Source organism: Cornus florida, unplaced genomic scaffold (assembly GCF_030987335.1).
Source record: "Cornus florida cultivar Cherokee Brave unplaced genomic scaffold, ASM3098733v1 CherokeeBrave_3.0.0_Hap2_Chr08, whole genome shotgun sequence".
NCBI lineage: Eukaryota > Viridiplantae > Streptophyta > Magnoliopsida > Cornales > Cornaceae > Cornus > Cornus florida.
In genome coordinates this window covers 15,964,892-16,036,980 of record NW_026775578.1, presented here as the reverse complement: position 1 = coordinate 16,036,980, position 72,089 = coordinate 15,964,892, and the positions used below count along the sequence as shown (strand labels likewise).

At 38.0% G+C, this 72,089-nt stretch overlaps 2 protein-coding genes and 1 pseudogene across 2 annotated transcripts; 2 read left to right on the top strand and 1 right to left on the bottom strand.

The window, feature by feature from the left end:
• Nucleotides 1-22,634: 22,634 nt before the first annotated feature.
• Nucleotides 22,635-23,515, top strand: LOC132269579 (B2 protein-like; annotated as a pseudogene).
• A 57-nt stretch (nucleotides 23,516-23,572) lies between these two features.
• LOC132269578 (uncharacterized) lies at nucleotides 23,573-24,411 on the top strand. Its single transcript, XM_059770816.1, has 2 exons — nucleotides 23,573-24,220; nucleotides 24,328-24,411. The coding sequence occupies exons 1-2, from the start codon at nucleotides 23,573-23,575 to the stop codon at nucleotides 24,409-24,411; spliced, it is 732 nt and encodes a 243-aa protein (XP_059626799.1).
• Nucleotides 24,412-33,103: 8,692 nt separating this feature from the next.
• On the bottom strand, nucleotides 33,104-59,259 carry LOC132269577 (uncharacterized). The gene is made up of 6 exons (XM_059770815.1): nucleotides 58,092-59,259; nucleotides 41,550-41,587; nucleotides 41,248-41,318; nucleotides 40,904-40,975; nucleotides 40,727-40,789; nucleotides 33,104-33,500 (listed from the first exon to the last, which is right to left on the bottom strand). Exons 1-6 carry the CDS (start codon nucleotides 59,138-59,140, stop codon nucleotides 33,441-33,443), a joined length of 1,353 nt encoding a protein of 450 aa, XP_059626798.1. The 5' UTR covers nucleotides 59,141-59,259; the 3' UTR covers nucleotides 33,104-33,440.
• Between the last annotated feature and the right edge of the window lie 12,830 nt (nucleotides 59,260-72,089).

Genomic DNA, 72,089 nt, shown 5'->3' with positions numbered 1-72,089 from the left:
TTTCAAGATGTTTTCTATGTTCTTCCTTAGCTTGATTGAAAACTAGAATATTTATCTATGTAAACACAACAGAATTTTGAATGTTAATTGAATATAGTGTCAATTTTTCGTTGAAACTCTTGAGGTGCATTTTTTTAATCCAAAGGGCATAACAAACCATTCATAATGTCCTTCAGGACATGTGAACGCTCTCCATTCAATGGATTCGTCAGCCATACGGATTTGCCAAAATCCTGATTTGCAGTCAAATTTAGAAAACCATTTTCGGTCTTGTATTCTATTCAATAAAACATCTTTATTAGGAATTTTATAACTATCATCGTACGTGTTATCATTTAATCTTTTATAATTTATAACCATACAAGCTTTTCCTCTTTTTATTTCTGCATGATTTCTAACTATAAAAGCCGGACTCCTATGTCTACTATTGCTTTTTCGTATTACTTTTAATGATAAAAGTTCTTTTATTTGTTTTTGAAATTCTTCTTGATCATCTAAGGTATGCGGATTATCTTGTGTTTTTATAGTTATGAACGGATTTATTATATTTAATTTGGCTTCGATTTTAATTTTATACCAATGTTTCTGAGGATCTTCTCCTAAAATCTCAGTGGTTTCAACTAGTCTGATAAGATTATCTATATTTAATTTGGGGTTTTTTAATATAGTTTTATTATCAAGGAAAATCTTAGGTTCATCTAAATGACTAAGGAACATCAGTGCTTCAGAAACATCTTCTATAAATTCAGTTACATTAAACAATTATTCTGTAGTTTCTTCTGTCATGGGTAAAGTATTGACATAAGTGACAGATCCTTTTTCTTTTTGAGGAATGCAAGGAGGGTTAGATGGAATAAACGTTCCTTTTTTAAAGAATTGTAAACCTGTAGGGGTATACATGAATCCTGCGGTGAGTGAATTTATAAAATTTAGTCTTAAAATAAAATCATAAGTACTAGGGGTGTTATTAACTACGTAGGTCTGTGATAAAACAAACTTTTTATTATTAATTAATATAGGAACATTTTGAACACAATGAGTTATTGGTAGTTTTTATTTTTATATTGACTCATATTAACATTATAATTTAATTTTATTAATGCTTCCTTTGGTACTAAATGTTTTTGAATTATACTTTTGGATGCTCCAGTGTCTAACATGGCTGAAGTTTGAACTAATTTTTCTTTAAATTCTAAAGTAACAGAGAATTGGATTAAACTAGAGGGTTTATATATTGAATTTATGGATTCTACTAAAGTATCTTCTAGTTTACATTCATATTTGGAATAACAGTTATTACGTAATAGGATTTTACAATGGTCTTTACAATAATAGCCTTCTTTGATCGACAAATTACATTGTTTACAGTCGTAGTTTATAAAATGGAAATTAACAAACTCATATTGACATGAGGGATTACTTATAGTATAAATGAAATCTTCCATAGAATGAAGTCTTTATTCAAGATCTTCACCAAGATCATTATTAATGCTTTCTATACTATATATACTTTCATTATCAACTTCAGAATCATAAATGCTTTCTAATTCATATAATTCTTCTATTTGTTCCTCGATATCCTCAAGCATGTTGATTTTTTCTTGTATTTGCTTAATAGGGTTTTGCTTATATCTATAAGGGCAATTTGGTCTTATATGACCTGGGTCTCCACAGATGAAGGATTTACAATTTCTTTCCTTTGTGGGTAGTGTATTGACTTTACTATCTTTATTGTCTTTACTATCCTTTTTATCTGTATTGATTTTTCGTTTTTTATACCAATGAAGCTTCCTAAATGGTTTAGGGTTACTTTTAAAATTTTTAATATATGATTTTTTTATATTTTTTATATGTTTTACTTTTTCGTAGTTTATATTTTCTTGGTTTATTTAGCTTATGAGTTTTCTGAGGCATACAACCATATTGGTGGAAAGTCGAACTGTTTACACGCAAAATAAAATTGTTTCTTAATCTATTTTGACTCTTTGCGTAATTTGCATTCGGCTTTTAACATGATATAAACATGATTTATTCAATTTGCATTCGGCTTTTAACATGCTATAAACATGATTTATTCTATCTCCTATAGTTAACCTATCTCGTTTAGGGTTTTCTAACCACTTTTCCTATATTTTATTCCCTATACTTCCTGGTAATTTCTGAAGGTATCTATCGAGTAAAGTGATGTCTCCAGTCTTTCCTATGGCAGCAAAATATTCAAAAAACTTATTGTATAATCTTTAATATATCTAAAGTCACAAATTTGTAATAACTCTAGATTTCATAGTGCCTCATTTTGTTTTATTCGAGTTTCTTCTAATAATCTATCTTCGCCTAATAGTACCATTTTGATTAAACTGGTAAACGTTTGGATTGTAAAAGTATCCTTTAAGATGGCATAATTGCATAAGTAATTTTGTATGATTGCTACCATTCATAGATGGTTCCTCTAAGTAGTGTTTCACAATAAGTTAGAGCTTGGGTTCTGCTATCAAATTTTATTAGAATACATGTCATAATACAATCTTGTTCCTAATTTTCTATTACTCTTGCCCAAACTTGTGGATCATGCCTAGATATATCTAAGATAGTTCCTGCATCATGTGCTGGAATATTATCGTATCTTCTACGAGTTGGTATCCAGGTAGTCGTATCTTGTGTACCTTTATTTTCTACATAAGTTTCCTGTGAGGGCTGTAATCTTTGTCCAGTACTGTAGTCTTCATTTGTTCTATAAGTACTACTAGTTGCATTATGCATTTCTTGGTCTACTGATGTAGGTTGAGAAGTAGATCCTTCTGGTTCTTTTCCTTCTCTATGTTGTGCTTGTTCTTCATTAACATTTAATTTCTCTTTTAAGGTGTTTAGTTCGTGTTTTGTGTAGAATGATTCAAATCCTACTTTTAATATTTTTCTCTTAATATCATCATTATTTCCTTCTCCTAAATAAATGCTTTCTATAAGTTGGTAATTTGGTTCAGGATATTTTTCTTTTAAATCTTCAAGTTCAAGATTGTCAAAATCATTCATTATTTTATCTAGAATTTCATCTTCTAATCTATCATAAAGAACATTTATTTTTTTAGGAGATTCTATTTCTACAAGTGTAGTTAAAAAATCTTCTTTGGTATCATCTGTTATATTATCTTGTTTTTTATAATTACTAAACCTTATGCTAGATTCTCCTTTATTTGTAACATATATCATATTACTTTTGGGAATCTTTTTAGTTGTAGTAATAAGATTAGGTAATTTCCATTCTGTTCCTTTATGGGTAATACTGCTTACTTTTCTAGCTTCTATCATCTAGACATATTTGCTACTAAAAGGCTTAACTATTTCACTGAATTGAGCTTTAAATTTTAAGTTATATTGATTAACTGCTTTTCCCATAAATAATGTGTTTACTAATAGATTCTCAAATTGTCCTGTCATGTTAAATCCTTTTGTAGATATAGCTATCTTAATATGTTTACTAAATTCTCTAGTAGTCATTGTAAAATTAGGAATGCATCCAATGATGGCTGCATTGTCTGCTAAATCTACTTCAGCGCTAGCTATTTGTGCTTGTTGATGGTTATTCCATCGATCGTCATAAATGTAAGCAAGTGCTCTGGTTCCTATTTCAGATCTATTTAGTCCTACTAATCCGATCATTATGACACCTAGATGCATGAGTTCTAAATTATTATTACTTAATTCTTTATATGCTTCGGGTGTTATGAGATCTAGAATAACTTGATTGTTGATTGCACTTATTCGTCTCTGGCTAAAATGACTATATATTTTGTTCTGGAAATCTAGCAAATTATTGGAATAAAGATTAACTTTATTTTTTATCTTTTTCATTCTTTGTTCTATATATTTTTTAGCATTATATTCATTATCATACAGATCTTCTACTCTCATTATTTCTTTGGTTTTTCTAAGGATAATGGTCATTTTCTATGTGGTTGTAAAAGATTTAAACGCATGGTTAATGGGGCCGAGAAAGGATTAGTTGTTAACTTTATGTCTTTTATTTTATCTGATAATTCAGATAATTCTTTAAAGGATTCTCTGGGAATACTTTCTTGTATTACTTCTAACTTTTCTTTAAGTTTATTAACTCTTTCAGTTAACTGGAGTAATAACTAGATTAAAAAGTTATTCTGCCTAATATGTATATTAGTTGATTGTACGTCGGTCTTAAAACTTGTATATCCCATGGGTTCTTTATTAATTTTATAAAGCTCTGTTAAATCTGTTAGATAATCGGGATTACTAGTGCTTATAAAACTATTGTAATAGTTTTTGAATATCGGTTTTTAGAGATTTAAATAATTTATAATTATTTTTTGATTCTCAGAAATATTTTTAATATCACTATTTATATCTTTAATGGCGACTAATATTATTTTGTTATCTAAATTATTCGAACTAGAGTTTTTGTACAACTTGTTCTTTAATGTAATCAAGATTTCTCCTATTCTTTTTATAGAGTTGTCTAAATTATTAAAGTCTAATCTATTCATAAACTAAAATAGTTGCCTTCTAGCTTCTGAAATATTCTGCATTCGGATAATTCTAGATCTAAGTTCTTCTATTCTTCGTTGTCGGCTACGAGATGTGTTTCCTAAAGATTGGGAGACATAACAATTCCTAAGTGCGTTTTGATGAAATTCAAGGGCTCGCAAAAGTGTTCTTTTGTGCATAAGATAAACGTTTAGGGGTTAAAGTACAAAATCAGCTTATAAAAGGGGTCCAACTAGAAATTGGTTCATGTATTTGTAAATATGCAAACTACATTCACCTGTGAGTAATATACGGTCACTACTACCACTTTTATGTAAATTTCCCAAAAACAAAAGGAGAAAGAGTAGTGATAGATACTCCTCAACAAAAATGAGAGGAGTAAATTGTGTACCAATGAATTGTCTAATTTACCCTTAATGTTACCATAATTAGAAAAAGCGTGGAAAAACCAAAAGAGAAATAAATAAATGTATACAGTACTCGCTAAAAGAAGCCAATCTGAATAGAGGGCAACACGGTCATTTCACATATGTACCCATTACCTTACAACCACCACCCCATATTGCTACGTTCATGAGTTTTTTGGGGCTACTGTTTGGGCTGTCATTTCCCTCTGAACTCCTCATTCTAAGAGGATCAGAGCCCTAAAAGATATCTTGTCCCCATTCTTTCTCTCTCTTCTTTAAATTCAACTTCATACTATTGTAGATACCTGTTTCTCGTGGGTCCCGAAAGTAGCTGTAAGAGTCTAAGAATATATCACTAAGACAATATGAGGAATGCAGAGAAGTGGAAGGAGGGAGAGAAAACCATTCACGTCAGAGAATTTTGAGCAATTGTAGGGAAGAGGCTGCCGTCAGTTCTACCTGTCTCTTTTGTCATTGCCTTCCTTTTTATAACCCTAGGTCATCCAGGTGGCACCTTGTTGGGCCTCCATACTCAGAAAGGGTCAGGACCATCCCCTTTTTTGGGTCATGTTGCCCTAATCCCTACATTTTTAGATCGGCTGCCAAGTGTACCTTTCTAGCTAAATAATCCAAAAAAATGGCAGGTTGTAAAGGCAATTGTACTATTCCAGCTGTCTTTTACTCTTATCCTCAAACTAGGTCTTGCCTTAGTGGGCAAGACATTACTAATTTTCTATCCTCCATTCCAAAATCCCTTCTACATCCCAAAGTTACTCAAAGAGTCCTACCACAACTCCTCGTTGATCAAAGTTAGATCGGGAATCAAGACTCGTCGCTCGGCAAGTTTTGAAGAGGTCAGATTAAGGCTCAAGGTCCATCAATCAACAAATTCTGCGAAGGTCAGATCAAGGTTCAAGGCCCGTCAATCGATAAATTTTGCAGAGGCCGGATTGAGGTTCAAGGCCCATCGATTGTCAAGCTTCATAAGGGTCAGATCGAGGTTCAAGGTCCGTCGATTAACAAATTTTATAAAGGTCGGATTGAGGTTCAAGGCCCGTCAATCGACAAGTTTCGTAGAGGTCAGATCGAGGTTCAAGGCCTGTCAATTAACAAATTTTGTAGAGGTCAGATTGAGGTTCAAGGCCCGTCGATCGATAAGTTTTGTAGAGGTCAGATCGAGGTTCAAGGCCTGTTGATTGACAAATTTTGCAAAGGTCGGATCGAGGTTCAAGGTCCGTTGATCGACAAGTTTCGTAGAGGTCAGATCGAGGTTCAAGGCCCATCGATTGACAAATTTTGTAGAGGTCAGATCGAGGTTCAAGGCCCGTCGATCGACAAGCTTTGTAGAGGTTAGATCGAGGTGCAAGGCCTATCGATTGACAAATTACTCAAGGCCCAAGGTCCATCAACAGAATGTTGGCCCAAAGTTAGATACCCAGTGATCGATTATTGCTAAGGTGGACTTTGTCAAAGTGTTAACTGTTTGACTTGACCTTTGGTGACGTGGCTGCACCACATCCACATTTAGTCCCCCTGCACGTGGCGTTTTGAATTTTGAAATAAAAGATAAAACGGCGTGTGCATAAAGACGTGGTGATTAATGACATTAGAAACCAAGGCGTTTGCAGCTGCCAGCGGTTATGTATTTAATGGGAAAATGATGAGACACAACCGTTGAGTGTCATCGTCTTCCCCAAAACTGAACCTTGGTCTATATATATATAGAACCAGTTCGGTGATAAAGCCATTATAAAAATAAACAGTGTAAGAGAGTGAAGAAAAAAAAAAAATAGAGAAGAGTGAACGTGCTGCTGGAAACAGAAATTGGTGTGTGAGGACAACAACATTACTATTGTGTGCAAGAGCAGTTGAGATATTTGACGAAATGACGAAGAGAAAGTAGTTGAGCAAACCCGGTGAACCAGTGCCGTTAGTACCACCGGAGGAGGAGTGGAAGAGGGCTCTGTTTTTTGGACCCATGGATAGGTTCTGGACAGCGGCGGGAGACATGGCCAGGAACGAGATTGATAGTGGGGTAGCCCAATTAATGGAATGGGAGGTTGCCGTGGAAGTAGGAGCTTGGCCGTCGGCGGACTGTGTGCACTGGCTTGCTATTGAACAAAGGATGTATCCATTTTGTGCTATTGATTTTAAAACACCGGTGGGCCCATGTGCAGGGTGGGAAGAGTGATCCGAGCACATCTTTAGCCACAAAATGTATGTGCAGTGGCTGCGACAAGTACGAGTTGCTCAAGCTATACATCTGTCCCGCAAATTGAAAATGCCCCGAGACAACCCAGGATTAGAATTGCTAGTGTCAAGATGGTGTAGTGCAACCCACACGTTTGTGGCTAAGTGGGGAGAGTTTACACCCACACTAGAAGACGTAGCCCAATTACTTGGCTTAAATGTCATGGGAAGGGGGTTTACAGTGCCCCTGATGATAGATGCAGCAGAGAAGGGCATCATGGCTGCATTAGAAAAAGGGTTAGAAAAGACCAAAAATTATGGGTCTTTCTTTAATGCGAATGGGGCGAGGCGCGAGGAAAGAGTAGAAGGAGCCAGAAAAAGCACAACGGGAGCCTAGATATGATACTGGTTCAAGGATCTACAGCCCTCCTTCAAGGGGGACAAGTCAGAGCGTCCTTTTGTCGATGGAGACAAAATTGGGCACCCTACAGAACTCACAGCATATGTACTGTGCTGGTTATCCAAGTATATATTCCCGGGGACTCCAGACGATGCACCCTTGAGTCGATGGTGCCTTATAGCAGTAAAGATAGCAAGTGGAATTGCGATACCTTTGGGGCCGTTGTTCTTGGGAACATTATACCATCGATTGGACATGATCTTTGAGGATAGCACGCACTCGACTGGTCCCTACCCCATGGTATCTTATGTAGCGAATGGGTTCTTACAAATGTTCTTATATGAGAGGTTTTCCTCATATAGGTCACTACCCTTGGAATTGAGCGACCATCGAGCGCGAGGAAGGCGCTGGTCAGGTCGAATGTGTAGGTTTGCACTTGGAGAAGTGATAGCTTCCGAGCGAAAGTTTGTGTTCAGACCCTATCGAGAAGAGATACCAGGGGTGGCTGATGTGGGGATCTATTGGGAGGATGCGAGAGTGTTCACGCCAAGGCAAGAAATAGGGGATGCAGACAAACAGACATTTACCTTGGTGGCGCTGCATGGATATCTGCCCAGGCGATTTGAGCTGGGCAATTTGAGCAAAGTGTACAATCTAAGGCGTGTACCTAGTCATTTGGGTATGATCAAGGTGTCCCCAGCTATTGTGAATTGGAAGAAAGGTATGATGAATTGGAAGAAGTTTTATTCCGGTTTAGTGTACTGTATGCCTTGGCTGAGGAAGAAAGTGGCAGCATCGTGATTCCTTCGCAGCATCGCCAAGGTGATGTAACAGGAAATTACAAGCGATTTTGGGTAGATTACTTGGGGGCCTTCAGGATGTTTTGCTTGCAGAACCCTCATCCTTATGCTTCCATGCCCATATACAAGGATGATGTATCCCTTCGCATGCCTAGGCCAGTAGTGCGAGGTCATAGGTCGATAATGGCTCCGTTAGCTTCAGAGATGGGTGACGTAACATACGACGCCATGCCCGAAGCGTATGTACTCGTCGCACCGTCAAGCCAATAGTAGGCAGAAGTGCATCAAGGGAGGCTCAGGCCAAAAAAGTTAAAGTGTCAGAGGACAGTGAAGAGCCGATCGCTAACCTGAGGCGGCGAAAACGAAAGGCCTCAATAGTCCAAATATCTGAGGATGAAGAATCGACAGGGGAGACAGAAGAAATGGTGGAGCTGAGTGATGATGGTCCATTAATGGATGAGAAGGTGATGGGACCAACGGGGAAGGGGATGTCACAATCCAAAGACAAATTCAGTGGGGACATTGGTGCAGCGTTAGCTACCGGAGGCTCGAAGAGAGGTATCGTAAGACGATTGATGACAGCCGAGAGTTCTCTTCCTCCAATCCAAAAAGTCATGGGTGAGTAAAATAGCAAATATGTTTTCTTCCTTTTGTTGTGAGTGAAACTTATGTCTTGATTCTGAATCATGCAGGTCAGCAACCACAAAGGGCAAAGAAAATCCCAGTAACAATCCTGCGTATGCCGCAAGTAGAGGAAACCGCAATACCAAGAACACTAACGCCACTATTACTACTGGAATACCCGGGAGCGAGGCTCCCAAGGTTCAGGAGGGAACAATGGAAGGGGAGACCTCAGGTAACACAGTGAGATTGGAGGACATAGCAGAGATGCACGATGGGGTCCATGGAATAGAAGTGTTAAAACTACAATCATCACTAAGGATGGCAACGGGGGCGGGTTTGGGCGAGTGTACCCACCCCCGCCCCCGCCCCCGCCCCCGCAACCGTTTAAATTTTCCCAAACCGTCCCCTCCCATAACCGGCTAAACGGGGTGTGCTACCACCCCATCCCCGCACTGTTTCACCCCGCGGGTCCCCACGGGCACCCGCACCGTTTACCCCCAAAATTTTCCACTGTTTATTTTTTCTTTCCCAAATACAACTAATGATCAGTGGAAGGTGATTTAATCAAATTCAAGCACAGATAAGTGGACACATGAATATATGAATTCACCAATTAAGAGATCAAAATGAAAAGTATAAATAAATAGCAATAAAATAAGATTAAAAAATACAATAATTGAATATGAAGTCAATATAATCATCATAAAAATAATTGGGAAATCAAAATGAAAAATCGATAGTTTTTGAAATTGTGCAAATCTTAGAAAAACAAGTAGGAGAGAGATAGTCTAGTTTGTTGCAAAATTCTAGACACGGAGTCCTGTACAATGACATTCAAAACCCTTATGTTTCATTTGATAAGAGAAATTGAAGAGTAAAAAATATAGAAGTACAAAAAATTCATATGCATATGAAAAGTACAACTTTAAAATGGATGTTTCAATTTCGAAGAGAATAGTGGAGAATTATTAAATCCACTGAGGATCTTCATGATTGCTACAACAAGAGAGAGAAATCATCGATCTACGATGAGAAAGAGGTGAGATGGTGTCGCTGCGAGAAGAGAGATAGATTGTCCAGCCGCCGATCTACGATAGAAACGAAGAGTTATCACCGTTGTGAAGAGAGATAGATGGTCCATACCAACAGGCTTGTGGCCTAGCGGTACCAAGCTCCTACTTTCCAAAGGGATGTCAGGAGTTCGAACCTCAGTAGAGGTAGTGTGTGTGAGTCCCAACTATGAAAAAAAAAAATATATATATATATATGGTCCACCGTTGTGATGAGAGAGTGAGAGACCTTGAATTGGGATGACGAGAGGGGGGCGCTGGATGAGAGAGTAAAAGATTTAGGGTTCTTATTTAGGTTTTATTTGGTAATTGGTACAGAGTATATATGTAATTAATATATATAGGAATATTTTAGTAAATTTACAATATAAAACAAGGCGAGGCGGGGCGGGGTGACCCTCCTCCGCCCTCGCACCATATCTGTGCGGGTTTTTTTTCCATAAAACCCATCCCCGCCTAAATTCCTTAAATGGTTAACCAAAATCGGTAAAAACGGGGTGGGGTGGGGTGGGTACCAGCGGGTGCCGCCCCGTTGCCATCCCTAATCATCGCTGGAAGGTTCCAAACATACATTGAACAGGCGAGCCTCAGATGAAGAGGTCAAAAGTGGGAAGAACAGCGCGATAGGTGAAATTCACCCTATCGAAAAGAAGCAACAGCTGGAAGACGATGCTCAAGTGGTGGTAACCATGGAGGAAAAAATGGAGGCAGCTTGGCGAGGGATAACCATTAAAGCTCGTTACATTCCTTTGCTTAAGGCAGCGAGATTGGCATAGCCAGCGACTGTGGATGCATTTGGAAGAAGACACCTCATGTTCCATCACTTTGGGTACAAAGCCTTAGGGCGAGTGCTCGGGATATTTAGTATAGTGGCGCGAGGGGAGGGGTCAGAAGAGTTAGTACAAGAGGCCCGTGAGTTGATTGAGATACTAAAAGATCGGGTGGAGATAGAATGGCTCAATGTGAGGTTGGAGGTTTGCAAACGTGTGATAGGGAAGGCCTTCTTGGCCCAATAGATGGTAGGTTTGGACGCCAGAATTGCGAGGGACAAACGCAGGATGGAAGAGATTCAAACTCGCCTTACAATAGCAGAGCAGGAACGGGCTCTTGTAGAAGAAACCTTCAATGAGCTAGGTGGTAATAAAGGGATTCTGGTGTCGTATACATAAAGTAGTTATAACATATGTAAGACCAACGGGTCAATTATGTATTATCTTTTGCTATTGAATGAAATTATAAAGTTAAAGAGCAGTTATAACAGCAATAAGAATGATAGCAAACGTGTATATATTACTAGTGAAATAGAAGTATTGCCGAGTACAGAAAAAGAAAGGACTAACTGTGATAAAGCTTTAACCAACTAGAATTTATAGGTTCAGCCTTGCGCCCATCACCCTGCAGTCTACAATAGCCACCGGGTTGGACCTCGATGACAACATAGGGTCCTTCCTATTTGGGGGTGAATTTTGGAGAGGAGGTGCTATGCATAATATGTTTAGCAGCTTTAAGAACAAGATCGCCTACCTGAAATGTACGAGGTCGTACATGCTTGTTATAGGCTTTGACCAATGTGTGTTGATAAACTTTAAGGTGCTGTCTGGCCAACTCCCGTTGTTCATCTAAGACCTCGAGATGAGTGAAATGATCGACCTCACTTCAAGCTGCCAAGGTAGTGGTAGGAAGGGCAATTTCGACCGGGAGAATAGCTTCTGTGCCATATAGGAGGGAAAAAGGAGTTTGGGCTATGGCACGCTTCTTGGAAGTACGATGGGCCCAAAGAGCTAATGGCAACTGGTCAACCCAATTAGATTTATGCTCAGCGACCGTGCGACTGAGAATCTTGAGGAGAAATTTGTTGGTTGCCTCGGCTTGGCCATTGCCTTTGGGATAGTAAGTAGAATACTGGTGCTATGTGATGTTATAGTGTTGAAGGAGTTGAGCCACTCGAGAATTGACAAAAGGCGTGCCATTGTCGGATAGGATAATCGTCGGGATGCCAAAGCGGCAAATGATGTGCTCACGGATAAAGGCTGAGACAACTATACCTGTAGCATGTCACAAGGGGATGGCTTCAACCTATTTGGAGAAGAAATCAGTAGCAGTGAGAATCCAGTGCATTTGACGGACTGTGGGATTGATTGGGCTAATGAGATCTAAACCCCAAGTGTGGAAGGGCCAAGGGGCAGTAAGAGGGTGAAGCACAGTAGGCGGAGTATGGATCCGATGGTGATGATATTAACATGGTTTGCATTGTTAAACAAGTGTCTTGGCATCGTGCTCCATCGTTGGCCAATAGAGTCCTTTGTGGATCAAGTGTTGGCATAACTTGTAGGCACCCTGGTGCTCGAGGGAATGGGCTTGATGAAGTGCCTCGTGAATCTCAGCGCCAGCAAGGCATCGCAAGAGGTCTCCTTCGCTCAAGAGACGAAACAATTGACCATCGCAAAGTTGGAATCACGATGTCTGATGTTTAAGTTTGGCAGTCAGAGCTGGATCGTCCAGGTGATGGCCATGCTGAAGATAACGGATAAAGGGAATTCGCCAATTGGCTGGTTTGAGTTCGACAATCTCAGCTATATCCGGGCATTTTTGACAAGCGAAACATGCACGTTGCAACGTAGCCGCCTGACTTGACATTTGAGGCCAATAATAGCCTTGGCGCTGTAGTCGTCAATAAAGAGCGATATCAGTAGTAGCACAATGCTGCTGATGGATGCGGTGGAGAACTTCACTGCCCTCTGTATCCCCTAGACAGCGACTGAGGATGCCAGGGGGAGATTGGTGATATTGGACCCCTTGGATCAAATGAAAGTTTTTGAGCTGAGCAAGAGGCAAAGAACCTGTGAAAGTCTGCATTTGATCGATGATTGGACGGCGCCAATCAGCGAACTCCTCGGAAGGGAGAAGACTAACGATGGCAGGTTGTGTTTGTTTTCAAATAGTGATCTGTTGAGTATGGCCGGAGATATCGAGCTTTGAAGCGAGCGTGGCAAGGGCATCAGGGTATCGATTAACAGATCGAGGGATATAAGCTAGGCGAACAGAGGCGAACCAGGAGAGAAGCTTTTGAATAATTGTGTAATACGAAGCCAAGGAAGGCTCATGAATTATAAATTATCTGGAAGTCTGTTTGACAATCAACTTGGAATCACCATCAGTGCATAATCGGGAGATTTGTCTATCGAGTGCAGTTAAGAGCCTGAGGATGAGTGCTTCATATTCAGCTTCATTGTTGGTACATTTGAAGTCTAGCTTGACAGCAGTAGTGGAGGTGAGAGTTGGGCAAGAGAGCACAATGCCAGCGCCTCCTCCTCGCGCTGTGGAAGAACCATCGAAAGACAAATGCCATTCCTGGGGCTACTCAAGAGAGGCAACCTATAAGTCATCGAGGGGCAACTGTTCATCCACCGGCTCATGAGCTTCATTGGGAAATTGTGCAAGCAAATCAGCGAAAGCTTGACTTTTGATGGCCCGTGGCTGCTGGCAGGTGATGTCGAATTCTGCGAGATAGAAGAGCCATCGCGCAGCCTTGCCTGTAAGCATTGGCTTGGAAAGTAAATGCTTGTAAGGATCACACTTAGTGAGGAGAATGATGCGATGAGCAAGAAAATAGTGCCGGAACTTATGCGCAGTAAAGACCAAAGTGAAGAAATGTTTTTCAATAAGAGAGTACCGTTCTTCAGCATCACGGATCAGGCGACTAATGTAGTATACGGGGAATTCTTAATCATTAACCTCCTGTGCGAGCAGGGCCCCTATGGATCGAGGTGTAGAAGTAATGTACAAGAAGAGGGGTTGATCCCTCTGCAAGGCATGCATAATCTGCGGGGATAAGAGCACATGCTTTATTCTTTCAAAGGCCGCCTGATGAATATCTGACCAAGAAAACTTCATTTTCCCTTTAACAAGTGTGCTAAAAGCGCGGGTTGCCTCAGCGAGGGCTGGCAGGAAACGACGAAGATAAGAAACTTTGCCTAAGAAACTCTTCAACTGTCTTGCAGTCGTTGGAGAAGGCATGTCAATGATTGCTTTGGACTTTGCTGGATCAACTTCGATGCCTTGGCGAGTGACCATGAAGCCTAGGAATTTGCCGTGGTTAACACTGAAAGCACATTTGAGGGGATTCATCTTGAGATTATGCTGACGGCAATGTTCAAACACTTAGTGTAAATCATGGAGATGGTTGGCTGCCTGTTTGGACTTCACGACTAAATCATCCACATAGTCTTTGAGATTGTGATGAAGTAAGTCGTGGAAGATAGCAGTCATAGCTCGCTGGTAAGTGGCACCTGCATTTTTCAAACTGAAAGGTATGACAATATAGTAGAAGTTACCAGGAGGAGTTCGAAAGGCAGTCTTCTCAGCATCGCCCTTAGCCATCCGGATTTGGTTGTAACCACTAAAACCATCCATGAAGGACAACATTTCATGGCCTGCAGTGCCATCGATTAGAGTGTCAATAATGGGCAAAGGGAAATCATCTTTTGGGCAGGCCTTATTAAGATCCCAGAAATCAACACACACTCGAATTTGGCCATTCTTTTTCTGCACAGGGACAATGTTGGCTAGCCACGTGGGGTGAATGATGGGCTTGATAAAACCAACGGCTAACAACTTCTGGACCTCATCTTTAATTTACAACTCGAGTTCTAGCCAAAAAGTTCGTGACCCTTGCTTAACCGGGCGAACATTGGGCAAGACATTAAAATGGTGAGAGACTAGCGACGGGTGGAGCCCAGGCATCTCGCTGTATGTCCATAAAAAAATATATCTCAAAATTCCTGCAAAAGAGAGACAAGATAAGAATGATCTTAAGAGTTGAGTGTACCCGAGAGAAACGTAATGCGAGGCTGCTCATTGGAGTGGGCAAGATTAACTTCAACAAAATCGGGCAATGGTGTCTTTTCAAGGATCCGGGGCTGGGTCAGTAGAGTGAACCTCGGCTAACCCTTGACACCGTCATAAACGGTAGATGACACGGCCATTGGGGAAGCGAACACGCGTGCATTCACATGGAGCATCGCTGGTCTGAACTGGAGATAGTGGATAAAAAATGCCCTTCTAGGCGTCTGCCCAAGTAAGTAAAGGGGTGCAGATAATGGTCGCATCACAATCTTGCACGCAGTCATCAAGATCATTGAAGAACAAAGCGTTGGTATAATGAGCCTCAAAGGTTGCAAAGGGACGATCCGAACACGGGACAATGACAACCTTGTTGTTCCAAATGCTTTTAAAACATTGATGGTAGGTAGATGGAACAATGCCAAAGCGGTGCATCCATACGTGCCCCAGCAGGATGTGATAAGATGTATCGCCATCAATAACATGGAACTTTGTGGAGGCTTAAAATTTGTTAACGGCTAGATCGACACTAACGTAGCCCATAATGCGACGAAGATCATTGCCAAACCCAGCAACTTCGATTGGCTCTTTGATCAGGCAATCCTCGGGGATGCCTGCTTTGCGAAAAGTGGAGAGGGGCATGACATTGATGGAGGAACCGTTATCAAGGAAGGCGCGTTTGAACTCCACCCCCTTAATGGAAGCCAACACATACAGTGGTCAATTTTGAGCACCTTGACTCTGTTTGTCAGCATCAGAAAAAGATAAGGTTGTCTTTGGTGCAAAAGAGTGAGGTTTAGCAGAGGCAACCAAAGGACACACGTCCTGTTCTGAAAGTTTAACATTATAGCCTGAATACGTCTCTGTGAGCTAATCATAATAGGTGATAACAGCCACGCAATAATCAGGGTATGGGAAACGGCGAACATCCTTAGGGGGAGTGACTTTGAGATCTCCATTTGCCATTTGTCGTTGGAAGAGACGGCACAAACCCCAGCAATTAGTAATGGGGTGAGTGACACTCTGGTGATAAACGCAGAAATCAACATTAGCTTTATCTGCTGGGGTGGGCTCGCGACGTGGAGTGGGTAAAACAACAATGCCATCGACGCCATCCTTGACCCATTAAGCAAGAATATTCTTGACCTTCTCAATACGAATGGTGAAAGGTGGTGGCTCTTCACCTTGCGGTTTGAATTGGGACTTGTCGAACTGCTTTTGTGGACGCTCTTCAATGGTTACTGCAGGAACAGGCCTGCGGTTTGAAGACTTTGGAGCCTCGAACTTGGGAGCATCATATTTCATATGTTCATACTTAGCAACAAGTGGCTTGAGATCTTTAAGGTTTCGAGCTGCGATCTTGAGTTCACCAAAGCTAGTAATTCTTAGGTTGACAAGATGGAGCTTGTAAATCTGCAGTATGCCTTGGATGCATATATCAACCAAGTCCATTTCATTGCTGCTTTTGAAGCACTATCCTGCACGATCACTGAATCGGTCGATAAAGGCAGGGACATCCTCGTTGTCGTCCTGAGTCTCCTTTGTGAGAGATAAGGTGGTAACATGTTCTTTAGCCTAGAAGAATTTAGTAAGGAAATGATCTTTTAGCTGCTCCCAGGTGTTGATAAAGTTTGGCTCAATATTGAAATACCAACGATATGCTCGATCAGTCAAAGACTTGGAAAATTCACGTAGGCGAACCACATGATTGTCACCAAAATGACCCAAAGCCTCCACAAAATGCATGACATGCTCCCTGGGATCACCAGTCTTGCCGTTAAACTGTGGGAACTTGGGAACCAAATACCCTTGTGGATATGGGGTTTATGTGATAGCCAGAGGGTAAGGACGCTCACTGCCAAAATCCAAAGCGCGAGAAGTTGGTGTGCCCTTCTTGAAGAGGTTACGCACCTCAAAGTGTATGAACGCTTCTTTTAGGGCCGAGTAGGAGTAGGAGGGGAGAGGATGATGTGCCTTAGGGTTTGCCTGAGCATAAGTAGGTAGGGAGCAAAACATAGGCTATTTGCCTTGAGACAAAAAAAGCACGAGGAACCATGGGGGTTACCTGTAATGCAGGGTTGTAGGGCTTTGGAGTGGGTTATGATAAGTCTGCACTACAATCTTGACCTTTAGGTGACCTCGCAACCTGTTGCTTATACAGTGAGGGCAAGGTCACACCAGCTGGGATACTGTTAGCAAACACCAACTGGGTTGCTGATGGGATCTCCGTAGGAATCATCGTTAGCATTGCTGAAACCCTCTTATCAATAACATGGACGGCCTCTTCAAACTTTTCCATTCGGGTCATCAGCTTGTGATTCATGTTCTGCATAGCTTCCAAAACAACATCGGCACTGGATTTGTGTCTGGATTTTGAGGAATGAGATATAGTGCTATCAGCCTAGCGCTAGTGTCTCTAGCGTTATTGTCTCTGGCGCTATTGGCTTTGGCACTTGTGGCTCGGTGACTGGCGATTTTAGTACTGATGGCTTTAGCACCGATGGCTTTAATTGTAGATACTTCTACTTGCGCCAGAGGGGGAACCTCATCTGAATTCATTGTTTTGCTAGGATAATCCCCAGTAAAGTCGCCAAATGTAGATACCTATTTCTCGTTGGTCCCGAAAGTAGCTGTAAGAGCCTGGGATATCACTAAGACAATATGAGGAATGCAGAGAGGTATTACTTAAATCGGGGTTTAAGACTCGTCGCTCAGCAAGTTTTGAAGAGGTCAGATTGAGGCTCAAGGTCCGTCAATCGACAGATTCTACGAAGGTCGGATTGAGGTTCAAGGCCCGTCAATCGACAAATTTTGCAGAGGTCGGATCGAGGTTTAAGGCCCATTGATCGTCAAGCTTCGTAGGGGTCAGATCGAGGTTTAACGCCCGTCGATTGACAAATTTTGCAGAGGTCGGATCGAGGTTCAAGGCCTGTCGATCGACAAGTTTCGTAGAGGTCAGATCGAGGTTCAAGGCCCATCGATAGACAAATTTTGCAGAGGTCGAATCGAGGTTCAAAGCCCGTCGATCGACAAGTTTCGTAGAGGTCAGATCGAGGTTCAAGCGCTGTTGATTAATAAATTTTGCAAAGGTCGGATCGAGGTTCAAGGCCCGTCGATCGACAAGTTTCGTAGAGGTCAGATCGAGGTTCAAGGCCCGTCGATTGACAAATTTTGCAGAGGTCGGATCGAGGTTCAAGGCCCGTCGATCGACAAGTTTCGTAGAGGTCAGATCGAGGTTCAAGGCCCGTCGATTGACAATTTTTGCAGAGGTTGGATCGAGGTTCAAGGCCCGTCGATCGACAAGTTTCGTAGAGGTCAAATCGAGGTTCAAGGCCCTGATAAGCGCCGAATATTGCATATTCAAGCGCCCTTATTTGCATTAGTTAAGTCCATTATTTTACCATATTGCATATTCTAGCTTTATTTGCATGCTTTTGTTTATTTTCAAGTTGTTTCCCCAAAGAGAGTTAAAAGAGATGCTTTGACGAGTTCTTAAAGAATTAAAGCACGCCGTTGCCAGGGACCTTCATTTTGGCCAAGATTAATGATCCATGGGACTCATGACGCTCTATACAAAAAGTTCTAGGAAGAATTGCCGAGTCTTCGGGCCGAGCCAAATCATTTCAGGTTGCAAGTAGCAAATTGGTGCAAGGCTGTAACAGCGCGGGCGCCAGTTCATTTTCCATCAGATTTTGGCCTCCAATTCTGACCCTTTGTATATGTGAATTTGGTCTTTAGTAAAACATGAAATATGAATTTCTATGAGTCAGCTTTCCATAGACATAAAGTTTGCCTCATTTGGAGTTCGGAGCAAAGAGTTATGTCATTTTTACCAAAGGTGCGCAGAACAGCCTGGCAGCAGTGAAGTTCGACTTTGCTCTTCATTTTAGACCCACCAAACTTAAGAACTGGACTTCTATTAAAACATAGCATATTTAGAGCTTTGAATTAGCTTTCCAAATCTTCAAACGGTTCATCATTTGGAGTTCGGAGCAGAAAGTTATGGCTGTTTTACCAAAGTAGTGCAAAGCAGGTCAAGAGAAAGGAGCATTCTGCCCAAACTTCGAGCGCTCGAAGGGCTTAGTTCGAGCACTCGAACTTTGAGCAAAATGCTCTCCGGGATCCATCACTTCAGCCCCTTGCTCCTTGATTCCCTCATTTCTGATTTCCATCTTTATGGGTTGGTTGGAGATGTCTTTTGGTGGGAGTTGAGCCTTATTTGGGGGAGAGGATGTCTACAAGGTGAGGGGAACCACACAAACAATGTCATATCTCAATCTTAGCAATATTTTTGGAGAGAGAAATATGAGGAGAAGATAGAGTTCTTGAAGCTACAAGGAGGGAGCTCAAAAATGGAGGTTGCATCCAAGCTTCTTCCTTCTTCTAAGGCTCCCATGGGTAACTAAACCTCCATCTAGGGAGGTGATGAGGCCCCTTCCTTGTAAGCATGTTCTAATTTAGGCTATATTTTGGGGATTACAATGTATATTCTATGGTCTTTTCATAACCAAGAGCACTTCATTTATTGTAATGAATGTTGATATATGTATGGATGATTTCTGTAAGTTGATTGTCTTGTTTTAGATGATGTCTTATATTAATTATATTGCTTGAGTTTTCATGGTGAGAATGGAGACAAGGTTATGAAATGGTTTAATGGCATGTTGATAAGTACTTTGATAGATCATTGCTTAGGTGATGCCTTTGATGGTCTATGCTTGATTCTTAGCTTCATGTGCATTCATCATTTAATTTAGGGCTTGATAATCTTTGACTTAGTAAGCATGTTCTAGGCTACATTTTAGTTTAGGTAGTTGATCATGTGAATCTTTGATGGGTTATTCTTGCCCTTTTATTTAATGAACTTCTTGAGGATATTATAGCAACCAAGTGTTGCTATGTATCATGACCATAATATATATTGTTTTTCCCCCAATTTAGCTCTAATATAGCATGTGTATAGGGATGGAGGCGGATTCACTTCCCTAGTCCTCTTTACTTGTATTTCATCTCCTTTAAATTCTTGCAAGCTCTTATTTTATGTATCTTAATTTCATAGCTTAAATGACAACCAACAAATCCTTTATGAATACCCCGTATCATTCTAAAAAGACTCTAGACACTTAGGTTGTCATAGATTAGCGCAGTCTCAGTGGTTCGACTTACTCGACCAATAGCCCTATTTTACAATGATTCGTGCTATTGCGAAGGTTGATTTATTATAGATCGAATTCTCAACCGATCAGGCCCGTCGATTGACAAATTTTGTAGAGGTCGGATCGAGGTTCAAGGCCCGTCGATCGACAAGCTTTATAGAGGTTAAATCGAGATTCAAGGTCCGTCGATTGACAAATTACTCAAGGCCCAAGGTCCATCGACAGAATGTTGGCCCAAAGTTAGATACCCAGTGATCGATTATTGTTGAGGTGGACTTTGTCAAAGTGTTAACTGTTTGACTTGACCTTTGGTGACGTGGCTACACCACATCCACAACTATAACAGTCCTTCTCTCTCTATATATAGGTATAACATATATATATATACACACACACACACACACACTGTAGAAGTTCTTCTCTTTCCGTTTTGCAGTTGTTCTCAGTGGATTGTGCGATCACCGGTCGGAAATCGGAAAAAGTATTTTCACATCCCTCACTTTTTCCATTTCAGTCTACGAATTTCTTCAAATGCTCATATGATTTTGATTCAAATGTATCATTATTTAGTGAGAAATGGTTGATTTTTTGTGAGTGTTGATGATTGTTGATCTTTAGAGATGCTATCGGCATTTCATCCAAAGTGTGTGTAATTTTTATAGAGTAAAGTAGCTTAGAGTTCTTATGCTTTTCTTCATCACCAATATCATCTCCCTTTCTTATGTATATGTGTGTGTGTGTGTTTGTATGTCTTTCTCTCTCTCTGTATATTTTATATACGAGAATATAAAGAGTATCATTTTAATTTTTTATTCTTTTCGGTTGAGTGAGGTCCGATATGATCGGATTGTTGATTGTGGATCATTAATTAATTTCTTGAGGCCAAATTGCACCACTGTTCACACAATGAGCCTAACTTTCGTTAACAAGCTGTTAAATATAATGAGGAAAAACAGTGTTATGGAATCTTTAATACCAAAACTACCCCCATCGATTTGGGTCTACTTCTTCAAATGGTCAATTCATATAAGTACTCTGGTCATCCTCCATGTGAAACCCCTCTTCCAGCATGTTCTTCCTTGGAAACTTCTTCCTCTGCCACTTTAATTTGAATTGATCCATCTCTGATTCTCTGCTATATATTTTGAATTTTACTCTAGTTTTCTTGGTTGTGTGCCTTTGAATTTGATTGAATGGTTTTTGAATAGTCTAAAATAAATAAATAAATAAATATAAATATATATAGAGAGAGAGAGACACACACACACAGAGACTAAAGTCACACTATCTAATTAATTTTAGAGTGTCTACTACGTTGGTGTTTGTAGGGCTCTTCTAGGAAGTGTAAGTGATTACTACTCCAAGCAGGTCAAGTGTCCACTGGTGGTTGTGAAGCAGCCTGAGTATGTTTAAGTTTTAAAAATGCAATTTATGAGTTTAGTGATAGTGTGATACCATCTGCTGTATCAATGTGGTTTTATTTCTCTCGCTATCTGCCATAGATGTTTAACATGTTATAGAAGTAGTATTTTTTATTTTTTATGATGATAAACCTGTTGAATTGTGATTAGCAATCCTTTTATGGTAGCATTTTTAAAAAAAGGAAGCATTTTATAGAAAGTTATAAGGCAAAATTCCTTGTAGTAGCATTGTAATCATGTTTTTGGCATAATATCATATAATTATCTGGTTAAAACATCAAAAAATATGTATTAATGTATTCTTTTTTCTTTTCTTTTCCCCAAAAAAAGGGCTACTCCTGATCCACCTTGAAGTCCATTTTAATTGTATTTATTTTTGTTAAAATTGTTTTTTTCTTTCCTTTTTGTTGTGTGTTTCTTCTGGTTAATTTTTTATTTTTATTTTTTGGTTATGTAAATACTCTCTCTCTCACACACACACACCCCACAAGTGCCCCACTCTGTTTCTTGTTATCCTGTTGTTTATGGAAGGGTCGAATTAATTTTTTTACTGTATTTTTTATTTTTGGTGAGTTGATTTATTTTTTATTTTTTGGTGAGTTGATTTTTTTTTTTTTTTTTATATATTTATTAATGTTCACTAAAAACCCACAATGTGGGGTCAAATTGTGATATATGTTCTCATGAAGTATTATTTTTTTTTCCTTAAAAAAAGAAGATTGAGTGTATATTATTCTCTTGCTGGAGGCATAATATCACATGCTCATTTACTCCTTTTTAATGCTCTATCGGCTCGATTAAGAACTAATCAGTTCTTCTTTTTTCAAATGAGAGTTGGTATAACATTTGTTTATATTGAATGCTGAACTAAAATGAGAGTTCAGTTTCCTGTTTTTTAAAAAGTTCATTTTTTCCGTACAAAACCGAGTTGTTAGTCAATATGTTACAGTCCTCTAATGATTAAAAGGGCATATTTGATTTTAAACAAAAATAGCTTGAGTTGTTGAATTCATGCTTTCTGATTTTCTTTTTTAAATATAGAACTCTAGATGCTTATCATGCCATATTTTCTCTTTATGATGTTCTAATGTCAAACCCTCAAATATTGGCAACATTTCTAATTTTTCAGAAGATGTGATTTATTGAATATTGATGTTACTGTTTTTGGCTTTTTGCCTTATGGCGGTATTTTAAATTGGTTAGTGCCAGATTGGTGCAATTTATAACTAATTACCATTTCATGTTTGTGTCAAATATATATGTTTTGGATTCATATTTATAGTGGGGAAGAAGAACAAGGCACTTGCGATGAATGACAAGAAGAACAAGGCACTTGCGATCAAGGACAAATCTCGATCTTCTTGGTCGGCAAATTGCAGTGCACCTGCTAGGAATCTAAGTAAGAGTGATCCTGGTGTAGTTATTTTTGGATGCAAGCATCACACAATCGATGAATGTTATAACAGGCTGCTGTTTGGTTAGTTGGCTACCTTTTTCTGCATGCTTTTCTCTTTTTCTACTATATCTAGATTTTGATATATGCAGTTTAAGCTATTCAGACTTATTAAATGTTTTTCATATTTTTGAACAGGTATACCAGTTGCTCATTATTCATATGTAAAGAACGTCACTCCTGGTTTGCCATTATTCTTATTCAACTACTGTGATCGGAACCTTTATGGTATCTTTGAGGCTGTCAGCCCTGGACAAATGAATATCAATCGATATGGTTGGATGGAAGATGGTTCAAAGGACACACCATACCCTGCACAGCTATATGCATGTTACTATCACACTCTTTTTTTAACTTCTTTGAGGATTTGGGTATATAAAACTGTGAATCATATGCTTTCTTTGTGTCTAAGGTTCAGGTCCAAATCCAGATGCAGTGACAGCCCTTGTCTGAAGCTCAGTTTAAGCCAATGATTGCTGAGAACAACTATGGGTATAATCTTTTTTATTTTGAGCTGGACCGAGCTCAAACCCGCAACTTGATCTCCTTGTTTTCATCCTCACCGGTTGCTGGAAATACCTCTCTTTCCCAGAATACATTAAGATGTCGGACCACAACTATTACAAGTTAAGCCGGTGATGACATTAGGACCTCCGTTTCAGAGGCGTATGTTGGTCGTTCAGATCTGTCTAACATGCAATGGGGCTCATGGGACTTTCCTGGTTTAGACGGTGAAAGCCAGAATTTGGAAGCACCAGTGGGTGCGGATGCAGCTGGAAAGTACGAGCAGGAGCTTGTACACCAAAAACCAAGTGCTGAACGTTCATATTCTTCAGTCGTTAGTAACACGAGTGCTTCCCTTCCTCAGAAGAAGTGGAGCTCTCTATTCAAAACTTCAACCACTTTTGATACCTTAAAAGAAAATGAAGAGGATAGTACTCTAGCTTCAGAGTTAACAGCTCCTCATTCTGATCACAACATGGAATGGGTGTCTCCATGTGATGCACCTTATCCAGACACAGAAAACCAGCTTTTGGAAGCTCATGCAGATGAGTCGGTTGTAGAGAAACATGATAATGAACTTATAGGCTTGAAATCAGATTGTAAATATTCGTACACTTCTTCTCCTCTGACAGAAGCAACTGGTTCTGTTCCATCGGCCACTTCATTTGAAACTCTACCCTCTGCTGGTACAAGACAGGAAGAAGAATATCCTAAGAGGGTGGAATCAGATTTGAATCTTCTACATTCAGATGAGTCCAATATGGGATGGGAATCATTAGCTACACTTCATTTGGATGGAGAAAGCCAGACTTCCGATACAGAGTCTGTTATAGATAAGGTAACTAAAGTTGTTCCACATCCTTAGCTCCTTTTTTTTTTTTTTCTATCATTTAGAATCGGCTCTGTTTACCTTTTGCTTGAAATACTTGTGATCTATTATTGTAGTTGATTCAGCAAGGTGAAGCATTGAAGGCATCTCAACTGAAACAAATTCGGAAAATCAGCTCTCTGGAGCAGAAGCGGGTATGATCCCTCACTGTAATATTTTTTTGTTGTACTCTGCATTTTCCTACTATTGAATCCCACGATATTTCTCATTTTCTTCATATTTTTTTTTTTTTTTTAGTAATTGAAAATTGCAATGAAACTTTTGAAATGGTAGCAACTCAGGAGATTTTTGGTTTTTATCTATTTATTTTTTATTATCCATATTTTTTAGAAGATGAATATCTACCACCGGGCGGTGCTAGCCCTAATTGAGACCAAATGGGTGTTTAATTGCTTGGTTGGTTTTCTTAAGTGTTAATTAAAGGGCATGGTTTTACTTTTGTGGTAATTATATTATACTAACACGGCGAATTATGCTGCTTTGATTATATTTTCCGTTCCTTACTGTACATGTGTGGATAATGGGAATAATACTATCTGCATATATCCTGTAATAATTTGAAAGTAGGACAAAAAATCACCTAGTGTAGAGCAATTGTTATGGTGGGCTACTGACGGGAAATTCCATGGTCTGTGATTCGGACAAGAATCTGATTCACATGATCTCAATTGTTCAAACCAAAGGGTCTCTAGCTCAACGGTATGATCTCTCTCCTTTCTAAAGGGGGAGGTTGAGAGTTCTGTGTCCCCCTAGGGAGATGTTGTGGATAATGTGTGTGTGTCTGCTTTACCTTCCCAAAAAAAAAAATATTGATCTCAGTTGTTCGAGGAGACGAATTGAATATTCCCTAATACTGAGGCCAAATTTTGGATGTGGCAGGACAAGAATAAACTAGTCATTAACGAATTCTTATTGTTCTTTATAGAAAATAGAATGGTTTGGTAGCTTTGACATTGCTAAGTCACCTTAGCAGAAACTGACACCTAGATGAGCTTTTCAGGAAATTATTTTTTATTGTTACTAACTAAAGATTTAAACAAAAACTTATAATTGATTTTATTCTCTCTGAAGTCCCTCCATTTTTTACCCACCCCCAACAATCCCCCAGCTGACAGTAATATCATATTGTAAAAAGTCTGCATCAAGCTTTCTGCAGGTTTCACTTTTGAATCCTGTAATTTCCTCCGTGAATTAGGTCAACGAAACAGGTCTTCCTTTTATGTTTCGTTTGGTTGGAGGGATGGTAAAATGGATAGAAGGGAAAGGAGAAGGGATGGATGAGGCATCCCCAAGGAAGGGAATGTATCTCCCTCATTTTTTGTTTGGTTGGATCGATGGAATGAATAGTAAAAAGGATGGATGTAGTAGAGAAAGAGAGTTTTATATTGTTTTTACTAACATACCCTAATTACATAAAATTATAAAAATTATATATGCATTTCAAATTATGCAACAACAAGTTTAAAAATGGAATTTAGAAACTTGTTGGTTATTTTCCTGCTTTCTGTCTCCTTTTCACCTCAATTTTGGGGGGATAGAAAATTACAAAGGATGGATGAAGCATTCCTCCTTGCTTCCTCCCTTTCCTTCCCTTCTACCAAACATAAATAACTTCTTTTATTCCCCCTCTCATCCATCCCTCCTCAATCCTTCCTTCCAACCAAACATAGCATTAATCTAACAAGGTAATCAAGGCCTCCCCTCTCTAGAGCTTTGTCATATAAGCCAAAGAATGCAAATTGGAATGGTGCTCCAAATATCGTTCTACAACTTCACTGTATTTTTTACATTATAAAGCAAGTGATGTTTTTGCAATAGTTCCACAAATCATGACTATGGAAAACATTTATGTGGCATGATATGGTGCGACAGCCTGGTCTGTCAATTCTGGGGTTTGAATTCAAAGGAAACACGAGAGCTAAAAAAACTGAATTTCAGGTCTGTAATCACTCTACTACTTCTAGCACGTTCAGGTGAACAACAATGGTAATGTATTGAAATATTGGTGTTCTTTTGCTTAGGCCATTTGCTTTTACCCGGTGACTATGACTAACTTCAAATTCCTTGGACTGCATTATTCTTCATAAATTTTTCTTTAGAAGTGCAATGTTTTTAGATATCCAAGGCTGTATCACCACCTCTGGGTTTACACGCCATCTTTTGGTTTTTGTGCACTTTCAGTTGGTCTCCATCTTATGTTTGGCAATATGAGTTTTATCCACAATGTTTTTTACTCCTTATTGTCAATTTTCACAAACCATTTTCCCGAAAGTCTTTTACTCCTTACTGTCAATTTTAATAAACCATTTTCCGAAAATGTAATGCTTATAGATTTTAGTGGATTAATCTCCCCACCCACTGTGCTTTGAGTCTAAACACTGTTTTCCTAGTGACCAAGTTTCCAAATTGTCACCTGTTATCCCTCCCATAGAAAGTTATTCTGAAAATGTTTGTTTGGGCAGAAAAAACTCTCTAGAGGCATCATTTGCTGCCTCTGCAAATGTTTGTTTTGTTTGCACCTTTTTACTACTGCTTCCTGAATTGAGATTAACTTAAAATGGGTGCCCTGCAAACTCTAGGTATGCATTGAACATTATTACGGTACTGTAGCTGCTGGCACGCAAGGGTCAGATTCCCAAATGCCATCTTGGTTTACTAGCTCTCTTACTTCTCTCCGTGTCTATAACAAAAAATCACTAATGGATGGTAAGACGTAACAAATTCAATATATTACAAAAATTACTTAACTGAATACAAATACATTTGCTACCTGATTTGGAGGTAAAATTTTCTATGTTGGTGGAAGGGAATTTATAGCCAATAAACGACGTTGCACTTTGTAAAACAACATAGAGTTGAATGAAATTTTCTTTTAGTTTGACCTAATATGGTGTTTTTTTTTTTTTTTTTTTTTTTTTTTTTTTTTTTTTTTTTTTTTTTTTTTCTCAATTCTATGGCATGGTGTTCATGCTACCAATCACATTACTGATTTTTCTTGGTCTTCTTAGTGTCATTCTCCAAAAAAAGGGCCTTCAATTTACCTTTCTTACAGTTGCTTACAAGAATGAAATTAGGTTGTGTTTGAATCATGTTGGTCCAAGTTTGTGCTTTTATCTAATTATTCTTCTTTGTGACCTAATGAATTGAAACTGTTTTTCTGGCAATTCAGGTTAGATCAAACATAGAAATTCAACAATTGAAAAGCAGATGTAGCGCGTTGGAATCAGGGTCACTCTCTTCAAATTGGAATGCTGAGGAAGGAGCATCTTGGTAGGCATTTGATGGTTCTTTGGGTCCGATGAGATCTTTTGCGTCCATATATTACTCAGCATCTAAGCTCAATGAATGGTGAATTCTATGTATTTTGCTCGTATCGATAGTGATGATGTATGGTAGGGACTATGGACTTAGATCCTATTAAACTTTTTGTATATTTAGATCCAAGTGTACTAGATGCTATAGACTCTGGAAATTTTAATTGAATTAGAAGGAAAGTCGCTATTATCTAATATTGCGTGACATTTGTTATAAGCTGACACTTTTCTTTTAGAAGCATCCTAAATCGTAAATATTTTATTTTTTTGGTTGAAAGACATGGACTCCATAAGGAAATGTTTTTGACACTTGCTGGCAGGGTAATTTTGTAATTATATATAAAAAAAAGTGAAATTCAATAAAATTTAAAATATATTATAAGTTAATTAGAAATATAATACTCTCTCTATTCCAATCTAATTACTAAATATATTGAGAACCGTGATTTACATTAGTTCCCAAAAATAGGACATTTATTTTGGTACAGATGGAGTATATTATAAGTTAATTGGAAATATAATAAGAAATTTTAAAAAATAAAAATAACAAACATTGTAAAATTAGTGATTTATTTATGATCCTATAAATAAAATGATAAAAACAATATTATATATATATATATTATACGGAGTATATTTTTTTGATGCTGTCCGTATCATTCCTCTAACTGTGCTCCCTAGATCCACATACATTCTATTCTTAAAAATTGGTTGGGCTAAAAACGTGCAGTCCTTGGGCCTAAAAAAGACCGATAGGATCAAAACGCAGAATGTTGATTTTGATTTCTGGAACCAAGTTATGGAAAGATAATGTCCAACACTCGGAACAGTTTTGCAACTTTTACCTGTGGAAAAAGTTACACTTGTTTATTGAAATTTAAGATTGACCATCTTCACATACCCCAATCCATCTGTATCACAAGATTGAATATCTCCAGCAACAGTTTTAGATTGTCCATCGTCAACACTCAAATTTTCAACTTTTTGGAAGGTGCAGAAATAGACCCTCAATTACTTGACCGACTGGTATAACCTCTTCTCCTTCAAAGGAAGAGATGAGGGGTTCGAACCCCATAGTGTACATTTGGGTGGGTGGCACAGCTACTGCTTTCAAAGAGTAGCATTTCACATGAACCGTATTTGCTTTCACCCTCTCTTGCCCATTCAACATAACCAAGTCACACCCAGAAAAACATAACAAGCCGGACCCCTTCATAGTAAGGACTCCGAATCTCTTTCAATCAAAAGGCAGGGTCAGGAAAGCCCAGTTGAAATTGGCAAAATAATGGAGGCCTTTATCATACATTTAGGCATAGCTAGAAATCTTGGCTATAAACAAATTGTACTTTCAATATTGGCGATATGTTCCTAGCTGAATGCTTTAGCAATGAGCTTGTATTGCTTGTTTTTCTGTACTTGAACATGTGCTAGCAGTTGACTGAATCTCATTGACAAGTTTATGTGAGATATATATTTTGGGAAGATTGTAAAAAATATATATTCTGGAATTGGTCGGTGTCAAAAAAAGTCCTAGTCGAGTTATAAATTCAAGTTACTATATTGGGATCGACAGCGATTGCGGAATTGGAAGGTTCTTCAAAGTTACCATGAATGAAAAAGATAAAAACAACACTTTAGGAATGAATCTAAAAAGGTTAGGACACATTTCATACTTAGTATAGTTTCAAAATTTTGACTCGCGAAACCCGGCTAACCCGCCCAAAATATTGATATTTAAAAAATAAAATTTTCTTAAAATTTAAAAATATGGAAAAGGAAAATGTAATTTGTAAAAAAAATAATAATAATAATAAAAAAAAAATTTTGACCTGGGAAACCCAACCGACCCGCCCAAAATATTGATGTTTTAAAAATAAATTTTTCTTAAAAACTTTAATGTTTACAACCATGGAAAAGGAAAATGTAATTTGCATATTTGAAAAAATAAAAAAATTGACCTGTGAAACCTAACCAACCCACCCAAAATATTGATGTTTTAAAAATAAAATTTCTTAAAAACTTTAATGTTTACAAACATGGAAAAAGAAAATGTAATTTGCATATTTGAAAAAAAAAAAAAAAAAGACTCGTGAAACCCGACCGACCCGCCCAAAATATTGATGTTTAAAAAATAAAATTTTGATGTTTACAAACTTGAAAAAGGAAAATGTAATTTGTATATTTGTTAAAAAAAAAATAAAAAAATAAAAAAAAAAGACCTGTGAAACCCGACCGAACACCTATAATATTGATGTTTTAAATATAAAAATTTTGAAGTTTACAAACATAGAAAAGGAAAATATAATTTGCATATTTGAAAAAAAAGAATGACCCGTGAAACCTGACCAATCTGCCCAAACTATAGATATTTCAAAAATAAAAAATTCTTAAAAATTTTGATGTTTGCAAACATGGAAAAGGAAAATATAATTTGCATATTTGACAAAAAATAAAATAAAATAAAATAAAATTTGACCCGTGAAACCAGCCCAAAATATTCGGGCTGGCCCAACCCAACCCGATTTCGAGTTGAGGTTGGGTTGGGACTGGGCTGGGTTGGGCAGCCCAACTTGCAGCCCTAATCGTGAGTGAGTGAATTTTAGAGAGAGAAACAAGTTAAGTGTAATATATATAAATGTGTGTTGTGTGTTTATTATGTGCGGGATGAAATATGGGTTGAATGTGGGTAACCATATTCAACCCATCTTGACCCTCAAATTAAGTGGTTAAAAATTACCCAACCCATTTTTGACCCACCTTAAATATGGTTCACCCAAAACCATTAAAAAGCGGACGGATATAGGTGGGTTGATAGTTTTAGAGAGAGAAACAAATTGAGTGTAATATATAATAGATGTGTGTTGTATGTCTATTATGTGCGGGGTGAAATATGGGTTGAATGTGGGTAACCATATTCAAACCATCTTGACCCTCAAATTAAGTGGTTAAAAATTACCCAACCCATTTTTGACCCATCTTAAATATGGTTCACCCAAAACCATTAAAAAGCAGACGGATATAAGTGAGTTGATAGTTTCTGACCCATTTTGCCACCATTAATCATATCTTTTCACTCTTGGGTATATAAGTTTTGTTTATTTTTCAATCTAAAAACCATATAGACATATGTGTTGAGTGATTGAATTTCAACTAAAGAAGCCGGACTCTACAACTACTGATATCCATAGGCGAGAAGCGAAAGGTTGGGATTGAAACAAACAAGCGGTTGTAGTAAATAATTCGGGTCAAAACTCAATTTTGATTCGAAACTCAGTTTTTATTTCTTCTTTAAAAAGGAGAGCATAAGTATGGGATTATATTCTTAATCTTGGAAGGAAGAATAAGTATGGGATTATTTTTTCATCTAAGGAATTAATCTGTACAGTAGACAGTTTGGGTTGAAACAAGCACGTGAGTTGCGGTAAAAATAACTGAGTAACTTGGAACGGGTTGAAAAAGATTCTAAGTGAGGAAGTTGAGCATGGTGGGATTGATGTGGATCAATAGGATCATGTAGGGTTAAATGGATGGGCTGAAGGATACCTGAAGATCTTCTAGAGTGCTTTAGTAAGGGATTGGATGAAAAAGGTGTAGTAGTCAACTGCAACATGAACGAACATTGAAGATTTGATATCTTGCTAAGTCTGGAGACTAGTCAGTGTCATAGTATTGATCTGGACTGGTTGTAATCACTTTCATTATAGTAGGTTCTTCTTAGCCTTGCAAAGGCTCCCGAGGTTTTTTGATCCCGAGTTTAGGGGTTTTTCCTCGTATATTAGACTTATCAGTCGTCTCTTATTCTTTTTTAACTTTACTTTATTTCTATTTTTATTTGCATCCATTGTATTTGTGAATTGGGTATGCATGATTAGTCATTGATTTCACAAGTATTCTAAAGACGCAAATTGATAAGTAAATTGAGATCATATAAGAGCACTTTTAAAAGAAGAGTTTAAAAGAATTTAGTTTATTTATTTTAAAATTATCCATAGATATTCATAAGACCTATTCAACCCCTCCTCTAGGTCTAAATAGATTGAATGATCTTGCTGCGTTTAGTACTTAATAACACCTCCTCCTCTAGGTCTAAATAGATTGAATGATCTTGCTGCGTTATTGTACTGTCTCAGTCAAGTCCTCTTCAATTAATATCTCTCTCCGAGTTAATCCATAAAACGTAGTTTCACTTTTGTTAGTTGTAGGAATTTTCTTATAGCACCAGTATACATTTCAGCTGTACTTATTACTTGATTTTGTTGGGGGTTATGTGACTATTTTGGAATGTAAAGGAATGTTTTATAATAATAACCCTTTTATTTATTTTTTATTTTTAATGAGCATCAACAATTAGCAATTTTCTTTTGGCACTATTCTCCATAAAATTATTACAGATTCTGATTGGGGTATCAAAAAAGAAACAATTACATGGTCCATGGTCTCGACCCATGACATGCAAGCAAAATATTTGTATTAGGTAAAAAATCATAATAAGCAAAATATATTTGAATCCATCTCTCTTTTTATTTATTTATTATTATTATCTTTTTAATGAGCAACACCAATCAACAATTTTCTTGTATTAAAAGGTAATGGTAGATAAACAAAAAAATTTAAATCTATATAGTCAATATATAAATGTTACAAAAATGTGAAATTTACCATAAATGCTTAATTAAAAGTGTAATTGGTACATTTGAATGATTGTTTAGGAATGAAATTATAAGATTAAAAAATTATAATCTTCAGTTATTCAACCTGTTTGGATTTCATGGCGTTTGTTTATAAAATTTTGCCCTATTCTTATTGTCTTCCTTTAACAAACAATTTTGCTTCTCAATATGTCCACATGAATGAACAAATGATTCATTTGAAAGCAAGAAAAGGTAAGAAATGGTTAACCATTTTGCAAACACAAAGGTTTGAGATATTAGAGAAAACCAAATAAAATTTTTTATTTTATTATGGAAAAATTCAGCGGCCATCTTTAGTGAAAAATTCACTGAAAATATCTTTGTACCAAAAAGTTGATGCTGATAGAGATACAAACATATGGTTAAATGAGTAATCCGGCAAAAACAAATTTCAAATGGGTAAAAAATGGGATTTTAATCAAATCCCATTTTATAATCCGTTGATCCGAAAAACACAAATATTGCTAAAACCAAAATCAACATTTGTTAATGTTCATTTATTCCTCGAATTTTGTAGACAAGAAACAAGAAATAAGTTTGGTAGCTCAATTCCTAAGATCAAAATGAGAGAAAAAAAGGGAGACACAAACTCGCAACAGAGTGAACAAGAAGCGTACAAGTTTCGAAATAAATTGGAAACATTACCAAACGACCACGTCAAATTATTACTTTTAAAAAATGTTACATGGCATACAAGTTTGGAAATAAATTGGAAACATTACCAAACCCCTACGTTTTTTTTTTTCTCTCCAAAGTCAAATTCTCTATTGAAATATGTTCCCTGTAAATGTCAAATGAATGTCCTTGGCATTAATTAAGGCACTGAATAGAATAACCTATTACCTTTGAACATTTCATTCCTTCTCCCTCGTCCCAAAGTGGCAGTTTAAACTACAAATACTTGAAAAAGACAATGGAAAGGGAAGGGCAGACCCAACAAAAGTTGAACCCATCTCTCGAATGACTCACAAAAACAACTTGATGCTATCAATCTTCTAATGACCTCACAAATGATAGGCTCACTGAAACAACTTGCAGCAATATTACAGATAATTTAATCCCAAAAAAGTTGAAGCAAAGTAGCACGAGTTAAAACACAGGCCTGCTGAAATATTGTTACTCCAAAACAATGAACTCCACACAAACAAGCAAAGGAACCCCTAATTAAGCTCCCACATGTTGAACCTCAGTCCCCAATGCCGAAAATATATTTTTTCTTGCAAGCTGACACAGTCGAAATGAAAATAAAATAAGCATCAGACTAAAATATTGGAGGGCGGGAGTCAGATCTCTTACTGATATTAACAAAAAACAAAAAAAAAAAAAAAAGAAGAAGAAGAAGAAGAAGAAGAAGAATTTATAATTCATATTGACCATTCAATTCTCTAATTACGAACTATAAGTATATAAAGAGAGAAGCTGGGAGTTCGAAAATAAATAAACCAGTGCTTCCACCTTCACCGCCTTAGAGTCTCTATACAGAACAGAAGAGAAAAATCCATTAGCGGCCAACAAAACAGGTCTAACATGGTGACTTATGCATATAGCTTTTAGGGTAAAATATATTTGACTTTCCGAATTGTCTGAATTAAATTTTTCCCCTTGGGATTTACATTGCGACACTCGCTGCTAATCTTTACATTGCTCCTATATTGATTCCCTTAAAGTATACTTGTTAAAGGAGACATGAACAGTGCATCTCTCTCAACGACACTTAATTCATATATTGACCATTTAACCCTTTAATGAACTAACTATTAATTGTTTACTCGAAGATAGATATAAAGAGAGAAGCTGGGAGTTCAAAAACAAATAAACTAGAATATGGCAACCATTGATAAAAGCGTTCAGGGACTCTGAAATAACTCCGTTCAAGACAGACATCCCTCGATCTCAAAGCAAAGACCTTAGCTATTAGCCTATACATACACCCCACCAAACTAATAGGTTTAAAGTCCTTGACATCAGAAGCTCCAGCCTTCTTAGGGATAAAATAACCATTAAAAGACATCCCAAGCCACCTACGAGAACGGAAATCATGGAAGGTGCCCATCACTTATCCCCTAACCACACCCCAGCTCTCCAAAAGGAACCTCATAGTGATACCATGATTACCATCCGAACCCGAGATTTTATCACCGTCACAACTCTTTTAGACTGTTCAACACTTCCTCTTCAAAAAAAAAAAAAAAAAAAAAAAAACAAACAAACAAATAGAAAAGGAACCTCAAGCCCATCCTTATCCGTAGCTGAAATTGAATCAAAATGTAGACCGCCAAGTTGGGGTAATAAAAGGCAACCCCCTTGCATACCTCCTCCCCTACACAACTCCACCCCATCTACACGTATCCACCCGATGTGATTGCCCCTCCTTTGGGCGTCGGCAAGCTTGTGGAAGAACCTCGTGTTACGATCACCCTCATTGAGTCATAAGGCCAGAGATTTACGGTCACAAAATCTCCTCCTAAATAGCAGCAATATGAGCAATCTTGACAATGCGCTCTCCGATGCCTCTAAGCTTTCTCAATAACGACCATCCCTTGCAACATACTGATATATACAATCTCATAAAGGGCCATGTCCATCCTCCACTCCGGATTGCCAAACACCTCCTTATTCCACCTTTTAATCTCAACCTTCAAGTACCGAAGCTTCCCCACCAAAGCAAAACTCTACGTGCCAACCACCAAAGCCTCCTCCCACCAAGCCGGACTCTCCCTTGGAAATCCTCTGCTCTAAGCCACATATTCTCAAAAAATCTAAAAGGAGTGCTCCGAGATCTAAAACCGCCACAATCCAAAACCAACATAATATGACTGGTGGACAATCTAGCCAAAGCCTCCAGCACCACATCCGGGTACCTCTCCTCCCAGTCCCCATAAACCAAGAATATACCCAATGGAGAATATGGGAGACTCCCTGGCATTAAACTAAGTTAAAGTCGCAACCCCCCATCTGTCTGCAAATCAATAAGATAATGACAGTCAATAAACTCCAAAAACTACTCCAAAGCTGAAGAATATCTCCCTCCTGTAAATCTCTCCGTTGGGGATCTAACGACGTTGAAATCTCCACCCACCTACCACGGAAGGGACCACAACCCCCTCAATAAACCGAGCTCCTCCTAAAGCAAATTTCTCTCCCCATCATCCACCAGGCCATAAACTCCTAAGAAAGCCCATCTAAAGCCATCCTCCTCCACAACAAAGGCATAAGAAATAGAAAAGCTCCCTCTCCAACCAAACGTCCAGCCCCGATACCCATCTCTTGTCCAAATGACGAGAACGCCCCAGGAAGTCCCCATCGCATAAACGCCTCACACTCAATGAACCCCCCCACCCTAAGACTCCAAACCACCCTATCCGAAATGGAAGCAAACTTCGTCTCTTGCAAACAAACCACGTGATACCCACACTTCCTCACCATCAACTTCACCACCTTCCTCTTATCCAGATCATTGAGACACGGATGTTCCAAGATATAATTCGAAACTTCGTAAGGAAATAATGGCATTCGCGTCCCCCATTTTCTCCCCCCACCCTAAGACTCCAAACCGCCCTATCCGAAATGGAAGCAAAGTTCGTCTCTTGCAAACAAACCACGTGATACCCACACTTCCTCACCATCAACTTCACCACCTTCCTCTTATCTGGATCATTGAGACCACGGATGTTCCATGATATAATTCGAAACTTCGTAAGGAAATAATGAAATTCCCCTACCCCATTTTCTCCCTCTGCCCCCCTCACTTCCCCTCTCCCTCACCATCACATCCTTCCCCTCATAATTAACATAAGAAATGAGGTTTCACACCTCCCTCTCCCCCTTCCAAGAAGAATTTTTCTTTCTTCAACCCCCGCCTTACCCCACCCCACCCACTTTAAATTCCTTAGTTGTGTTCTCCCTTGAATGGAATGAGTCAAGCTAAAGCAAGAGAATTAGGAGACCAATATCAGAGCACCTAAGAAAACAGCTACCATTTTCATTTCGGGCAGAGCTTGCCCTTAATAAAAGAGTATAGAGAAGACAGGCATGCATAGCTTCGACACGTGTTGGCTAGCGTACCCCATTAGGCTTCTTCAACTTCACATCCCTACCCCAACCATCACTTGAAGAATCCACAAAGCCTGCTCTTTATTGCCTTTAAAAGAAATTCCCAAAGGATAGCTTGTCACACCAATGTTCTCCTTACCTAGATCACCAACTCCCTGCTCAATAGTGCCCACCCCCATCTTTTCTAGTTGCACCACAGCCAATTTAGGTCAACCACACCTAAATCTGAAAATTCCTTCCCCTCCAATGGCATAACATTGAGAGTTCAGTCGCTCAGATCTAGGGTTGGCAATTCGTGTTTGTTGGCTTGTTGTGTCAACCTAAGGGTATTCTACTAAACAGGTTAACCCGAACACGACCCGTTTAATAATCGTGTCAGGGACACTCAACACTATGCCGATCTGTTTATTAAACGGGCTACACGTGTTAACCTATTTAATGACCTACTTGTCAAAACCAGATATTATATTATTTATAATCCTCAATCAAAAACATTTAAGTCTCAATGCAATCAAATAACTAAATAATCTCTAGTTCATAAGATAGTAAATTAAAGACACAAGTTTAGATAGTTATTACAGGACACAATACATAATGACAGCTAAGGAGTTAAAGTATATTTTTTAAGGTATATGTTGAAATGATCTAATTGTCCATAATTAAATGGGTATAAACAAGTTACACGGATTGAACCCCTCAACCCTAACACGACATGATTAATTAATCGGGTTAATCATGTCAAACAATTTACAACCCGAACCCGTTTAAGGTCAACCCAAACTTTTTTTTTTATCTCATGTCGTGTTCAAGTAGTGTTGGCGGGTCATGCCAAACTTTGCCATCCTTACTCTGATCCCTCACCACACTGCCCTCACCACATCCTAACCCTTGCTCCGACTCATCAAACGTCAACCAGTCAATGTTATTGTCCCCAACTCCCACCAACTAGTTATCCTGAGAATTCGGAGCTTTGCATAGCATATCATCATTCAACTCCCTACGTTTTTTAACTCACTTACCAACATAGTTGTTGAATCATCACTATGAGTGAATCGGAATGTATTTGCCAACACAAACAATCATCTTCTCTAGGACACCACCAATACAACCATAATATGCCTTCGAAAAACCCAAAACATACCTTCCACTAAACCTAGATAACATGGATTGGCAAACAAGGAGCAAATCCCTTGTCCCTTCAGTTATAGATCTCAGACGAGTGACCCAATCCCCACTGGAAGAATATGAAGCACTGCATGCGAGGTCGGGAAGCTTACCCGCGTCGTCACGTGATGGAGCATCATCAATAGCATGCCACTTCGAATTCTCTACTCGCAACCACTTGCAACGATGACAAAGCTTGAATTAGGGGTGGCAATATTTGACATGACACACTAACACGACACGATATAAGCGGGTTTGGGTTTGGGCTAATCGTGTTCGTGTCATAATCGTGTCGACATGGATTGACCCGCTAACTAAACGTGTCGTGTTCGTGTTTGACCCTCTAAACACGATTAACCCGATTAACTAAACGTGTCGTGTTCGTGTCAAAAATGACCCATTTAGCAAAACGTGTAAAATAAATATATCGTATTCGTGTAAAAAATGACTTAAATGTGTCTTTTCATGTCATGTTAAGTCTTGACCCATTTATTAAACAGGTTATGCGTGTAGTGTCGCGTTACACGTATAATAATCGTGTCGTGTTCGTGTCAAGGGTCTTAGACACGATTAATAATCGTGTCGTGTTCGTGTCAACCCTAATCGTGTCCGTGTCGTAATCGTGTCGACACGAACACAACACGCCAACACGAATTGCCACCCCTAGCTTGAATCGAGAATGGGCTTTAGCTCAATTCTCATCCACAAACGCAGACTGGTATGAGTTAGCAAAAACAGAGCCCTAGGGGTGGCAAATTATGACACGACACGACAACCCGACACGAACACGACATGAGTTAAAAGGGTTTGGGTTCAGCATAAACGGGTTTGGGTCATAAAAGGGTCGACATGATTAACCCGTTTATTTAACCGTGTCGGGTTAAGGTTGAGGGGTTCAACCCGTGTAACCCGTTTATGACCCATTTAACTTAACATGTTATAATCATGAATATAACTTATGTAATATGTTACCTGTTTAAAATTACTATGGATAGTTAAGTCATTTCAACATGAACCTTATCTATGCCTTATGATTTTTCTTTTTATTTTGAATATTTTGGTTAATTATGACAATTTTTTCTATTATTTAGTATTTGATTAAATATTAAATGTCTCGTTTTAATAAACAGGTCATTAAACGGGTTAACACAATTACCTGTTTAATAAATGGGTTGGGTTAGTGTTGAGATTCTTGACACGATTATTAAATGGGTTAGGTTTAGGTTTACCTATTTAGTATAATACCCTTACATCGACACAACATGACCCACGAACACGAATTACCCCCCCCCCCCCCTACAAAGCCCTAAGAAAGTGATCCAGCTCTTCTTGCCCCATCCGTGCGACCCAACCCGATTTCAGGACTGTATCATTACATAAGGTTTGTAGTGGCCCAAATGTGTTGAAGCTGGTCCATCCAAAAAATGAGCACGAGCCCTTCAAGAAAATCCTAATTTCAATTCTTCTAATTATTCAAAAAGAAAACAAAATTCATAAATACATGCGTATATATACAGAGAGAAATAGATTGATGGGCCCAAATTTCGAATGATTCAACCTTGGTGTCTGTTATCTTTTGCAAATGCTCCCAATTTTTTTTTTTAATTTTTTTTAAATTCAACCTTGGTGTCTGTTATCTTTTGCAAATGCTCCCAATTTTTTTTTTTTTTTTTTTTAAAAAAAAAAAAAAATTAAAAAATAAAAAAAAGGAACTTAAAAAGAGAGGGATGATCCGTTTAGCAACTTTACACTTCTAGATGAATACCGTACATGCTCCAAAGCCTTTCTTTCGCAGGCTTCTTCTTCCCCATCCACTCTCGAATCCCTTTAACACATACAACAATATATATATCTTTTATATGTCTTCTCACGGGTCGTTAAGGGAGTTTTCAATCACTAAACTAGATGCAACTTTATGTTCAAAATGGTTGATGGAGTTTCGATTATGCAAGCAAGGTTATATTTGTCACCACACATATTAAGTAACGGTAAATATGTATTACATTCCATTGAAGGGTAATTTTGGCATTACATAAAAATATGATCCAACGGAGCTAACGACCCACTAGCGGAACGGACCAAGTTATGACTTTTCCAAACCTCAAGGGAGATTGACCACAATTTTGACCCAACCTTAATCTGAGGGTGAAAAGTGAGTCCCTCAAAGGGTTTGAGGGTAATTTACCGTATACTTTAATATACATATAAACATAATACTACATATATACAAATATAAGGAAATATAAATATGTATATATATATATCCTCCACTAGTGCCCACCACCACAACCAGTACCTCCCACTGCTACCGGTATCTCTTCTTTGTTTTCCCCTTTCTCCTTTTTTTTTTCTCTACCACCTACCACTACTACTATCGTTACCAAGCTATATAAATATATACCCACACATTATTGTAAACACAATATATATATATATATATATATATATATATATATATTTATATATTTTGTGAATGGCAATGGCAAAATCCTCGCTTTCCAATTTCAACAATCCAATCCACTATTAGAGGCATCATTATCTTGCCACTACTGCTAGAAAAGGGGTAAATTGGAGTGAGTGATCGTCAAAGATGGTATCAGCTAACATTCTAAAAGGTGGTGAAGCTCTCCTCCTTTTTGCTTCAATCGCAATGGCGGCACTGGTGGTGGTCCTGGCAACCGTCATCCCTACTTTCCGCACTCTTGTTTCATTCCCACGTAAAGGGTAACTAGAATGGTAGTGCAGACAGAGAGAGAGAGAGGCGATGATAGGGTGAGCAATGGTTGTAGTACTAAATAGAAATGTGTATATACATATACATATATATATATATATATATATACATATATATATATATGTGTATATGTATGTATGTATGCCTCTGGGTGTGTAATGTAGTTAAAATGTTCATTTCATAAACTTAGTAGGGCCATTTACGTCATTTTACTTCATATAAGGGTATTTTTGGAACTTAAAATTTACCCCTTTGAATGACCTAGTTGATTGACGTCGGGTGGTTAGCACGATTTTGTAAAACCTCAACGGAAGTTGACCACAATCTTTCAACAAGTTTCTTCTTTCGAAAAACCTCTCAAGGGTATTTTACCCTAAATTCTTATATCCACAAGCCTTAAATCAGCCAAGACATAAAGTTTATAAAGGTAACACAACATATAGTACTTGTAACCAAACAAAAATGGAACATATAGCAGGGTTAACCTAGTTGTGTTTACCTCTGGTAATCCTAAAGCCTTGAGATCATCATTAGTTATGTGTACCAAAGCGGCCATATCAATCTGCAAAAAGAGCATAAGGCCTTAAAAGAATGAAGGAATTCTTAAGGTAATGGTAAAACCAAAGCCAGTACATAAAATTGCAGTAAACAAAGGAAGGCTATAAAATTCACGCACTTCCTCATTTTCGAATATCATTAAATATTTGTCAAGACCCAGACGCTGCAGGAAACCATACACCGATTCAACCTGCACAAAATATGTACCACTTGTAAGTACGAAAACACACCACAGATTATGTATTTTCCTTTTATTTATATTTAATTTTTATAAAAAGTCTTTAGCTAAGATGGTGTAATGTAATTGCATAACACCCTAAAAAATTAGGACATAATTCTTTGTAAAAGTAGTAAAATGCAACTACGGAAGAAATATTTTGAAAAAATGGAAAACAGCATGATTTGGGCAATTCTAGAAGCTGAGTCTGAGCAGACGACTCTTTTTCTAGCAGGTTGACTGACCTCAGGAACAGACACCGGCATTGGTACTGGACATGGTGAAATGAGATCCTCAGACAGAACCTTGGGACCTCCTGAAATAAAACCCTTTCCACTTTGAGTTCTGTGCTGAAAAATCCAACACTAGAGCTATGAAGTAAAATGTACCTACAACTATACAAGCCATGGACATTCAATCAATGTACTATGTACACCATTATATTATTATTTTGTTATTTATAATTACAACAGACATATATATATATAAGTCAAATAGAATCATAGATGCAGCCTTTAGATGAATGCAACTATACATCAAACCATACTTGTCCAGAAATCAATCTTGGAAGCAACTTTACTCCCCCTGCAAAACAAATGACATTGAGTCAAATAAAATAAAATAAAAAATGACAGATGGCTTTGTGCCTCAACATATAATGGCACTACACCTTACATACTAAGGAAACAAAATGTAGAAAAAGGGTGCATCTACGAGATTTTATTACTTAATGGTTCACAACCGTAGAACAGGCATAATTTACATACGTATTGCTCAATTCATACAGATCCTTATGACCCAAATATAAAAGTCATGCTTATTAGAGTTCCAAAAGAAATACGTACGATACATAAAAAGAACACACCACCAGATAAACACCAATTGCTACGACAAATGCAGTGAACCCAGTGTTGTTAAGGCGCGCCTAGGCTCGAGGCTCAGGTTTAGAACTTGTTGTCATTCCAGGCTCACGGATGTTTACTAGGTGCACGCCTTGGTTGTGCCTCGTCCTGTTTGTCAGGCGCGCCTCACTGGTGTTTTTTAAAAAAACATATATGATTATTCTATTTCTTAAGCCAAAAAGGATACTTTGGCAACTTAATAAACAAATAAGAAAGCTCAAGCATACGAGAGAAGGAACTTTTGTTCAAAAGAATAAACAAATAAGAAAGCCCAAGAGTCAAAGTGTTAACCGAACAAAGAGAGTGAGACTATGAGATGAATGACGAAGCCCTAGTTGCAGATATGAATGACGAAGCCACGTCAGTTCTTTCTTCTTCTTCTCTCTCTTCTCCTCTACTTCTCTCTCCTCTTTTCTTATTTTTGTTTAATCTCTCTCTTCGTCTAGTTCTCTTCTCACTCTATCTGTTGTTTTTTTGTCTGTGTTTTTTCTTTTTTCTTTTTTGTTAACAGATTTATTTCTTTTTGTGCTCTATTTTGCCATTCAAAAAAAAAAAAAAAAAATTGCTTTGCCTTTCAAGAAAACAAACTTGTGCTCTGTTTTATGGTTGTTAGATGCTTGTATAGTTGATGGATTTACTTTTTATATTTGATATGAATTTTTAGAATATTGATATGACTTGTGAGATATGAATGGTTTTATAGTAGTTTAAATTTTCAAATTGTGCATCTCACTTCACTCAGGCGCACGCCTCGCCGTGAGCCTCGCGCCTAGGCTCCAAAGGACCTCTAGCACCTTGGTGTGCCTTGGGCCTTTAATAACACTGAGTGAACCAAGAACAAATCGCGAAAGAAAATTAAACAAGCCACCCATGGTGAAGATCTGATAGAAGATTTCAATATGCGAAAATCAGGAGATTACGAGTTTCAACCCCCAAATCCTATCTCTCGCCCTCACTCTCTTTCATGCTGTTTCCAGTGTCTCAATCCATCCAACTCAAAACCTTAAATGCCCTTATATACGGGGCTACGAGAATGTACACGACAAGAAGCAAAAAAATACAGGTCAAAAAATTTTACAAAGCACACTTTAGCCGAAACAAAAGTCGGGCCACAACATCATGACAGCAATATTTGGGAATTTGCTACTAAAATTAAATTTCTTAGAATGAAAGATACCAATGGAAAAACATAGCCTAATAAAGATTCATAGGAGAAAGGGTATCACAGGTTTCCAGCTTCATTTCTTTCAATAATTCCTAAACTTTATTCGTGTTTTTATTTCATCTTCTTACCCCTTAACAACCATATATAAATATGCAAAGACATATAGAACATTGCCACTTTCCCTGTTTCTTATTTTGCATTACAAAAAAACATAAACTGAATGTAGGACATTTCCCTTGATAATTAGATAATATAAATTTAGGTTCCTCTCAACAAATCAATCAACTTAATAATTTTTGTCAGGGCTGGTAAATACAACAAACCAAAAACTCTCAATACACTATATTATAATGCTACGTTTAGTGTGCAGGAATGGAATGCAAGTGGGAAGGGAATGGAATGGTAATGGAATGGTCATTCTATTGTTTGGTTGTAAATATGAAATGCGTAAGAATGGAATGATAATAACCATTCTAGTGTTTGGTTGGACCAAATTAAAATTTAGAATGGAATAAATTTTTAATTGAATTCTCCAAAATATCCCTCTCAGTAACAAATAAATTAAATTAAATTAAATTAAAAAAATGATATTCTTTAATAATTTTTTAAAAATAAATTGTTGCAGTGGCGGTGGTAGATGGTGGAAAGCGGTAGAAGTGTCGGTGGTGGTGTTGGAAGGCGGCGGTGGTGACAATAGTGGAAATTGGTGGCAGCAGTGGTGGTGGAAGGTGGCAGTGGTATTGGTGGAAGGCAGTGGCAGTAGTGTGGTAGTTGTGGTGGAAGGAGATAGTGGTATGGCGGTGGTGGTGGAATGAAGTGGAAGTGGCGGTGGTAGTGGTAGTGGAAGGTGGTGACGGTGGTGGTGGTGGAAGGCGGCGGCAGTGGTGGTAGTGGTAGTGGTGGCGGTGGCGGTAGGCGGTGGTGGTGATGAAAGGTGGTGGCGGTGGCGGTGGCGGTGGTGGAAGGTGGTGGTGGTGGTGGTGGTGATGATCGAAGGTGGTAGAAGGCGATGGTGGTGGTGAAAGGCGATGGCGGTGGCGATGGTGGTGGTGAAAGGCAGCGGCAGTGGCGGTGGTGGTGTAGGGTTGTGGCGGTGGCGGTGGTGGAAGGTAGTGGTGGTGGTGAAAGGTGGTGGTGAAAGGTGGTGGCAGTGGTGAAAGGCGATGGCGGCGGTGGTGGTCACGGCAAACGGTGGCGATAGAGGTGGTGAAAGGCGGTGGCGGTGGTGGTGGTCGAAAGTGGTAGGCGATGGTGAAAGTCAGTGGTGGTAGAAGGCAGTGGTAGTGGTAGTGGTGAAAGGCGGAGATGATTGTGGTGGAAAGTAATGGTGGTTTTTGGACTTGGAATATGAGGGTGTTTTGGGAAATCGATTTTTTAAAATAAATTACTTGGGAATGGAATGGTCATTCCATAGGTTTAGTTGTAGAATGGATTTTCATTCCCAGGAATGGATTTTCATTCTAATGGAATGGCCATTCCCACTTTAAGTTGCATACCAAACAAAGGAATGGTTGGAATGGGCATTCCATTCCATTCCATTCCTACACACCAAACGTAGCCTAAGGGTTAAGTGTGCAACCAAAACTTGCCTTTGATATAATAAAGAATCAAATACACCCTTCCAACATTTAAAGCTCTTCATCATGGAAACTTACTCCTGTTCTAAAGCCTTGTGGCACAAGAACTGTCTACATAAACCCATACATAAGGAAACCATGCTCATAATTACCTTACAAGAGAAACAACGTAGCAATATTTGAGTAATCAGCTTACCATGTTTAACACAAAATGAATGGTCAAACAAGAAGAATAAATCCCGTCAAGTGCACATTTTAACAAGGATAACGGATGCTTTTATTTTTATTTAGGGTTTATTTAATAAATGACAAGTTATTTTTACTATATTACAAATGCGACTGTATTAAAATAATGTGACTGAAAGAGCTAATAATCAAAAATAATTACCAAAAAAGAAAAAATACTTTTTCGGTCCAAATTGGCCTCATCTACTTTTAAAATTTCCATCCACATCCTCTCTATACTCTCTCTCTCTACCCCTCCTTTCGACAATATGGAGACGAAGTGGTAGAGAACAGTGGCAGCAACCTTTTAAAGTATTTGAAAGGCATGGCAAGGAGGGTTCTAAGTCTCAAACCTTAATTTGGCACATGCAAGATGATGCCAGTCCACTTGGAGTCTTGCATAATTAGAGGGTTTGGTCAAATTGCATAATTTTGGAAAATTGCATCGATTATGGTGAAATTGCATTGTTTTGGTAAATTGCATCAATTAAGTTATTTTTTACTTTATTATGCTAGAGTCGAATTTTGATCACCACAATTGTAGGGTAATCCAAGGGTCATCAGTTGTTATAAAAAGGATACTATGTAATTCTCATTACGGGGTCAATGAATGAATAAAAATATCTTGCTGGAAAATATGGCTTCAAACTTCTTCTCTTTCCAACTTTCTCTCTCTAAACATCTCTACTCGAACCCTAATTTGAAGTCTGCAATTCCGAAACTATTTTCATTTCTCTAATTCAAAACCCTAATTTTGTGAATCAATAGATGGGTTTACAGATGTAGATGACAAAGCTCTGTTTGGAGGTGATTTAAAATTGTTCTTCTTTCACTTTCTTCTGCAGCTATAATATATATATATAAGCACCTATATATATGGACGGTCGTGGTGGTGGTGGTTGGTTGGAGTGGTGGCGGTGGCGGTGGGAGGTGGTGATGGTGAAGCATGGTGGTGCTTTCTTTTTCTTTCTCCTGCAATTACAATATCTATATATGTATGTGTGTGTGTGTGTACACGTGCTAGTTACTAGAATATGAACTTTGGTACGCACTCAAATCTCACTGGAGTTCCCAATTTTTAATTGTTTGATGCTCCAACAAGCTATCAAAGCTGTTGGTAGAGAACAGTGGCAGCAGGTAGAGAACAGTGGTGCCTTTTAAAGTGTGTAAAAGGCGTGGCAAGGATGATTGATTACCTCAATTATGGGGGATCCTAGAGTCAAATTTTGATTACCTCAATTATGGGGTAATCCAAGGGTTACTGCATTCACAAAATGTTATGGAAGGGAGAGAATGTAATCTTGGGAGGCAATCCGTGAATGAAAAAAAATGCCTTTGAACTTTTCTTTGTGAGTGATTCACAAGATATGAGGGTGTGATGCCTAGACCATGTTGGTGTGATTCTAATAGGTTTATGTTATTTTATTTCTCTCCTTTTTTTTTCTACATTTCTATTATTGAACCTCCAAATTTCAGGCTTTCAGCCCTACTTCTTTGAACTTTCAGCCTCTGAATTTGTTCTCAACTATTTTAAGGCTTCTCCCTGTCAATATCAGTTTTTGGTGTCAGAGTCTAAGTAGACATTATGTTTACTCGATCAGGTAATGAAAGATTAAATAATTATCAGAAGACTGAGTTGTTACAAATTCTGGAACAACTTAAGTGACTGAATACTAGATGCAGTGAGATAGGAGCTCACAAATAGACCTAAATCTCGTGAGTCCTTACAGCAGTTGACTGAGACTGATAATGTCGCAGTTCTTTGGGTCCTGAGATTTCATACTCCTTTGGCAGTGTATAGAGGTGCACAGAGATTCTTGGAATTGAGCGGGTAAAATGATGATTGGTTTATGAATTGTATAGAGAGGGAAAGCAAACTTTTGGGGGTTGACTTGGGGAGGGGAAGATAAGCGAGTGCAGGGGTTGTTTCAAGCGGTGGATGATGAAGAAGAAGAGTATTCTAACTCGAAGGGGGTGAGAGAGTTGAAAAGTCTTTTTTCAGAGGTGAACTATGAGGGGAGGAGTGGTGAAGGGAGGGGAGGGGGGGGGGGGCGGGGAGATTCAACGTGTGTTAATGAAGCTCAATCTAGTGTCATGGAATGTTTGGGGCCTAAATGACCCAAAATGGAGAGCGCATGTGGTCTGTTTGCAAGAGACTAAACTGGATGTTGCAAAGGATAACGTTATGAAAAGTTTGTTGGGGGGCAGATTCGTGGATTGGGAGGCAATTGATGCACTTGTTGGAGGTAGGCAAATTCTCAACCCGGTCCTTATTGCCAGTGAGTGTATTGATGCTAGGCATAAGAGTGGTGAACCGGCGGTTGTCTGCAAATTGGATATTGAAAAAGCCTATGACCATGTGAATTGGGAGTTCTTAATGTATTTGTTGGACAGGATGGGGTTTGGAACCAAATGGAGAGGGTGGATTTATCATTACATTGCGACGGCTCGATTCTCTTAGTGAATGGGTCACCAGCAGGGTTCTTTGCAAGCTCAAGAGGATTACGACAGGAGGATCCTCTTTCCTCGTTTCTTTTCATCATTGTAATGGAAGCTTTTAGCAAGCTGATGAAAAGGGCAGAAAAACTAGGTTTCATTCAAGACTTTTCGGTGGGGCGCACCCCAAATTAGATTGTTACCTCGTACTTGCTGTTGCAGACAACACCATAGTCTTTTGTGATGCGAGTGAGACGCAGATGAGGCATTTGAGGTGTGTACTGGCCTGCTTTTAAGTTGTCTCAGGGAAAATTAATATTGGAAAAAGTGTGATTGTTCCAGTGGGGGAAGTGAATCATATCCATGATCTTGCAGACATCTTGGGGTGCGGGGTTGAGTCATTTCTGATAACTTACTTGGGGCTGCCCTTGGGAGCTTCTATGAGGAGAGTTGTTGTTTGGGATCCAGCGGTTGAGATGTTCCAAAAGAGGCTTTTCGGGTGGCAGAAGCTATACTTGTCGGGGTAAGCTCACCTTGTTGAAAAGCACTTTGTCTAATCTTCCTACCTATTTTATGTCCCTGTTCCCGGTTCCTAGTACAGTGGTTAAGAGACTAAATTAGATTCAGGGGAATTTTTTGTGGGTCGGCATCGGAGAGGAGTTCAAGTACCACCTAGTGAAATGGGAGAAAGTTTGCACCCCTTTTAGAAAAAGAGGGTTGGGGATTAGTAAGCTGGAGTTGGTTAATAAAGCTTTGCTGGGTAAGTGGCTGTGGAGATTTGGGTGTGAGAGGTCTGTGCTTTGGAGGCGTGTTATTGCATGTCGTTTTGGGGAAGAGGAGAGAGGATGGAAGACTAGAGTGGTGACATCATCAACGGGCATGGGTTCATGGAAAGGTATTCGGAGGGGATGGGATGAGTTCTCCAAGCGGATACGGTTTAGAGTTGGGAATGGTCGTCATGTTAGATTTTGGAAAGATTTGTGGTGCGGGGATGTTGTGTTGGCTAGTAGGGAAGTTCTCCAAGCGGATACGGTTTAGAGTTGGGAATGGTCGTCATGTTAGATTTTGGAAAGATTTGTGGTGAGGGGATGTTGTGTTGGCTAGTAGGCGAGTTCTCCAAGCGGATACGGTTTAGAGTTGGGAATGGTCGTCATGTTAGATTTTGGAAAGATTTGTGGTGCGGGGATGTTGTGTTGGCTAGTAGGTTTCCTCGCCTCTTTAGGATTGTCGTGGATAAGCATGCTATGGTTGCAAACTATTATTGACTTGATAATGGGAGAGTAACTTAGGATGTGTGATTCCGTAGAAACTTCAATGACTGGGAGCTTCTAGAAATTACAGATATTTTTTTTAATTTATAGGCAAGAGGTGAGGGGGAAGGCAGGGATGAGATGGTGTGGATAGAAGGGTCCAGAGGGGTGTTCGATGTGAGGTCGTTTTATCAAAGCCTTACGGAGCTGTTAAGCAACGATTTCCTTGGACGGCTGTTTGGAGGACTACAGCACCATTGAAGGTGGCCTTTTTCACGTGGACAGTGGTTCTTGGGAGCATTCTTACTCTGGATAATCTTAGAAGAAGACGCCAAATTGCAATTAATAGGTGTTGTATATGCAAGAAAGCGGGTGAATCTGTACCCAGTGGCTTCAAATGTTTGGTCCATGTTTCTAATTGTTTTTGGGGTGGATTGGGTTACCTCAAGAACCACGATGGAGATGCTAGAGGCTTGGAGAGGGCGGTCAGTGGGCAGCCGAGTTAGAGAAGCATGGAGGGTAACTCCTCTTTGTTTATGGCGGGGGCTGTGGCGTGAGAGGAATAAGAGGTCCTTCGAAGGCAAGGAGTCTCCTGTTTAGGCTATTAAATTGAATATTTTGCACTCTCTTTTCTTTTGGGTGAATGGGAAAAGTTGTTCATCTACTGATAACCTTTTGGATTTTGTTGACAACTTGAAGTTGTAGTGGCGCCTATGGCGTCCTTTGCTTTGCTTGTACCGGGTTCGCTCCCCGTTTGAGCATTTTAATGTTACTTTATGCTTACTTATCAACAAAAAAAAAAAAAAAAAAAAACCAAAGGCACAACCCAGGCACCTTCCAAAAGCGCAACCGGATGTTATCGAAGTCCGAAGATGTATTGGATGTTAAAGAGGTGAAATCAAGGAGGGCAACAAGTACAGGCGGTTTCTAGTGAAATGGTTGGGTAAATCTGCTAGTGAACGTACATGGATTTCTAATCAAGAGCTGAAAAGAATTGATCCAGAAATGTATGCTGAAGTTATGGAGGCTTTCTCGCAGGAGCATCTACAAGGCTCTACAAAACTAATCGGGCCCGCTAGCCAACTAAGCTTGGGTTCTAGTTATCTTAGGTTTTTGTTACTCCCTCCATCCCAAAATACATGTCACATTGATATCTGTGACTATTTTGGGAGTCGCAGATACCAATGTGGACAACTATTTTGGGACAGAGGGAGTATTTGCTTCTTCTTTTTTTATGTCTCTTATTTGATTTTTATGTTTTTATGTTATTTGGTAGATTATAGTTATAGTCCTAGTCTTTTTAAATAGTCAAATGTGAGTTTTTAAGTACTTTGGAGGGTTAGAATTTATTATATACTTAAGTAATCAAGGACTAGGATGTTAGGGCTGCTATAACCCTAGTATAAATAGTCTATAAAGTGCCTTTGTATGCAATTTTTATTCCAGAAAATCAGATTTAGAGTTTCTCTCGTGTCTCTTTGCCAGAAGTCACTTATCTACATTCCAACTTCAATTCGATTGCTTTATCTCTTTGTTTTCTGCTTGTTCATTGCTAGAAATCCCTTTCTTTTGTGGTTTTACACTGCTACGGTTGTTAGACAGCAGCTTATCGCTACTGCCCTGCACCAAATTTCCCTGATGTTAAGACCCTCCTCACCCTCCTTCCTAACCAAATCCGAAATTTCCAAGAGGATTCTATTCTTTCGCCATTCAAGATTGCCAAACACTTCTTAATTCCAAGTCTTGATATCACTCTTTAACAACCTTAATTTGGAGGCCAATTGGAAGCTCGGACTGCCCCTAACCTCATACCCCGTCCACCAAAGCCATACCCAATCTTTAAAGCCTTCAACCTGGAGCCATATATTTTCAAACGAGAAAGGCACTCTCCCTCTCCTCACCCCTCCACAATCAAGGAGGATAGGAATGTGATCCAAAATAACATGGGCCAAAGCCACCTGAGATACTTAGGAAACTTCTCCTCCAAATCTCCCGAAACCAAAAATTTGTCCAACCGTGACAACGTTGGTGAGTCCTGTGCACTAGACCACGTGAACTGGTCTCCTTCCATCAGAAGATCAATAAGATGGTGAGATCAATGAATTCTGAAAATTCCGTCATGGCTGGAGACAAAAGACCGCCTGTGGAGCACTAGGTGTACGGACAACGTTAAAATCTCCCCCAATACACCACGGGGCAACCCACCTGGATCTAGCAAACCCCAACTCCTCCCACAAACCTCTCCTTTCAACATCCCCTCCCGGCCCATACACACTGAAAAAAACCCATTGCGAACCATCTTCCTCCGGTGAGAAAACAAAGAGATAGAGTACCACCCTTTCCACAAGTCAGCTTTCAAAACCCACCTTTGATCCCTTCTTTTGTATCCCTTCTTTTGTTCAGGTCATACAAACCCCGAACATTCCAAGACACAACTTTGAGCTTCATAAACATACAATTTCTTTTTCACCAACCCCCCACCCCTTTATCCATTTCTCCCTTCATAGTTAACATAGGAAATCAGGTTTTCAAGTTCTCTCCCCCTCTTCCAATAAGGACTCTTCGTATTCTTCACCAGCGCCCACTCATCCTCAACTACTTGAAACATGTCTTGAGTCTGCTCCTCCTCCCCATCATCATGACAAGCCCAGCAGCTTGTTTGTCCCTCTGATGCACTTCATAAACCACTCCTCATTACTGCCTTCCAAGTTAGCAACCCTCTGAACGTCTCTGATGGCTGCCAATGGAGTATCTATCCCAATAGTGTCGCCATTCTCCCACACTAGTGATGGGATGTCCAATGCAGAATAAGAACAGTCTGCCACAATCAAATTCAGAAATCAAAGACCCACTATCCAGCTCCCAACCATCAGATGTGCCCAATACTCTGCCCTATTCTGTACTCCCAGAAACCAGCAAATTTGGCTCAACATCATCCGTCTTCATCCCAGCCCAAATCCCAACGAAGCTTCAAGTCATCTCTTAAAGCATCGGTAGTCCCACCATCAATCACCAACTGGTTCCCTTGACCAACAAACAGAACAATACTCCCATCATCCTTTCCACTTGGGAGAAGCTCCAGCAGCCAATCCTTATCCTTCACACTACAAGGCCATGTATGGGGGAGCTTTATGTTTCTAAAATTCCTTCCATTGAATCGGCTTTGGAGAATGCATTTTGACAAAAGGAATTTAAAACAAAAAAGTTGTTTGGTGGGTGAATTCTTTGAAAAAATTTAACTATTAAAATAATTTAACTTGACAATTATATCCTTAATAATCCCTGAGTTGAATAGGGATGTAGAAAGACAAGGAAGGAAAAAACAAAAACAAAAAAAAAAAAAAAAAAAAAAATCCATAATTAAAGTGATGGAGTGAAATCAGTAACAATTAATTGGCACAGTGAATTTTACCCGATCTACATGATAGAAGTTTTTTTTTTTCCCCTTTGACTACTTGATAGAAGTTGAAAGAGATGGAAAAAGAAAAGGAAAGAAAAATAAAACGAAAGACACAGATGGCAGCAAAAATATTAAAACATTTTAACAGCGAACCTGATACCCTAAATGGAACGGGTAGCCTTTAAAAAAATATATTTTATATATACATATTTAAATTGTGTGTGTGCATATATATATATATTGAGAGAAAGAAAAGTAGTTTAGAATTCTATATAGGGTTGAATTTTGAATGAGAGTTCATAAATCTTATAAATCTTGTAACTCTTCTGCCCCTTGGTCTTTGAAGTCAAATGGGAGTCGATCATAGTTTTTCCTGCACCTCCTCAATGTCTTTGTTCTTCCTTTGTTGAATTGTTTTTCAACAATATTTTTTTAAAATAAAGATCCGTGATATTTTGCTCAACATTTTTTTTATTTTTTTTATGAGCAAATTATAGGGGAACCGAATAGATAACCCCGAATTTTCCCCGAACTTGATGTGTCTTGGCCACATCAGCTTCTTCAAACAACATAATTCAACATGTTCTCCTACCTCACGTGCGTGGGCCCTTCAAAATTCATCTTCAACCTCAAGAAAATGGGTTCTGTTTAAAGAATGAAGAAGTCTTGAATTTTTACCCAGAGAAACTAAATCTGAACGTTTGTCTTCAACCTCAAGACATGGGTTCTATTTAGAGAATGAACAAGTCTGGAATTTTTCCCCGACAAACTAAATCTGAACTTTGTTCAGTCACAGATTTTGAAACAAAAAAAAAAAAAAAAATAAGTGCATAAAATAAAAGGAAAACGCAGGAAAATCATAATCAGAACCATTATCTTCTGGAAGCATATTAAGATGGTTTTCTCAAGCATTGTAATTGACCAGAAAACACAAATATCATAATCAGCAAGAGAATATACAATAGAAGGTATACACACACACACACACACACACACATAGATAAAGGTATGAGTGTATAATATTTATTTGGGAATGAATTTGTATATATATATATATATACACAGACCCATTATTTTTGTTTGGATCTATTAATTTCGTCTAAATGAGTTCCGATATGGCGCCTGTAAGTTCACCACCATCGACACAGAGGGCAGTCGGAAGCTGGTCCGGTGGCCCAGTACGCATCTCTTCCAATAGAAGACCAAGCTGCCTCCTCGTTAGGGATCGTTGCCATTGAGTACTACAATTGAACCTTGGGATCTGATCCAATTTGTGAATTTGAAGATCAAAACTCACCCAACCATTCTGATACAGTTTGTGAGGTTGAAGACAAACCCACGCGAGGTGAGAGAAAGCGTTGAATTCTCACGCGTTAGTGATGTTAATGAAGCTGACGTGGCTTGGCCACGTCAGATTCGGTGAAAATTCGGGGTTAGCTATTCAGTTCCCCTATCATTAATCCTTTTTTATTGCAGAGAACGAACGAAGAAGATGATACAGAGAGAGAAAAGTTTGCAATGGAATTCATAAATAGAAATAAAAATAGAAATAGGTAAAATAATGGACAATATAGGAATTTTATATTTATTACTTAAAAAAGTGTGTAGCTTGCTGGAAGTCGATCAGGAAGCATGTTTTATTGGCTTTGGTCAATTGGGATTTTAAACCACTGGGACTTTTTTAAAGTCCGTTTTCAGAAATTTCACCAAACGCTCTTTATTATTGGCGAAAGACTTTCTGGGCTTAGAAACCTGTTTTGAGACTACTAGAAGCCAGCCAAACAGACCCCAAGTCTCATAACATGAAGCCATCCCTGTGAAATCCAAGGAAACATACGCCCGGCCGCCATCATCCTCAAACCTGCCTTTAAAGCTCACTTCCGCAACTTGGGATAGCCTTTGAACCCCATGATCAAACCACCTTCCACCTTTCCATCATCCCTCCTCAAACACCCCACAAGGAGTAGAATGAGGAGGAGTAGAGATAAAAGAGAACTTTGGAGAAGGATCAGAGCACATACCCAGTTTATGGAACATATTAGTGGACTTTACCCACTTTTGTTTCTGCTTCCGGGACCATCTTCGCCCTTCCGATCGGAACTGAGAGTGGCTCGATCTATGATTCAGAGTATCAGAGATGCCTGCACCGTCGACCTTACTTCTCTGACTCGAATAAGGCAACAACTTGAATCTTCCAATTGAGCCGACATCATCACCTCCTAAAATAGGCCCATCTTGCAAACACCCAAAAGAGTTACAAAGACCAGGCCTAGACAATCGATCCTTTAAAGGCCCGTTGGACTGCCCAGAACCATTAGAATAAACATTAGGCCTCCTTTGAGTGTGGGCAGGCTGGGCTTCGTGCCTCCCTTCTGCCCTGAAATGCCAGAATAAACATTTAGTCTTGGCCATAAGCCTCCTGGACCAAAGTGCTATGGAAATTCTTCTTCACATGTCCAAAAGAGGTCCGGAAGGCATGTGGGCCAAACAAGCTCCCCCCTTCCTCAATGGGCTTATGAAATATTGAGCCTAAACTACGCCCACGAGGCCCAGCCCAAGAGAGAGAACCACCCCTCGCCCTTTGCATAAGTAATCACGTGCCCTCTCTTTGAAATTCAAACTCAAAGAACTTTTATCCCTTAAACTTATCTGAATAGGAACCCACTAGGCCGTTGCCAACCACGTGTCCCCTCTCCTTTTCCACTAGATCTACGCGATGGCCGCGCGTGTTGACCACTCCATAGTCTTCTACCCTAAAATATCCTGTAACTCCAATGCCAGAAACCCCTTACCACATCTTCTCCGCAACCTTAACCATATTCCTCTTCTGAGAGAACAGTGCTCTCAACCGCCAGATACACCCTGTAACAGTCGTTCGTCGTTCACCAGAATCCACTCTAGGACAACGCCATCATCGTCGACATAGATAATAACCTTGCTCGCATCCTTCCTTTCGTCTGCTTCAAAACCCAACCCCCCCCCCCCCCCCCCAAAAAAAAAGTGTTGCCGATTGCTTCAAATAAGGCGACCACAAATGCAATAAGGAAAACAAACACCATCATCACTCTCTTCTCCTTTTCCTTAAGAATTCCACAACACCCAACACGAAAAGACAACACATCCAGTCATAATTCTTTTCTTTTTTTTTTCCTAATTAAGAAAATTCATTCAAAAAAACGTTCAAAAAGGGAACGCGTCCCGGAAGCAACAAAAAGGAACACGGGAATCCTATGGTCCCAAGGAAGAAATAAAATCAATCGTCTCCTCTCGGAGGAACAATGCCTACCCGAACCCCAAAAACATAAAGAGGTAATAAAGACTGATCCAGTCATAATTTGGCTTCTCCCCAAGTCCGTTTACCTTCCCTCAAAACCCAAATCGCTTCAGCATGAGAAGGCAATCTGAACAGCAAGTAAAGAATCCGGCAACGGGGAGACCGACACACTAGCAGAAACCTTTCAAGTCCTTGATGCCTAGTCCTCCATTCAAGCAGAATCCCCAACATCTCGGTCAAATCTCCCCACTAGATAGCTTTGAATAACATCTCTTCTTTTCCAAATACTTTAATCATCAAGAAAGAAATCAACACCCCTTTTTTGACAATACCGTCTCCACAACTCCATGATTTGAAAGATTTGGGATCGTCACCACCTCAACAAACGAGCGATGGCTAGATCACTCTGTAGATACTAAAATTAGTCGGCTTTTTCCTTAACAAATTGGCACATCAAATATGGGTCAAATGTTTATTTAAACTGTTCAATTAACCCAAACTTAATCAATTTAAATTATTTAACTAGCAGGCTGGCCCATTTAGTTAAATAAAAATATTATTATTCCCAATAAATATATTTGGAGATAATTATCACAATATAATAATATAAAAAAATACATATTATCATGATTATGTGTTTATCAATAAAAGGAACATGCCATCATCCTATTCATCCACGAAGTTTATAAATAGAGGCATGGAGGGAGGGAGAAGGACATCCAGAAATCAAGACTCGGACAAAGAAGACTCAGAGAAAATACAAAATCTCTGCCAAACTCAACATTCTCTCAACACCCAAGCCTTGAAGAAGAAGAACAATAAGCACAACCAAAGTCGTGCCGTTCTTCCTCAAATTCAATAAATTCTATAAAGACGAAGAACAACAAGCACATCCAAAATTTTGTCGTTCTTCCTCAAATTCAACAAACTCTTTGAAAACGAAGAACAACAAGCACATCCAGAGTCGTGCCGTTCTTTCTATGTGATTCAACAAGTTTGAAGAATCATCTAACAATATTGTTCGAGATTAAGCTTTTTCAGGCCTCGATCAGAAATCATCGGGTGTCTTCCTCAACTACAAATATTTTGAGAATACTGTCAACAAATCGACTCAAGATCAAGCTTCAACAGCCCTTGTATTCAGCCAACAAAGAAAATCGAATCAGAGGATATTCTCTTTTCTTTTGTAAAGAATACCTCAAAGGATTGTACTCCTCATATTCATAAATCAATAATATTAATATTTGCTCCATATTTCGTTCTTTAATTTGCATACACAAAATTTGTGTGTACACCCTCGCGACCAGGGTAAATTGAGCCCTTATCATTCACACCTGAAAAGAAAACCAACACCAAGAGAACTAGAAGAGGGAAGATACAAAAGAAGAGAAAGGAGAGTAGAGGATTTCACCGAAGTGGATGACTCCGATGACTAGCCTGAGTAGAAGACTCAATCCACTCATTTACACTTTTCACCTGCGTAGATGACTCCGATGCCTATGAACTTTTACAGAACTTCATTTTTGTGGTACTCTTATGGTGTAATACATGGACTTACAAGTTTATTACTCCTAGCCAGATACTTACCGCAAGGAAGACGAGTAGCCTTAATGTTGGCATTTGGCAAACCCCATCTGCAGTTCCATCTCTGCGGCGTCGTGTGTGAGAAAAAGAGAACGGTTAATAGGAAATATTCCATATCTGTGACTAGGATTGTGTGCGAGTTTAGAAAGCAAACGTATAGAATTAGCCAAATAGGGTTTAGAGTGGGCTGAGTAGGAGATGGGCTTAGGTTATGGGTCACTTAATTTGAAGAAACAAAAACTATATAAGGTATGTTGGTTTGGGTTGGGTTGGGTTGGGCTAGGCCCGCTAGGGTTAGACTATTTATAAGGCTTAATGGTTAATTAGCTTTCTTAAAACATAGTTTATATATATATATATATATATATAAAATCAAGCTCAAAACAAGTCGTTCGACGAGATTAGTTCCGAACACGTTCATGAACAAACGAGTCGAACTCATAGTTGTTTGAGATTGGTTCATTTACGAATCGATCTTGGAAAAACTGTTTGAGATTGGTTCGTTTACTAACTAAACGAGTATGAGCCGGGCTCTTAGCGAGCCGAGCTCGAGCTGTTCGTCGAACATTTGGTTCATTTACAACCCTACCCTCAATCTCTTTCGTGCGATTTCCAGTGTCTCACTCCATCCCACTCAAAACCTTAAATGCACTTATAAACTTATAGGGTCCACAACAAGAAGCAAAAAAATACAGGTCAAAAAATTTTGGGCCCACAAAAAGCTCACTTTTGCCAAAACAGTATTCGGGCCACAACATCAATATTTGGCAATTTGCTGCTAAAATTAAATTTCTTTGAATGAAAAATATCTAACGAAAAAACACAGCCTAATAAGGATTCATGCGAGAAAACGTATTACAGGTTTCCAGCTTCATTTCTTTTAATAATTCTTGAACTCTATTCATGTTTTTATTTCATCTTCATATCCCTCAACAACCATATATACTTATGTAAAGACATATAGCAACGCTACTTTCCCTGTTTCTTATTTTGCATTACAAAAAAACATAAAATGAATGTAGGACATTTCCCTTGATAACTAGATAATATAAATTTAGGTTCCTCTCGGCAAATCATGCAAATTGATAATATAAATATATCTTTTAAAAATAGATTGTAGATTGCCTAATGATTTCATTTCTGAGAATACTCGTGTGTCTTTCATATACGTCTTTTGACCAATTTTTGTAGTGTTGAAAAACTTTGAAGCCGTAAAAATAAGGAAAGGATAAACAACAACAACAATAACAGCAACAAAGAAAATAGAAATACTTACTGGGAGTCCAAACAAAGTGATGTTAAATTTGCCTGACCGAGGTTCTCTATATTCAAGTCACAGAGAGCTGAATACAACTTTGAAAGCTTCATCTCAGGAGAAACTTTGACGATCAAGATGGAAACACATTGAAAGTTGAGGGGCTGGAAATGGAGAGCAGTCTTCATCATACAAAATATTCTCCCTCCCAAATGAACTAAGCAATTCTTAGCAAATGAGCGATAATCCAATGGTAGAGTTTCAAAGTCCAGTCCGGTAATTTCCTTGGGAACACCAAGAGATTTAATGACACGATTACCTTTACCAGAAAATATGACAGGATACGCAAAAAATTTATTCTTAAATCCGAAAGCGTATATGCAATCCTCGACATATTCAGCCTTTCCACTGAAGGCGTTGTATGTCTTTCTCCTGCCTGCCTTGTTGACGGCCTGCCACTCCTTCATTGAACTCCCGACTTTGTAACAATAGAATTCATTTTTGGAACTATTGAAAACAGAAACTGAAATGAGAATACAGTCCTCGATGATGGCATAACCGGAGACACTCTTGCGTGATCTTCCCTGGAAGCGAATCTCAGGTAGGGAAGAAGAACTCCACCCTTCATCCCCCAACTGTTCGAAACTAGGAGGCTTGATTTGGACGTGTGGAGAATCCCTGGTACCTCCAGCAAGCACAAAAAAACTTCCACGGACAGCCATCACCTTGGGAAAAGGTTTTGATGCATTTATCCAATGCAAATCAGAAACCTTTTTGCTAATTGTATCAAAAAGAAGGGGTCGATACTGTTTATAATCCTCCTCCTTAATGAGCCAATATGAAGACATCAAGCACATGTGCGATCCTGAGATATCACAACCAACCGGTGAATATGGTCTATATTCTTTTAAGCAGCTTTTAAACGCTTTGAGCAGAGGACTAACTCTTGGAATTTTAGATCCTCCTCCTCCTCCTCCTCCTCCTCCAAATTTGATTTCATAAATTGCAGCACAATATGGCCCACCAACAAAACTCGTAACCAAAAACAATGATACTTCCGCATCATTCATCTTTAATTACCTTCCTACTCCATCGGAGCTGGAACGGAGCTATGAAAGCAGAAGAGAGCTCTCTGCGGCGGGTAGAGGCGTTTTAGGGTTAGAGGCGTTTTAGGCCTGCCTCGTTAATCCTTTTAAGTTCTTCCGACCCTTAAAAAAAAAAAAAAAAAGGATAAATTTAGGGGTGCAACTTGGGCAGCTTAACCCAACTCAAAAATTTTGAAATTTTTTGACATATAATTCACAAATCGGGCTCATATTCGGATTGGATTTTGTCGAAATCCAGACATATTCAGGTTAGTCTCGGCCTCAATCCGAACCCAACCCGAAACCCAAAATTAAAATAAAAAATAAAAAATTCTCCTTTTTCTCCCTCTTTCTTCTTTATCTCTCTCTCTCCGGCCGTCCCCACTGCCGCCCCTATGCCGCTGATCCACCGCCACCACCTTCGTCCTTCACCCTCAGCCACTGATCCGCCGCCACCATCACCGTCACTTCCAAAAATTAAAACAAAACCCATACATACAAGTTAGCAGTTGCAAAGAGAGGGGGGCAAGCTTGAGAGTTGAGAGACGGCAGCTGAAGCTTGTGAACGACGAACCCGAACTGGAACAGCAGCCGATGGAAACTGAAAGATATGGGTTTTGATTTTTTGAACAATCTAAAATGATATGCCGATATGGGTTTTGAACTTTTGATTCTTGTAGACATCTGAAATATATGGGTTTTGAACTTTTGATTCTGAAATATATGGTTTTTGAACTTTTGATTCTTGCAGACATCTGAAATATATGGGTTTTGAACTTTTGATTCTTGTAGATTTTGTAGTTTGCAGTTGCACAGATAGAGAGAGTTGGGAATGAGACTTGGAAGTGATTGGAGAGGCTGAAATGATTTGCCTTAAATTTTTTTTGTTTTTTTAATAATAATATAATCAAATATATAATATATATATATATATATAATTTCGAGGAAAAAAAATTATTTAAAGAAAAAAATGCAACCCGATCCGACCGGTCGGAAAATATTCGGGCTGGGTTTTGACCATAACCCATGTTGGGTACAATTTGGGTTGGCCCAATTGGGATATAACCAATTCAATAATCAACAAAGCATGTACCCCACAATTGAATGCTAGCGTGCACCGGTGCTAGTGTAGAATCCTAGAATGAATCTCAAAACAATCACAAATTCAGGATGATGTGGACCACAAATGCAAGCAAGATATCAATCTTTTGAAAAATTTACTCCTAAATGGCATCCTCAAGGCATATAAGGAGTATTGGACTCTCAAGTCAAGCAATTTTTAAATTTTAAGCAATGTAGTCCTCAAAAGATCAAAATCATAGCTAACATCAATCTTAAATCTCAATCATGCATTTAAAGCTCAAATCTTAAATAGAATGCAACAAGACACCTTACCCCCAAACTTAAACCGCACATTGACCTCAATGTGCAATGAGAACAATGGAAAAAAAATGGAAAGAGTATACCGTGGTGGTGTAGACATGAAGCCCGGTCATGATCCAATTCGAAAGACGTCTCCCCCAAACTTGGAATCAACAACCTACTTGAATAATCACGCTAGCAAACTCACATCAAATATCAAATGGGATAAGAATAATCAAATCAAGCATTCTAAGGCAATGTAACACATGATGCAAGAGAGATATAAGATCAAACCCTAACTAAAGCATAAAGTATGCATGACTACACATAAGGGCACAATGGTGATCTTTTTATATTTTTCATTTAATGAAAGCAAGTATATACAAAATGCAAGAAAAACAAAGAAAAAAATGCATGAACAAAATATAAAAAGAAAATTAAATAAGGCAAAATGTAATGAAAGAATATGTTCAATGCAAGAAATGAAAAAGGAATATGTACAATGTAAAACAAATGGAAAGAATATGTACAATGCAAATATATACAAAATTTTCTTACTTTTTGTTTTTCATTTTTTTTTTTTTTTTTTATATATATATATGTGTGTGAAAACATGCAAAGAAAAATAAAAAATGTAAGAAATATGCAAAATGGGTGCTAAGTTTAACGTCTCTAGCAAGACGGAATGCTTCTTTGAAAAACCGTCTTTTTTTTTATTATTATTATTTTTTTAGACAAAACAAATATGTACACAAACAAAAATAAAAAGACAAGTGAATAAAAATAAAAATAAAAATGCAAGAAGTAAAAATATAAGGAAATAAAGAATGCAAAATTTATTTATTTATTTATTTTTATTTTTATTTTTATTTTTATTTTTATTTTTTCGAAATTAAAAATTAAAGTTAAACAAAATATTTTTGGATTTTTGGAAATAAGATAAAAGGAATAAAATAAAAGAAAAGAAATATTATTATTATTATTATTTTTTTATATATATATATATTTTTATTTTTAATACCGAGATAGAAGTAACTAAAGAAAATAAAATAAAATAAAATAAAAATAGAAATAGGAAAAAGTTAAAAAGTCAAAGGGGCAAAGTTGTGATCGATCGAAGATGAAGTTCGATCGATCGAACATAACTGTGATCGATCCGAGATGAAATTCGATCGATCGAACATGTAAAATTTTGGAAATCCCGAGAGCATACATTTTTGAAAAATGGACGAGGCCTGAAAAAAATTTAAAGTGTTGGGACTCATGATCGATCGAACCACATGTTGGATCGATCGAAAGGTAGTTCGATCGATCGAAATGGTTTACGATCGATCGAACTTTTGAAAATTTGGAGATCCCCGAGAGCATGCATTTTGGAATTTGGATGCAGGTCCAAAATTTTTCTAAGTGTTGGGACTCAAGTGGAGTTCGATCGATCGAATCCATAGTTGGATCGATCGAAGAACAATTCGATCGATCGAATGTGCTCTTGTGATCGATCGAACTGGCACCAAACGCCTAATTTTGAACTGAGAGTGCAGAAAATCCTATGTTAAGCCCCAATGATGGTAATAAGAATGGAAATTTGAAAAATAGATGGAAGAATGTACACAAGAATGGAAAATAAAAAGAAATGAGGGAGGAATAGAGTTGTGAAACTCTACGAATACTAGTGTTTAACGTCTCTAGCAAGACGTTAGGTCAACTCACTAATCAAATGAATCAAAAACTGGATATGAAACATCCTTATTGACCCTCTTTTCACTTTTCTCATTTAATGTCCCACTTATGACAATAAAATCATCCTCCAAAAGAATGACTTGAAAAGAAATAAAAGAGATGATATTATTCCTTTCATCCACGGTCTTGAAAACAAAATCAATCATGGTTAGGCTTGCCTCTTTGTTGTGTTCTTGAAACACATTCAAATGATCATCCATATTGATAATTGGTGAGGCATTATCTTTCAAAGACTCATTTGGATTAATAAGAAACACCCTCTCTTCATCCCTCTTCTCCTCCTCATAAATTACCATTTCCTCACCTTCTAAGTAAGCTAAGGAGTCCATTAGAGAGTTTATTTCATTTTTAGAGCTTTTAAAGTCAAAACCACAATTTTTATACATTTCCAAAAGACACTCCTCAAGAGGGTCATTAGAGATAATAGAAGGAAGGCCCTCTTCAACAAGTTCCTCCTCCTTCTCTCCTACCTCAAGTGTGGTCAACATCTCCTCACTCTCTAGAGTAGCCATCTCCGAGATAAAATCATAATTAAAACAAGGAAAGTCCTCATTAATCATGTTATGTTCTATTGGGTTAGCCACTAACTCACTTGCCACTTCCTCCTCTATACAAGATAGAGTGCTAGGCATTAGCTCACTTGTTTCATTCTCCTCACTCTCATCATCCTCATCTATATACATTGAAGTTCTTGCCATTTTTTCATTTGCCTCTTCCTCCTCCTCTTGATGAGAAAGAGTACTTGCAATTTGCTCAACTTGAGCTTCTAAGTTGGCTAAGTTTGAGAATGAGAATTAATAAGTGAAGTGTATGAAATATGCACATTAAGTAAAGCTAACATTTTTTCTTCAAATCCGGGTGAGTACTTAGAAGGTGGTGGAATTGATTCATCATAAAATGGTGGTGGAGGGCAATAGTCATAAGAAGGATTAAATGAGTGATCAAGTCCATAACAAGATGATGCATGAAATGAATTGGACTCAATCTCATAAGGATTAAAATGTGATGGAGGAGCATAAGGTGAAGGGATGTAATTCCCCCCCCCCCCCCCAAACTTGGATCAAACAATTCCTCTATTCACAATTAAAACCCAAATGTAAGAAAAAATTGGCCTCAACAAGGGTCTATGCTTGGACAAAAATTTAGCGATAAAATGAGCCTCAACAAGGGCTATCACAAGCATACAAATAAGTGAAACAATTAAAATACAAGAGTGCCAAGAATTGCTCACAATGGTCCTTTAGCACTTCAACTCCAAATTTAGCTTTTAAGCTCCAATGATTGCTTTAAGTTCCAAAGTTCGCCTTCCTTGTAGTCAAGTACCTAATTGAACAAATAATAATGAGAATCAAGAGAAAAGAATATACAATGGAAAATAAAATAAAAATAGAAGCAATCTAATGAACACTATTGTCTAGTTTAATTTCAACAAAACCGTTAATCCCCGGCAACGGCGCCAAAATCTGACGAGGTCGCTTGTAATACGCCAAACTAAATGTAGTGAATGTGTGGTTCAAGAAAAGCCTTTTATGTCAAATTTAAATTTATAAAAACCACTACCAACACCACTACTAACGTAGCAAGAGTGAGTAGGGATCGTCCCAAGGGATTATACGTGTTGGAATTTCAACTTCGACTCTAGCGTACCAAATGATTGCAAAAGAGAGTTGGGTTGGTTGATTAAGCTAAATTGAATTCAACTAAATAAAATAATATGAAGTAAACAAGAGAGAGAGAGAGGTCTTGGGGTGTAGAGATCACCACCAAGCAATACTATTCCAAACCATAATCAAGTGACTAATGAGGGAAATGAATGTGTTGCAACAATGTTGTGTGTGTAAAAGACATTCAATTGGTAAGGGTGACTCAACAAGTGCAAATTGTCTCAATCAACATGTGTGAGGCCACAATACATCTATTGGTAGAGGAATATATTGTCTAAACATCATGTGAAGATAATAAAATAACAATTCAAGTCATTGAACCTTTTATTAAGCTCATAGTCCAAGCAATCCATAAGGATGACTTAGTTAAACATGCATTATCTAAACATCATGTGAGAGGTACAAAATATCTATTGGGAGAGGAATAAATTGTCTAAACACATGTGAAAGATACAACATATCATAACTAGTCATTAATCCTTCATTAAGCTCAAAATCCACATACAACACAATATTAGAGGAATATGCCATTTGGACTCACAAGCATGGAACATCAAACATCAAGAGTAGATTGTCCTCCCATCTAACATTACACTACCACTACACTAAATCTACACTACTAGCATGAAAATAAAGCTATCTAGACTAGGGGAGAGGCACAAACCATCAAGAATAGAAATAAACCATCAAATGAACCAAAATAGCATTCATTAAGCATATCATTTTGATAATCTCTAAATTTATAGCATCAATACACATAGACATGCATAAAAAACACTAAATCTAGATATAAGCACATGAATATCCTACTCTAGCATACATAGACATATGGATAGAATAGAATAGTCAATTGGAAGCATTAAACCATACAAACCATGAAATAATCAAGATTTATATATACATGAATATCAAGATGTATCATACAACACTAATCCCTCAATAATACATAAGATTCGAGTATAGAAAGCATGCTTGGGGCTAACTCTAGCCCCAAGAGGATGTCTAGCCACTCATGGTAGTGATGATCCAACCCTCAAGGGCTAACTCCATGGCTGCTCCTTGTTGGTGAAGATCTTCTCTAATGGTGCTCTAGCTTCCCTCTTTCCTCCTCTCCAAGAATAGCCTCCAAGATGATTTTCAATGTGTGACAAGAGACTCTCTCCAAAAAGTGTATCATATTCCTTATATAGGTAGGTCAAATACACTCCATGATGAGCTGTGGTCGTGCAAGGCATATTCTCCAATGATTGGATGAAGGACGGAATAAATGAGCTGGACTTTAACTTTTTCTCGCTGGAGGAAGTTCGATCGATCGAACCTTAACTTGGATCGATCGAAGATGGGTTCGATCGATCGAACTGCATCTTGGATCGATCGAAGTGGTCTGACTCCTCCGGATAAGGACAAGGCTGAGATATTTCGAAGATATTTATGGGGAAAAGGACAAAAGTGGTTGGTAGGCGTACAACTGTGGATAAGATCAATCATTTGAATAGGACAAAATAGGGTTCGATCGATCGAAGGTGATGTTCGATCGATCGAACTTGGAATTTCAGCAAAGGCCAAGGTTGGATCTATCGAGAAGTACTGTGATCGATCATAGATGTTCGATCGATCGAACTCTAAGTTGGATCGATCGAACTTTTCAGCTGCACAACTTTGATTCCTTTTTGCTCATTTCTTTCTCCACTTTGTTCCCTCCTTTGGTTTATCTCAGGATTGCTTCAATTAAGCTCTTATTTGGCTGAGTTAGCTCAATTTTGGGATTAGTGCCTGAAAATATAAATAACACGTAATAAGTCTAAAACGGCAAAGTAAGATAGATAAAGGTACTAGAATGCTTAAGCTTAACGGGTTTAAATGCGCACTTTTCAGTGCTCATCACATATTGTATGAATGCATTTATATTCAAATATTATGTTTAATCTATTTTATCTGCTTGCTTACATATTCAATGTATTTGTGTGATAACCCGAATTTTTTTAGAGTTGAAATTATATTTATTTCATGATTTTTAATTCTGAAGATTAATAATTTAATTATAATTAGAGACTTGGTGATTTACCCAATAGAAAGATTTAATGGGTTTAATTTTTGTTGCACATATAATTTTGTTGAAGATTAATTAGTTTATTTAATTTTGTTACATTATATATATAATGTCTAATGGATTTTTCATGAAGAAAGGGAGCAGTGCCGAAATGGATAGAGGAAAAGAGATTTTGATGATAGTTTTGGTGCGGGTCCCAAGAGATGAAAATTGGTTTTGATTTTTGTTGTGTTATATATATATATGTGTGTGTGTTAGAGAGGCAGCCGACATTGAAGAGAAAAGGAGACAAAATGGGTTTTGATTTTTAGTTTGGTTGCATTTAGTTTGGTTGGATTTTGTATATATATATATATTATATATATATATAAATGTATGATGGCATTTGATGGATGGAATGGTGCTTCCTGCGGGATTAGAGGAAAAGGGAAGGAAAGAATGAAATTGTGAAATTGAATTTATGGGTCCCATTAGTTGATATTAATGGGTTAGTTTGATTTTGTATTTTTGTTGCAATTGTAACATCTTATTGAGAGAATGAGTACAGTGGGCCGAGATTGGGATGAGGTGAATGGGCAGGTGGCGAAAATTGGAAGCAAATATGGTTTTTGATTTAGTTGATTACTTTTGTGCGTGTGTGTATATATATATATATATGATGTATATATAATTTGCATGGCATCTATGGTGTGAATGAGAGGAGCTGCCAGCTTTGGAAAAGAAAAAGTAAAGAGAGAAAAAAAAAATTGTGATGATGTTTTTTTTTTTTTTTTTTTCGTGGGGCCCACAAGGAATTTTTTTGCCAAAGGTTCTTTGAACTTGGTCTGTGCGCATGGACTGTATCTGTTGTATTTAGAGTGAGTTGAATTGTTTGTGTTATCTGATGAATCAAAAGAAAGTGAGTTGTGATTTGTATTTGGCGCGGGGCCCATAAGATTTAATGGGTTTTTAGTTTATTGCATTGTGCCACTTGTGTATATGATATACTCATATTTTGTGTCTGAAGGATAAAGGCAAGCAGGTGCCGAAAATCAAAGGGAATAGATAGGTTGAAATGGTGCGGGTCCTATGAGACTTTTTGGCACAACATTTATTGATTTTGATTTTTATGCACACAGCTTTTGTATTGTGTATCTAAAAGAATCTGATGATAGGATGAATTAGGTGGCTTCCGAAATTTGAAAAGAGAAAAGGGAATTGTGATATGGTTGTTTGTGGGGTCCACTTGTGTGATACCCTTCGGATTTGAGACACGGGTTGATCAGGCCCAGGCCCAAACCCAAGGGATATTGAACAATTAAAGTATTTTAAATCGAACACGGAATACAAAGTGAAATACGAAATAATATAATAAGCTGAAAGAAACTAAAAGAAAATCCTTATATCATAATTAATCAGATCCGATAATCCAAAACTCCATAAGTTTACAATTCGGGAATCCATCCATTGGACCCCTTATTAAAATTCTCAAACCAAAATGGAAATAATAGAAATAAAATTCAAAGCTAACATGGAGAAGATTCCTACATAATCGGAGGAATGAATATCTATATCTGCTCTGCACGTCCAAGCTCTAAACCTGGAACTGACGAACACCTGAAAAATAAAGGAGTGGGTCTGGTCCACATGCAAGTCCTGATCTACTACAATCCAAACAGTAATCCGATACGCAGATACATCCTAGGAAGACTCAACAATATCTAGAGTAGTCCATATATGTATATAGTACACACTATAGGACGCTCGCTAGTCCAGTAGGTCTGTCTCAGCCTGAATAGAAGGTAACATGCAAATACACACCCCAAGGTAGGCATGAGTACCTAGACCTACCAGGGAAAAACACCTATGTCCAGTTATCCATCCTAGGCGATATACACGCCCTAACCATGGTCATGAGACTCAAGCTCATACCACGGCACCATATAATATATATATAAAGTCCGTACTCCTCCTAATACAAAATACCATCCATCTGTGTAGTGGTCTGATATATGTATAACAATCCATCCACAATCTAAAGTAAGTCATTCAATTTATTGCTGATATGACATATACGAGTAGGACTGAACCTTTATGGTAAATCCACCCCTCAATCCAGTATAGGTAAGTTATAGTGTTTGAACTAATACCGACTTAGTATGCCACCATCCTATACCGGTGCATACCATCCTCCATCCAATATAGTTGATAAATCAATAACAATTAACCATCAACCATACTCTAAAATAAGCATAAATACAGTCCATTATATGTATGACCAAATTATGCAACCAATTTAAAATTTAGATATCACAATACAGTTCTTATATTACTGAAATAAGACTGTTAATTTAGTTTCCTTAAATAAAACTTAACTTGATGCAGTTTAATAGAACTCACTATTAACTTATTCCAAAATAAGCACAAATATAGTTTAACATGCGTTTAACAAAATTATGCATCCACCAACAGATTTAGAATACAGGTACCAGTCCTTGAATCTAATAAACTTAGGCTACACAACGAACTCCTCCAAACAGCACCATAACTAATGCGATGTACCGAAATTTTAAACATGTTTAATTCCATCTAAGAACACATATATTTAGACAGTTATATGCTCTTAACACAGCTGAAAACATGATTCATAATTTAAGATCATGCAGAAAAACCAATTGCTAAAACAGTAAGCAGTTTAAGTTAAATATTCAATTATCCACCTACGAGTCCTCTATTTGATCTTGGATTAATTCCAATCCTTAATAACTGAATGTGAGCTTGCTTCTTAACATTATTATAAGTCTCAAACACTTAATTACAACATTCAGTAGCTTTAAAACAGTTCCAGAAAAATCAATTTAAGCCAAACAAACCTTAAAAATCAGTTTCTGGATGTTTTAAGAGAGAGCAGGCTCTAGAAATTAAAGAGCCTGCTCTTCTTTTCTTCAGAGTCAGTTCTAGGCTCTTTAGAGCCGGCTCCACAACACCAAGAGCCAGCTCCAACCTTCTAGGAGCCGGCTCTAAGGGATTTTAAGAGTCTGCTCTCTTTTCCCTTAGCAGCCTCCGTCCGTTTCGTCGTCTTCTCCGATTCCTGTGAGTACCAGTTCTCTGTAGTAACTTTTAATACATGTTTTAAGGTCTAATCTAGTTCCAAATTGATTATAAAACAATGATATATAATCAAAACTTGAATTGAAAACAAATTGCTACCCAACGAAGCAAGGTTACAAAGTTATAGTTTTATTACTATCTTTTTTTGAAGCAACCAAGAACAGGTTTAATTTCATGAATTGAAACATTGATTAAACATGCATAAAGGTTATAATTAAGCCTTAGTTTAATCCCTGAAGTCTTCCTAAACATGCATAGAACACAGATTAAAGAGATAGAGCAGAATAGAGACTTGCCTCTGAGAGTTTGAATTAAAACTCCAACTGTCATCTTTATCAACTCCGGCAACGTCAACTTGTTGTTATCAACCTCTGCCGCTCCTAGTTAGATCCAGAACTCCTCCTTGAATCCCTCCCTTAATCTCCTAAGGTTCTCTCTGTAAATTACTTAAGCTCCCTCTCTGTTTCTCTGCCCTCACAACTCTCTGTATGACTCTGTTACGTGAATAGGGTTAACAACCCTTGGCAGACGTATACTTATATTTATAGGTTTAACGTGAAACCCTAAATTAAATCCTAAACCAACTATATGTCGGCTCCAACCCTAGACACGATGTAAAACATAAAACCCTAATTACCAAAACAGTGAAATCACCTAAGCACATAATTAATTAAACTTGAGAAATACATTTAAATTAATGTAACAAACCAAAAATACAAATTAAGCAATGAATTAAAGAAAACACAATTTAATTGAATTAAAATAAAGTAAATCAAATAAGCAAATAATTAATTAATTAAAACAAGCAAAGAAATGTATTAAAAATGCACATAAATAATTAAAACAAATTCCAGGACTATCCTTTAAAATTAGGGGTATTACAAATTGTCATGATGTCCTTGATATTTGCCTTTATATATTGAGTAGGTTATGCACTAAGTGAAAATACAGACTAAGAAAATTTAGAGAATTATTCGAGGGCAGAGAGCAGAAGCCGAGAGTTCAGAGAGATGGACTTGCGATTTTGATGAGCAAATGTTGATTTATTCTTGTATAGAGTAGGGATCATCATACCTTGAATGACTTAGATGATTTTATTTCAAATATTTTGTGATTGGTATTTTGCTAAAATTGCATATATGTATTTTGTTTAAAAGCATATATATATTTTTGTGAAGCAAATTTATCATGAAACTCTTTGAAATCCTTGTTATGGTTTTTCCTACTGTCTCACCCCCCTACAGTTGAAGGTACCGAGGATAAGCTTGGATTGCTAGTTGCGGGCTTAGGTGGAAGAGTTGGCATTGAGGAATTGTTTAATTTATTTAGAGATTTTTGTATTTATTTGAAGAAATTGATTTGTATAAATAAATAATGATATTTCTTTTGAGATCCTGGATGTAATAATGATGTATTTGGATTTAAATAAATTGAGGAATTTATTTAGAAAATTCGGGGCGTTACAATTTGGACCTCAGTTATATTGACTGCAAAAAGGAACTTAGATATTTTATTTACAACGTAGTGGTACAAAATATATTTACTACTCCTAAACCTAATCCTTTTACTTTAAGATACCCAAGAGAACATTAATACTTTTAATAGGTGAAATAAGGCAAATGATAGGACTTGGTGCAATATTCTAGAGTTTACCTCGAATACGTTCCAAAGCTAACATTTACATTATTTTATTTTCTTCAAGCATTATTTTAAATATCAATGAGATGTTTTAGTGAGATTAGATAGAGGAGATGTCTATATACTATGTCAGACTTGAATACCATTAAGATAGCCTAAGGAACTCCAGTATGAGATCGTATTTTAAAAATGATTGTTTATTATTTAAAAATTGAACTGGAGGATAATAGGGCTGACTTGAATGGTAAGTTTCAAATTGACATGATTATTGCCTTATTACCAAACTGGTTCGGCTTTTTCAGAGTAAACTAAATAAGGAATCAGTTTGAGTTCACACTCACTGATATTCTTATAGAATTGGTAACAGATGAATGGATAATCAAGAGTATGGGCGTTCCTATCAATCTAACCTAGTCTATACCATCTTCTTCTAGGCCCAAGTGGACAGACAAAGGAAAGATGAAGAATGATAATAGGACTAGGTTAACACAAAACATGGGTATCCAAAAGATTAAAGGGAATAAGATAGTATATGTTGAGGGCGAAGGAAATTGTTTCTTTTGCCGCTAACTAACACACTAAAGGAGAGAACTGTCTAAGCAATGACGTCGCATAGGAAAATGTATATTTAATCATTGAGCCATGTTATGTGGTTGTATCTATTAATTCCTGATGGATAGATTCTGGAGCCACTAAACATGTTTGCAATTCGTTGCAAAGATTTCAGGAATCTAGAAGCCTCGATGATATGTATATATATTTGTCTTTTGACCTGATGCCAAGGTAGTAGCTAAGTCAATGGGAGTATTACATCTGAAATTAGAGAGTATGAGGATATTAGTATTAGAGAATTATCTTTATGCACAGATGTTAGACGCAATCTAGTTTTTGTTTTACTTTTGGTTTATAAAAACTGTATTGTTATTTTGTAAAATTGGTTTTATAAAATTGAATAGATGTGCGATTGCTTCTGGTGCCTTGAAAGATGGTTGATATACTATAATCACAAACTCTTAATATTTGCATGATGTAGAAACTAATGTTGTATTTTCTGGATTGAATGTTAAGAGAAGATTTGTTGTTCCTGACTCATTGTATTTTTTAGTGTCTATTTTTGGGTTATAATCAGTCAAAATAAGATTCAAAGATTGGTCAAAGAAGGTTTATTACCTAGTGAGGCAGGGGAGCCTAAACCAACTTGTGAATCATGTATTGAATGATTGATAACCCTAAGGGTTTTAATCAGCCAAATGAAATAGACATAAAGAACAATTAGAGTCGGTGCACACAGACACGTGTGGTCTTATGAACATCCAAGCAAGATTACTCATATTTTGGATAAATTTACCTGATGCGACACGAGTCTTAAATTTTGGTATATTTTGAAAGT

Bases quoted from the DNA above. Each gene is read 5' to 3' on its own strand.
- LOC132269578 (XM_059770816.1), top strand. From the start codon at position 23,573: ATGCAATGGGGCTCATGGGACTTTCCTGGTTTAGACGGTGAAAGCCAG. The intron at 24,221-24,327 runs GTAACTAAAGTT...CTATTATTGTAG, and splicing joins CAGAGTCTGTTATAGATAAG to TTGATTCAGCAAGGTGAAGC.
- LOC132269577 (XM_059770815.1), bottom strand. From the start codon at position 59,140: ATGAATGATGCGGAAGTATCATTGTTTTTGGTTACGAGTTTTGTTGGT. The intron at 41,588-58,091 runs GTAAGTATTTCT...TTTGTTTTGCAG, and splicing joins TCACTTTGTTTGGACTCCCA to GGGGAGTAAAGTTGCTTCCA. The intron at 33,501-40,726 runs GTAAACACAACT...CGACTGTGTCAG, and splicing joins AGGCTTTAGGATTACCAGAG to CTTGCAAGAAAAAATATATT.